The sequence below is a fragment of the Pseudonaja textilis genome, chromosome 4 (genome assembly GCF_049901715.1).
Source record: "Pseudonaja textilis isolate UNSWEBS1 chromosome 4, rPseTex1.2, whole genome shotgun sequence".
NCBI lineage: Eukaryota > Metazoa > Chordata > Lepidosauria > Squamata > Elapidae > Pseudonaja > Pseudonaja textilis.
In genome coordinates, this window is record NC_141993.1 from 73,577,026 (window position 1) to 73,649,114 (window position 72,089).

Below are 72,089 nucleotides of genomic sequence, written 5' to 3' on the forward strand. Positions count from 1 at the left end.
ACTGGCGGAGAGAGCCGTTAGATCCACAAAAGAAGCATTAGCCAGATTCAGCAAAGAAGATTGGCATCACAGACTCTCCCGCTTCTTGCTAAGCCAACACTCAACCCCTTGCATGGTCACCAACAAATCCCCTGCTGAACTTCTGATGGGTAGAGGCCTAAGAACTGTGTTGGATAGGCTCCACCCTCACTATTGCCCTGACACCCCTCTCGCTTCAATGACGGGGGTCAGAGATTTTGTCTTGCAGGAACATGTCTTTGCAAGAAACTATGCCGGAGACCCACTGTGGATTCCAGGAGTGATAGTAGCCATCACCGGTCCCAGGTCGTACTGAGTCCAACTGGAAGACGGCCGCATATGGAGAAGACACCTGGACCAGCTAAGGAAGTGACAGGGTACCTTTGCCAGTGCCGGATCGTGGGCTCAGATCGACCCCCAGGTGCCACACCAAACCCTCATCGGAGACCATGCCAGAATCTCTTCGCCACCGGAACCAACAGATGGGGCCACGACATCACCGACCAGAAGCACTGCACCGGTACCTGCGCAGACCTCAGAGCGAGGCTGCACCCCATCACCAACCCCACCGGGTTCCTTGAACTCTGAGACACTTGGTAACTCACTGGAGTTACGTCGTTCGGGGCGACAGCACAGACCACCCGCTTATTTAAATGACTATGCGTGTTCGCATCTGGGGGGAAGGGGTGTTACGTCCCTGGAACTTGCCAAAGTCCCCACCCAGGTCCGTTCATGCTGCGGGGGCGTTTGCTGCCCCTCATTAGCTGGCCTCCCTCGACGGCCGGCTATAAAAGCCAGCTGCAGGGTCCAGCCAGCCGCTGATCGCTGTGAGCCTGCTCCAGGCAGGGTTAACACGTTCAGTCCTTTATTGCTTCAATAAAGTCTTGTTGCACCCATGCCCTGGTCTAGCCTCTCATTGCTCAACTACAACAGATATCATCATGTGAATGCCACAGCTGTGGCACACTTGTGCGAGATATAGATATACACATAATTAATTCCAGCATTTAGGCACCACAATGACAATGTGGACATTGTCATTTTGTCACCACTGTGGTCTCTTACTGTTTTACCAAAACCAAATGGGTATTCTTCCACTAAGCACTGGATTTCAGCCTTTTAAAAAAGACGAATTGCTCAGAGTCATTAATTATAAACATAGACAATGATGTGGGTAAATAACCTGCTATGGAATACATCCAGATGTGTTCTAGATTTCTTCCATACATTAAACTATTTTTTCATAGGCAACCATTTTGTTGATTGCAATCATTAGATAAGGGCTGCATGCAAAGCATTAAAACTCCATGTCTTTGAAATTGCTACAGATTCTGAGGGTAGAAAATACAAATGCTTAAGTCTTCAGGGCATTAACCCCCCTCTCCACCCACCCATTTGTCCTATCAGTAAGTGTCTAAAAGCTCTTCATATTTTCTAGACCACTGAACAGCAATAATCCATTTATTCCAAGTAAGCATATTCCATATGAAACGATCAGTGGTAACAACTAGTAAGATGGATAGAAAATGATTGTAAAGAGGAAAATGCTGGGTATGCTTAACACTGCTGAAATAAATGAGGCTTAAAGCTCTTTAGTTTGGCTGGCCTATTCACCAAAGGAAAGATAGATGATAGCTAGCTAGATGAGATAGGGAGGGAGGGAGGGAGGGAGGGAGGGAGGGAGGGAGGGAGAGAGAGAGAGAGAGAGAGAGAGAGAGAGAGGAGAGAGAGAGAGAGAGAGAATTTATTATAAGTGTATATTATATTGCTTATTTTTAGTGACTGAGGTTTTCTTTTTCTCTTCCCTTTGTATCTCACACATGTGTACAATTACACTTTCCAAGATTTTGTTCAAGTATAGTATGGCTTTGTAGTAGTATTATGAATAGGATTACAGTGAATGTCACTACAGGTTTTCCTTGAAGAAAATCTCGTTTACATCTTAGTTCTGAAATAAAGAACATTGAAGTCTTTATGGGTTGGAGAAGATGTCAATGTCTACTAATACCTGATGATGAAGTTGGCGATGATGATGATGATGATGATGACAATGATGATGATGACTACAATAGATTATGTTCGATGTTCAAAATGAAGAAAGACATCTGTTTGAAATACAATCATTTTCAAGTAAAAATAGCACATATTTTACATGCAAAATAGATAGCTATTTGTAGCATTTAACCAACGTTTCCTATTTGTTGATATAACAATAGACTATTCTTGGTCATTTTGGCAGTGAATAAAAAGACTGGGCAAGATGTCTTATATGAACATTAGGCGCTGGAACAATTGAAACACGTTTTCTGGAAAAAAATTTTTGTAGGTTCATACAAACAATCCATTCACACTACCACATGCATGGATAATGTAAGGATAGTAACAGCATTATAGAAACCACTACTAGAAATGAAGTCTAGTTAGCTTGATTGTGAGGTACTTCCACCTTATTTTTCAATATAAGTAGAAGAGATATCTAATGTTCTCACTTCAAAGAGGATTTCTCCTAGAAATGTACTTGGAAAGAATTTCATTCCCCCCACCCATTATTGAGAAACACTAGAAGAGTAGAAACAGTCCATTATTTCTCTGAACAAAGTGAGCAGCTCTGGAGTATTGCTAAAATCTTTTGAAAATTTCATAGGATGTACATTGATGCTTGAATAGATTCTATTGTTTAGGGTCAAGAGTTCTTATGTCTAAAAGACTATGAAGAGGAATACTTTTGAATTTTCTGGATACTATCATCTATAGAAAATCTCAATAGAAAAAGGATTGTTCTTAACCTCACTCTTAACTTGGAGAGAGGATATACTGCTACATGATGAGAACAAAAATATAAATGGATTAATCTGAAGAGCTGAAAATGCTTCTTCTAATAAGAATGTTTTAATGAGAAAAGAGTATAAACTCATAGCATTTTGTAATGTTTTAAGATTATAGATGACTTAGAAATTGCAACATATATCTATATTTTTAAAGATATACAAATAAAATATTCATACATGTAAATAATTATTTCTGGAAATTAACATACAGTATGTACTTATTGAAAATGCCATCTTACTTTAAGAAACTTATGCAAATCTCTCTCACTCAAACACACAAAAATATATGGGTTATGTATGTATGTATGTATGTATGTATGTATGTATGTATGTATGATATATGTATGTGAGAATCTTATCTTTAGTGTTATTATCTTCTCATTCACATATTCATTCTTCTAAATTTAGCACTCTAGAGCTAGTAGGCCTATGCTATCCAAACCATATTCTGTCAAACTAAGTAAGGAAAAGATAAACATGAACCTGTTCGTTATTGTCATGTGCCTCCATTTCATCTTTGACATATGTTACTGTCTTCCTGCTGTGGTTGATTCTTAGAGAAGTCAACCTCTCTGGTTGAGAGAACTCAATAACTATGTAGGGAATGCAACTTTGTCTTCATGCCCACTCCTCTCTTTGATCTAGAGGCAATATATTTCTTATATATTTATCCAATGTGATAAAAGATAATTTGTTTTAGAAAAATAGAAAATAGATGAAATAAGTTTGCTTTTAAAGAGAATAAAATTTCAGAGAAATGCTACTCAGTGGACAGTTGAGTTCTTGCACTTATTCTTGATGAGGTAATTAAGAGTTGTATATAAATATCCAGTTTTCCATTGCATAATATTTCTCTAGCAGTCTATTTTCTCTGACTTCCCATGATTCAATTGAGCAAGGATTTTTAAGTAATGGTTCTAATATCACCATTAAGAAGGAATTATGTCCTTAAGGACCTATTTATAAATATAGCAACAGCACTTTGATTTATATACTATCCCATAGTGCTTTATTGCACTCTCTGAGATGTTTACAAATGCCAGCATCAATAAAAATGCCAACCCCCAATAATCTGGCTCCTCATTTTACCAACCTCAGAAGGATGGAAGGCTGAGTCAACCTTGATTTGATAAGGATCAAACTCCTGGCTATGAGCAGAGTTAGAGTGCAATACTGTATTCTAACCATTGTGCCACCATGGATTCTGTTATTTTCATCAGTAGGAGAAATTCATGAAATCACCCTCTTTATGCACCCATAAATTTGGTAGACAATATCAAAAGGCTATATAGGCTGAATTTTTGGTTCATTTTATCTTTCTTGTCACATCAGCCCTTTTGATTACAACACAATCCATGAGTTTAAGTGACATTGAAAAAGAGATTAAAATATTCTTGGGAGATGAATTTATTAGTTTTATTAACCATAATCAATATAAATAAATGGAATTTGGAATGCAGAGACAGCACAGTGCTGAGTATATATGCTTGATGGTTTTTGAAGTTCTTTAGCCAGACAACATGTTTTCAATTATTAACTGTACAAAAACTATTCCATTTACCTAGAAAATTAATGTTAATCCTCGATAATTTTATATGTAGCAAATGAGGCCAGGACAACAACAGCAGCAAAAAACAGATTTGTGCACACAGGAGTAGAAAATTCTATATTGATAAACCTGAATTCTAACTAGTCCTTACTTAGTATTACATAGACACCTTGATTATTTTTAACTCTGTGTGTTTTTCAGAAGTTATAGGCACAACATTGTATTGGACAATGTTTTTAAAACAAGCAACTAACAAGTAACAAAGCCTTTCATTCCACCAAGACTTCTAAAACCATTTTTGTCTGCAGATGTTTGTGTGTGAGATATTTCTATCATTATCTCAGAACTAGCACAGGAAGATAATAGGCAACATTACCTGGAAGGGCAGAAAGAGATGAAATAAAAGCTTGTGACTGTTAGGAGTATAGATTATACTTCAGGAAAACAACACACTTGTATAAAATATTATATTGATTTAATGACATTACTGTCAAAGTCTTTTAAGTGAGATGAACTTTATTTATGTGCTAATAACACATTCTAGCTTTTTGATACATGGTCAGTAGTTATTTCATCCAGCAAACTTTAACATTATTCTTTTTATTTTTACATATGAGACAATACTATACTTGTGCACTCTATAATTTAGTCAAACTTTATACCTGTGACAAAATCCACTTGCAACCATTAGCTGTTGTTTCTTCATCAAATAAATAACTTAAAAGGCATTTAAAACTTTTTATCTGCTCAAATCAGAAATCCAAATTGAAAGCAGTACTGGCAAATAACTGTCAAATATTTGTTTGAACATATTTATCAACAAAGATTGGTTCCATTGTTGAACAAATCATAACGTTGCCTTCCATTGGCTAAAACATTGTACTTTAATGTATAAATGAGAACATGTTGTGACTTTTTGCTGTAAAAACTATTTTGTTGAGAATTGCTATTAGCTCTCCTACGAACTGCCTTCCCAGCGTTGAAAATATCTATCTTTGTCAATCTTTCCATCTAGTTTCCAGTTCTCTGATTATCTTTGTTGCTATACAGGCCAATCTCTTTATGTTGCATCACCTGCAAGGTCACAGAATCAATTATTAACCAATCCATTACCCTCCACTTAAAGACAAACAACCTATCTCTAACAAACAATTTGGTTTCAGAAAAAAACATCCTGTAATCTACAATACCTACACTGCAAAAACATATAGACTATACAACTCAATCAGGGAAAAGCAATAGACACTACTTCTCTAAAGCCTTTGATTCAGTGGTACATGACAAACTACTTCTAAAATTAAAATCTTATGGCATCTCCAGACACCGGTATAATTGGATAGCTACATTCTGTCAAACAGGCAACAAATAGTCAAAATAGGGAGCTCCCTATCAAATCCCGTATCTGTCAACAGTGGTGTCCTCCAAGGCAGCATTCTAGGACCAACTCTCTTTATGCTTTGCATAAATGACCTTTGTGATCATATTATAAGCAACTGTGTTCTTTTTGCTGATGATTTAAAATTTTCAAACACCACTGACAATATGACTACCCTACTAAAAGACCTTGACTATGGGTCAGAATGGTCAAACAAGTGGCAACTACAAATCTCAACAAACAAATGCTCTGTCTAACATATTGGCAAAAAATCAGAAAATAAAATACAAGCTGAATGGACATGACCTTGTAGATGACCCCCATTCTGTCAAGGACCTTGGACTACTCATCTCTAATGATCTAAATGCTAGAGCTCACTGTAACAACATAGCCAAAAAGGCATTAAGAGCTTTTCCTTTGGTAATATTGTACTAGAGCATACAAAACATTTCCTAGACCAATTCTCGAATACAGCTCATCTGTCTGAAACCCACATTGCATATCAGACATTAACACAATCAAGAAAGTCCAGAAATATTCTTGTAACAGAATACCTTATGCCACTAGATATTAAATTTTAGGCTTAGACAACTTAGAACTATGCCAACTTCAGAACGACCTAAGCGTGGTGCACAAAATTATCCATTGTAATGTGCCACCTATCAATGACTACTTCAACTTCAACCACAACAATACAAGAGCACATAATAGATATCAACTCAAGGTAAACTGCACCAAACTTGATTGCAGGAAATACAACTTCAGCAACAGAGTGGTCAATGCCTGGAAAACTCTACCTGACTCTGTGGTTTCTTCCCAAAACCCCCAAAACTCCAACCTTAGACTGTCTACCTCACCCCATTCCTAAGAGGGGCATGCATAAGTGCACCAATGTGCCTACCATGGCTGTCCTAATGTTTCCTTTTATTCTTATCCATTTCATCTATTAATAATTAGAATAGAATAGAATAGAATAGAATAGAATAGAATAGAATAGAATAGAACAGAACAGAACAGAACAGAACAGAACAGAACAGAATAGAATAGAATAGAATAGAATAGAATAGAATAGAATAGAATAGAATAGCTTTATTGGCCAAGTGTGATTGTACACAAGAGCAATTTGTCTTGGTGAAAATACTCTCAGTATACATAAAGAAAAGATACATTCATTAAGAATCAAGAATCATAACATACAACACTTAATGATAGTCATGGAGTACAATCAACAATCAAATCATACTAGGAAACAGTCAATATAAATTGTAAGGATACAAGCGACAAAGTTACAGTCCTACAATCACAAGTGGGAGAGGATGGGTGATTAGGAGTGATGAGAAGATTAACAGAAATAGTAGTGCAGACTTTGTAAATAGCTGAACAGTGTTGAGGGGATTATTTGTTTAGCAGAGTGATGGCTTTCAGGAAAAAAAACTGTTCTTGTGTCTAGTTGTTCTGGTGTGCAGTACTCTATAGCGTTGTTTTGAGGGAAGGAGTTGAAACAGTTTATGACCGGGATGTGAGGGTTGTGTAAATATTTTCACAGCCTCTTTTTGACTCATGCAGTATACAGGTCCTCGATTGAAGGCAGGTGGGTAGTAATTGTTTTTTCTGCAGTCCTAATTATCCTCTGAAGTCTGTGTCTGTCCTGTTGGGTTGCAGCACCAAACCAGACCGTTATAGAGGTGCAGATGATAGACTCATGTTTATACTTATATCTATTATCTAATATATGCTTGACAAATAAATAAACAAACAAACAAATAAATAAATAAAATATTCATTGGACATGATTTGAGCTGGTCTGACTTCTTAAAGACTAATTTTGAGAAGTGGACATGGTAGACAAGCAATCTCTTCCATTGCTCAAGATGTGACTGACAACCAAGCCTTTGGCTATGTCTGTGAGGGAGAAGGGCAGCACCAGTTCTTTGCCATCAAAACTTCACAACAAGCTGAACCTCTGGTTATAGATCTGAAGGATCTCTTCCAAGTAAATAAACAAAGGAATTTGTTGGTTTGGAAAATATTGTTCTATTGATGCAGCCTAAAATTATTATTTGACTTTATTGCAGTCATGTCATACTGCTGAGTCAGTCAGTTTCCTGACTACAATTCCTGTGTCAGTCACTGTTACACTCCATTAAAAATAATAAGACAAGTTAGTTGTGACTAAAATTGATTAAATATTTGTATAATGGCTGCAATTCAACACCATTATTACTGGCAATTCAGTGCAGAGTTGTTCACTATTTTCCTGAGTTAATCAAGTGTTTTTTAAAGTTATAAGGTCCATTCAAAACTTTCTTCACATGACAGATAAAGAACAACATTGGCCCATGTCATGATTTAAAATTTAAAACCATCTCATGAACTCACTATAGTACGAACCTCTGATGCATTATTTATAAAGCAAATATATAAAATGAGTTTGATCATAATGTCAAATAACTTAAAGAAAAAATAATCAACATGATATCTATAAGCATAATGCAGACACCAGCAATTCCAGTTTATTTATTTATTTAGTGTATGACAAATACATGGACTTATAGTGGTTTAAAAGTTAATGTCCAATCCACCCAGCCATTCAAGGACAAGGTGGTCTATGTTGAAAAAAACAGACATTGGCCAGTGTAAGCTCTTGATGGATATTCGGACAAAATGTGATGGATATTTTGTTGAGGAGCACCACAGTCACGCTGAGGGGTAGACACAAGATCTCACTTAAACAATGAGTCCTGGCAGATGCCATGTTGGGTATGGATCCTGTTCAGAGTTGACCAATGATGGCATGGAAGGTCAAAACCTGGCACCTTTCCTCAATGTGTCCTGTTCTTTGGGCTTGAAAAGGCCCATTTTCTTTATCCATTGCCATGTATTTAGAGAGCCAGGAGTTCTACAAAAGTGTTTGACTGCCAACTGTCATTAACTGCCAATTGTTCAATGTAGTTTGGCTACCAATTGTTGCTAGTTGTTTGGTTCACACTACTGTGCTATCCAGAGTGCACCATGAGGAGGTGAATTAGCACCACACCCCAGTAATTCCAGTAATGATACTATTAGCATACTGATATCTTTAAAAGGTTTATTAAACAGAAATTGAAACTGACATGCTGTAAAAAAAAGTTCAGCTGCTTATTATGGCCAATGTTTCTGAGCCTATAAGTCCATCTGAGATGGAAGAAAGCATCTACAAAACTTATTTGCCAATCACTATGACAGCCATTTTGAAAAAAAAAAAAAAGACAATCATCCCCATGATCTCCTTCTTACATTTAGTGAAGGGGATATCATTCAAATTTAAAATTCCAAATAACTCCTTTTCCCAAAATATTGTTTACTTTCTGTCAAAGAAAAATGGTTTTCCACAAAGAAAAGTAACTTGAAAACTGAAGATTCCTATGTTTGTTCTGTTTGTTTTTTAATTCATTTTAATAATTTTACACTTAAGTTCAATTTAGAAGGCTCAAAGTATTGTTGAAACTGCAGTATTTCTTGTCAGAAACAGATTTCATAAAGTCTTCCTTTCATTAATGTATACTTATTTATTTGTGAATATAAACTTGGGTTAGTAATTTGCAATTGTATTTATTAACTTCATTAATGTATACAATCACCCATATCAGATATACAACTCTGGACAACTTATAAGACTAAATAATGTCAACTTATATCATCTTATTTCTAATATTTGGATTTATAGTTTTTAATGCACCATGCAAACTTTGTGGCCAATTTAATGTGATCTGTGAATTTTCTCATAAAATTTTAAGCCAACGTATCATGATGTTTGGGAGTTCCAGGTACTGAAAACCAACATATCTGGAGGCAGCAGATTGAAGTGGAATGGTATGTCTTATCTAATTTTTAAAAGAATGTATTAAATGATGATGGAATAGAGTTGTATCAAATAGTTTCAACCCCTCAAGCACTCGTGTGCTGTTCGATCATGGTTGTGTTGGTGGAGATTTTCCTAGGAGGCATGAGCAAATGATATATCATCTCAGCAAGGTCACCAAATGTATGAAGATCATTCCAGCTCTCCAGTTAAGCTCGGCAGGTGCCAATACCTGGCAACAGTGATATAGGAAGATGCTGAAGGCAGATGATCACTTTAGTCATGACAGCAAAGGCAAAGACATCATTTCATAATGTGTTGAAAAAGCAATGTTAAATCATTGTTGTATTTTACCAGGAGTATCACATGAATAAACAAGATAAAGTGACACTGGTGTTTTAAAGTTGCCATGGAGGGATAAAAAAGAATATCTGAAGCTGCAAAGATATAATGGAACACCAAAAGAAAGAACATGAAAAAATTCAACACAGTGAACAATGAAACGAAAAGATTACATCAACATCTTGAGCATTGGTGAATTGAAGTGGAGTGGAATTGGGACAATTTCAGTCAAAAGATCAGTCTGTTTACTATGGAGACATGAAAACATAAAGAGGTAGGGTATACCAAAGACTTACAATCAATGATCAAATAATATTAGATTATAATATTATATTAAGAGTAAATCTCTAAATATAATAATTACCCATGTTTATATTCTAACCACTGATGCAAAAGAAGAAAAAGTAGATGAGTTTCATGATCAAACTCAATATAAAGTTGATAGAACGTGGAAACCAGAGACTGACATGCCAAAATTGGAAACATTAAAGACTGGGGAAAATGTTAGACTATATGAAATGAATGAAATGAATGAGAAGAATAAGTTATCAATTTACACCAATCAAATTATTTTCTCATTGTTAACATCATCTTGACACCTATGTACAAGGACATCACTAGGATAGAATATTCAGAAATGGATTTTATTATTGATAAGGGACATGGAAGACATCAGAATGAAATAATGAGACTTAGATTAAATATAAAGAGCATTCCAAAGAAAATAACTACAACTCATCTTAAAAGAAACAGGGATAGGTTCTGTCTTTTTAGATTAACTTAACAATAAGAGAACTAGTAATCAAGCAATATATCACAAATTAGAACTTGGTAGACCAGCATGAAAACCTTCGAAAATATATTAATGTACCACACCAGTGGTGGTATTCTACTGGTTTGTCCCAGTTCTGGTGTACCGGTAGTGCCAAAGATCAGCTGGCAGAGAACCAGTTTGCTCTGGGTCTCTCCGATGCTCTGCAGTTGGGCCCAGCCACCTGCCCCTAGGTCCTTTTTCACCTTTCAGCTGTTTGGTGTGTCAGAGTGGATTGCTGTGCTAAACAGCTGAGAGGCACAGTAGCGTAGTTTTTACTGTTTAATGTGTGCACAAAGCATATGTGTGGCACGCGATCCCATCCCTGAAGCCACACCCAACAAGCCATGCCCATAGAACCAGTGGTGGGAACTTTTGGATTCCACCACTGGTGCCATACCAAATCTATATGTATAAATATCAGAATCATGTGGGAAGTGCAGTAGTGGGATTCATTTTGGTTTTTTTTACTGCTGGTTCTGTGGGCGTGGCTTGGTGGGCGTAGCAGGGAAAGGATACTGTAAAATCTCCAGTCAGAGGTGATATTTGCCAGTTCTCCAAACTACTCAAAATCTCTCCCAAAATTTCTCTCCTCATTCTGAAATGGTCAGAACTTGCTGAATACCATCTCTAGGGAAATGGTTTTCCTTTTGACACTTTATAGAAGTAAAAATGTAACTTTGAAGAAGTAGGATAAAAAGTATATACACACTTTTGAATTGGGATATTAAAAAAGACTTCTTAGAATGCCATACAGTAGATAGCCAAGCAAACAAATGGAGCATATAACAAATAAATGCATAGTTCTCTATCAAGGCATGCATGACCACATTTAAATAATAATCTTTTGAATACATTGTAAAAAATAATTAACTTTTCAGCAATTTTTAGTCAGAAAGAGGGAGGGGGGAAGGAAGGAAGGAAGGAAGGAAGGAAGGAAGGAAGGAAGGAAGGAAGGAAGGAAGGAAGGAAGGAAGGAAGGGCATAATTGGATGGACTAAATTACCACCATTGGAAGATCTGAAGGACCAAGCTGACGATATCATTTCATCCTGGAGAAAATCTATTTATGTGGCTGCCATGATTATGTGACTTGATGGCACATAATCAATCAATTAATCAAATATATATGTCAAAGACCAATACACTCTTTTTTGTCATATAGGGTACAAAATTAAGAGTACTATCATCAGCCATCTCTTTGTCTGTTCTTTTAAACATTTAAAACATTTTTTAAAATGAAAGGAGACAATCCCTGTAGTGCTGAACCATTAATCATGGCCAAAATAAATATTTATTAGTGTTTTTTTCTTTGTTCACAAATTTTTTATTGTTGTGATTGTTATGGGAATGGTGGTGGGAATAGTGACTTCAAGAAGCTTAATGTACAATGCTCCCTGTACATTAAGCTTTCTAATAAGCAGCAGGAAAGAGGGAATTCATCCAGACTACATGTCAAATACATGCTCGGTTTAGTAGCCATGACATGATGAATTGCCTGTCCACAGGGAGTTCTTATCTTACAGCTCTAGTGATAAAAGTGAACAGATGGGTCTTCTACTGTCCTAATCTAGTTGTAGAAATTACATAGAAAAAAAGTCTAGATATGGGGATGATATTAATTCAGCTCTCATTTGAATAAACTGACTTAAGTCTCCCTTTACAACCAAGGGACAAATGCTATTAGCTTTTATTTTTTGCACTTCTCTGAATAAAAATGAACACCGAAATACATGGATTTGGGAAACTGTACACAAAAAGCTTTCCCTTGTGTGTATATTGGGGAAACAGTGTATAACATGCATCTGAAATTTTGTGCAGATTAAAACAACTAGTCATCTTGTGCTGAAACAGCACACAATAAACTTTGGATTGGACAAAAAGATATCTATAGAAAATGAAAGAACCAGATTCACTTATCTCAGGCATGTTATGGAATTATTCAAATAAACTATATTTTGCCAGTATGAAAATTGTCAAGTAGTGTAAGAATTGAGATTTCACAAGATAATGAAATAATCATCATCATCATCATCATCATCATCATCATCATCATCATCATCATCATCTCACTTTTCTGTTTATGTAATTAGGCAATTATATTTAGAATAGCATAGAATATATTTAGAATAGAATAACAGATTTGGAAGGGACTTTGGAGGTCTTTAGTACAACCCCCTGCTTAGACAGGAAATCCTACACCACTTCAGACAAATGGTTATCCAACATCTTTTTAAAAACTTCCAATGTTGGAGCATTTACAACTTATGGAGGCAAGTGGTTCCACTGGTTAATTGTTCTTACTGTCAGGATATTTCTCCTTAGTTCTAAGTTGCTAATTTCCTTGATTAGTTTCCATCCATTTCTTCTTGTCTTGCCCTCAGGTGCTTTGGAGAATAGCTTGACTCCCAGTTCTTGGTGGCAGTGCCTGAGATATTGAAACACTGCTATCATCTCTCCCCTAGTCTTTCTTTTCATTAAACTAGACATACCCAGTTCCTGCAACCGTTCTTCATATGTTTTAGCCTCCAGTCCCCTAATCATCTTTGTTGCACTTCTCTGTACTCTTTCTAGAGTCTCAACATCTTTTTTACATCATGGTGACCAAAACTGGATACAGTATTCCAAGGGTGGCCTTACCAAGGCATAAAGTGGTATTTACACATCATGTGATCTTGATTCTATCCCTTTGTTTAATGCAGCCTAGAACTATGTTGGCTTTTTTGGTAGCTGCTGCACAATGCTGGCTCATATTTCAATGGTTGTCCACTAGGACTCCAAGATCCCTCTCACAGTTACTACTATTGAGCAAGGTACCACATATACTGTACCTGTGCATTTAATTTTTCTTGCCTAAATTGCCTTCTTTTTTCACCACTGAATTTCATTTTGTTAAACAGCACCCCAAGGTTCAAGTCTGTCAAGATCCCAGGGGTGGGATTCTACCAGTTCACACCTATTTGCTAGAACTGGTTGTTAACATTCTAAGCAGTTTGGAGAACCAGTTGTTAGAAGAAATTACTGGCCTAATCCTTTAAGGAAGCCAGGAAGGAAACATTCTAGTGTTGCTTACAGAAACTGCCTCTCCATTAATCCTTATTACATTCTTGGTAGGACTAAACTTCCCATTTCAGGAACATCTCTGGGGTTTTTTTCTCCTCCTTTTCTGGTACTTTGCTTTGCTGACCATTTAAAACTACAATGGCACTGAAAAAAAGTGATGTATGACCATTTTTCACACTTACGACTGTTGCATCATCCCCACAGTCAGGAGAGGCCAGGCGAGAAGATGCATGCCTCAAAGTGAGTGATTTTCGGTTGGCCACACCCAGCCAATAACATGACCACCAAGCCATGTTCACGCAGTCTCATGACCACCAAGCCACACCCACCACCTAAGCCACGGCCACAGAACCAGTTGTTAAAAATTTGAATCCCACCCCTGGATGGAACCCAAACACATATCCCTAAGGAATATATATATAGACTGCAAACCATCCAGAAGAAAACTGTCTCCATGTAACAAATAGAGTTCTGATTATAGGGGCTTCTTCAAAAGCTTTTTACTGTTGAACTAAATAGGTGGAGTAGATTCAGTAACTGAAGATGGTTCCTCAGGTATCCAAGTTCTAATTTTTTAATACTTTAAATCATGACTGGTAGGCATTGGGAGTAAATGTACATCTTTTTAAACATATCCTTGTGCCTTGCACTATGGATACTCTTTATGATATAACTTATCAGGGCCACCTGCTGCAGATGTAATGGCAGCTTTGGTCAAGTAGCAAATGGTGTAAGTCCATAACTCAAGTACCAAACAATAATCTTAACAAGTTACTTAGCACTAAAATCTGGATGACTCCACAGAAATGATGAACAGAACTACAAATAAAGAGTGCCCCCAGATCCAGTCTGTCAGAGGCCAGTCATTGGTTAGAAAATTCCTGTCTAACTTAGTAAACATTTCTGAGCAGGAGACCAGGTATGTAGAAAATGCATCTATCATCAATGGACACTATGAAGACTAGACAGAAGAGGAAATCCAAGTTTTATTCTCTGAGTTGGTAATATTGCAAGGGAACACAAAGAAAACAACCATTCCCACTTCCTTAGAAATGATTAACTCTCCTATATGTTATCATCTCTTCTAGGTAGTGTCCTTTTTTATGGAAATAATGTACAGAAACACTTGTAATCATGTGAATTGAAGCACAATGGTCACTCCAATGCTTTGAAGGATAGTACTGTTTCTATTTGGTTCTTCACTTAGAAAATATTGATCAACAACTGATTTTGAATCAAAGTGCCCCTTTGAAGTTCTCCACAGTTGCCTGCTGCTCCTGATCCTAATGAGTTAAGTGGACCAATAATCCTTATTAATTCCCCATGTGCTGCATTTTTCTAGTTGAAAGATTAAATCAAAATATACTGTATTTCCGTTCTAAATTGCAAGTCTCCTGCAAATTAGATCTCTCTTCCTCTCCCTCCCTCCCTCCCCCCATCTCTCTGTGTGTGTCTCCACTATCCCTCTCTTACAATAAAGCATTAACTCAAAGTCTCCAAAGAAAAACAAGAAAGTCCAGTTGCATCTTGAAAAAGCACATTTGAGTCAACCATGACCTGGATGACTGAAAATCTCCAAACAACAGATGACAAAGTTTTAAAAACTCAATAGATGACAAAGTTTTAAAAACAATATTTTAAAATGCCCCCAAAAGATAGTTAACAGTAGGGACAAATCCATTCATTTCTTAAAACCTACAATAAACTATAAACTGGTTTGTAAATTTTAGCAACTCCAGCAACTTCATGGTATCACTGCAACATTCCTTCTGGTTCTCTGATTGAAGGAAAAAAATATGGCAAAATACCACATTTATACTTTATCCTATAACTTACATATAGACCCAGGTCAATGTAATCATTTTAAGGGATTACCATATTAATCATTTTAAGTTACTATTGCAAATAAACATAACAGAATCACTGATTTTCATAAATGGTCTTTGTTCATAATATTGTTGCCTCAATACACTTTTATATTTAAGTTTGTTGAGGCCACAGAAATGTTATCCCTTTTTGTTTTCCTGATTGTTTTATTTACTGATAGAAGAATTAAATTTGACTTGTTAGCTGGCTATAAACTACTAGTAGAGGTCTCTTTAGATTATGCATTGTTATGCCATATGTTGTAACAAGTGTACTTAAAAAAACTATTACAGATCTGGATATAAAACATGTCTAGTAGCCTTTTTTTAATGCAAACATTAGGTTTCTTATGCAAACCATTCCACTTTCTGACTTAACTGAAAGTGTATGGAACCTTCTAGGATACATATAACATACAAGAATGCATGTGTTGTATTTTATAAGAAGTAAATTAATAACGGGAAAGGATCAATTTGAGCAGAAGGAAAAGAATGAGTGTCTATATACAATAACAATTTCTTTTTCAGATTTGGCCTACTGAAATATTTACCCAGAATGTGATGCAATGAAGATTATGTCATATTTCCTAAAGAAGTGTCATTTGTTCACTGAGAATTAAAGCTGCAAAAAAGTATCAATGTAAATATGCAATGCATTTATACTTGGAAAATCTAATTAATAGGATATTCATGCAAATATTGATTATAGATCGCTATATATTTGCAGGCATGCTTCCTATTTTTCCCATAACAAGAGTGAATTCAGTTAGGTTGAGAGAGAATGATTGACCCAAAATCACCCAACCTTTCATATCTAAGGGAAGACTAGAACTCAGAGTTGTTGGGATTTTTTTAAATTTCTAGTCCATCACTCACTCACTCACTCATTTTCTCTTTGTACCTCTCTCTTTCTAAGAAAGGGGGTTTCTTGTAAATTGTCTTGTCCTACAGAATGGTTAATGAACAAAAGTAAAACATCAATTGTTTAAGAATATTGAACAATCTTACAGAAATACTATCTAGGGACTTCATTTCAACACAACATCTAAGAACTTGCTTGCTTAATCCACTTAAACTGTGTCCATATGGGAACAGGAGAAATACTAAAAGCATTTGATATTACACACACAAAACAAAACAAAACAAAACATAAACCATGCAGTCCTCTAAAAGAAGCAAATGAAATCTTCCACAGAGTTCTAGGGAATCAAACTGATATGGTATGCTAAAATGAATTCCACTTTGGGAGAAGTTAATAGTGTTCATCATTTTCTGATGAATATTTAGGAAAGTTGCAAACAGACTAACAAAACTTAATTAAATGCGAGATATATTTATGGAGAAAAAGAGAGCTTTGGAAACATTTGTTTACAAAGCATCCCATCTGGGTAATTGTGTGTTTTAAAAATATGTTAGATAGGTAGATAGATGCATATAAAACATACTAACAAAAGTCATAGATAAATCTAAATTTAAGGATCAGATTAAGAAATAAATCACACACCTGAGTATCATCACAACTAATGCAGATTCTAACATGTAATGGGTTTATATAACTCCAAGCATGTACAAAATTCACACATCCACTGAAGGAGAAGAGCAGGTTGAGCTGGAAGGCAGTCATTGGAGTCATTACACTATCCAAGTCTGGCCCTCCTGTGAATTCCATTGATTCTTATTCTAGAACCAATTTAGCTCTGACTGTCTCAAAGGTGTTTTTTCAGCCTTGACCATTAGTTGACTAGATTCTTGTGTCTAAATAGCAATAATAAACTCTTCTGTGCTTTGAACTCAGTGAGTGCTCTTGATTATTTTGCGCCTAACACCCACTATGAAATTAAGTGTACATAAGAACAAGGTCTTCTCCCTGCATCCTCACCCTGATTTTTTCTCTGCTATGCTTTGAGTTCATAAGGAGAAATTATTCAAAATCCTCCTCTCTTTATCACTTACAGTCAAAGCTTGCACTTTCATTTCTTAAAGCCAGACAACGATTCATCTCTCTAAACTGTTATCAATCTCTGAGGTTTACCCTGTGAATTCTGTGGTTTCCTGTCAATGGCATATTATGAATGGCTTTTTGAAAATTCAGATAAATTGCATACTACGAACTGTCATCAGCACTCTTGCTCATAACCTTAAGATGTCAAGGAGATAATCTATCTGTATTCTCCTACCAATTTAAAAGAATTCAAATTATATTATTTAGCACTCTATCCTATACTGCCCTTCAGTGCAGCCTTCATTACATCATCTGTCATCAGCCTACACATGATTACTCTAACCACAGTTTGCTAATTAAAAAAGCAATAACATGCAATAATCTAGACCATTTAGGACAAACTATATTTATAGGAAACACATAGAATTAAAAATTAAGGTTGTTTGTGTTAAGAAAATTATTAAGTTTTTTTTTTTTGCAGCTCACTTAAGAATAGCATTTCTCTGCTATTCATTAGAGTGGAGTTTTAGATCTGTGAATTTGAAGAAAACAACAATGTGACGGCTTAAATCACTGAAATGAACTGATTCCTTTTTGGACAGTGGACATATTTTGACATTTTGGAAGTGTACTGAGAGTCCTCTTTCAAAATGGCTGCCATTTAGAAGTTTTGCCAATTCATTGGCAAATGTGCACATTTATTGTATGTTTATAGTGAAGAGGTCTGACTGTTAGTTATAATTCTGTTTGCAAATGGAAAAGATTAACATTTGGAAGCAATCTGGTTAAATGACATGAGCCAAAGCTTTTATTTAAAATAGTGGGCATCTGTAAAAACCTGTTGGCTTAAATAGTCAAATACTACCACTGTGAGCCAAAGGGTATCTTTCAATAAAGCATCAACAGCTCTGATTTCAAAAGGCACTGAATTTAGGAACATGAAAAGGAATTTTAATGAGACTATGGATGCTCTTGGCTGAAAAATACATTGCAGGGTCTAAACAAATTTTTATTTTAGTTTTTAAATTGCAACCTGCCCAAAGTAATATTAAATTGGATGGCTATATAATTTATTGATTACATCAATAAATTAAGTAATAAAATTACTCTTACAAGGTGATTTTACTTTTTATTTAATGTAATGGATAAAATAAAAAATGAATGTGATTAAATACATGTCTGGTTTCAAAGGTTTACAAACAATATCATTCTAGAAGCATACAGAATTTTGAGTTTGTAAAGTTCAAGAATTTAAAGCAAAGTGATTATGCGAAAGATCTGCAGAAAAATAAATATATACTTGTGATGTATTTTTCCTAATAGATGTACTTTTTAACTTTTTTCCTTATGTGCACCTTTTTGGAAGCCCTTTTAACATATTATCTCTTTCTTTTTTTCTTTAGTTATTTTGTGTATATATTTTCTTAAGGTAACATTTAGTGAGAATAGCTCTTTAAAAGGAATTAGCTGGATACTTTTATGTAGTAACCTGAGGGAGGAGTTTGAAATACCCCATTGTTAGAATACTCTCTATACTTCAATTACTGATGGAGCAAACTCCCTTATTTTTCAACATCAGCTTAGAACAATTCCATTTTTCCAAACTTCCAGTTATATTACTATTGTTGCTTAGGTTTTTGTCCTCTCTTTTAAAATTTTGATTTTCTTTAGAGTCATTGCTGTTTTTATTTGCTGATAGAAATTTTTGCAAATTATTATTACTTTGGCTCACTTTTTTTAAAAGTCCACATATGGAAATGAGTTGCTTCTATTTATTTACTTATTTAAATTCAGAAGATTCAGAAAGGCTAGATTGGTTCACAGATTTGATAAGGAACCTCAAGATAAAAATAACATCTATGCTGTTTTAGCAAACATATAAACCTGCCAACATTATCTTGAGTTTTCTTATTTCAGGAGAGACTAATTTTCAGATGTCAAGTAGTATAGAACTACTGTTGAGAAAGCTTCTATTCCAGATGAAAAAAAAAATCCATTATTTTCCAGATAACAGAGGTGGCTGCCTATGTAGCTATATAGTTAATTCTGTTTTGTGATAGGCCTGCTTCTGAGAAGCTCCTTTAATCATGTCTTTTTCTTACAAATCTTGACTTGCTAATGAGATACTCCTTAACTGGATGTATTGAACCTTGCCATCTCACTAGAAATCAGAATTTCCCATAAATACATTCTTATTATTTCATTCATTCATTCATTCATTCATTCATTCATTCATTCATTCATTCATTCATTTCATGTTGCCCTTCCCTTTGTTATGTTCCTTTCAATGAATTGGAATGTATTTTTTTTATTCTTTCTAGCTAATTAAAGCATTTTTCTTTCCTATTTCCCCAAAGCTGTTCTTTACACACTGAAACAAGGAGAATAATTTATTCTTATTTAAAAAAAAATGAATTTACCTTGACTTTAAATAGTCCCGTACAGCTGCTTTTAGTATCTGCCATGAATTCCCATGAATAGATCTATTTCACCCTCGAAAGGGCTTCTGTAATGAGAAAATACATTTATGTTTGAAATAATGTGCGTGCCTGACTTTTATCTTCCTCCTTCCTGGTTCATTGGAGTACTAGCCTAATCTAATCAGGGTTCATATGTGAATCTAGGAGGAACTTGGCATGGGGAGCTTTCATTTTTTACTCCCATATGCTGCAAAAGCATTTCCGATGTAATGGTGATCATATTGTTTTGCTTCTCTCGGTGGATTTACATTATCTTCTTGAGGTTTTGCTTGTCCATTTGTCTCAAGTAAATTTTCCGTGGCAATTTTTTCCCCTGAGGAAATATACTTTTTTTCCCACTAGCTTTGCAACTTTGCAGAGAATTGCAAGAGCTCAAATTGATGCTGGGATTTTGATATTGTAAGATGTCAAACTCATGGCCCGCGAGCTGGATGTGTCATGTGCTGGCTCCACCCAGTTTATTGAAGGCAAAAAAAGTCCTGATCTGCCACGTGATGATTCCATGACAACATAAGTTTGACACCCCTGTTGTAGCAGATTCAAACTCAGAGCCTTATATAGTTGATTCTATTAGAAAAGGTAAACGCTTCTCTGTCCAGTTGTATAGTATTTGTACTCTAGAGTGTAGTGCTCATCTCCGTTTCTTGGCAAAGGGAACCAGAATTGTCCAAAGACATTTTTTGTGGTTATATGACTAGCATGGCTATATCCCAAGGCTCACATAATATTATTACCTTCCCAACAAAGTGGTACATATCTATCTACTTGCATTTGTATGCTTTCAAAATGCTAGGTGGTCAGGGGTTGGGAAAGGAATGAGAGCTCACACCATTGTGAGCACTTGGATCTTAAACCTGGGCTTTCAGCTTTCCAGCTGACAAGCTCAGCATCTTTAACCATTGAACTATTGCTCCTGATTCTATAAAATATGTTATTAAATGGGACAGGGGGAAAGAGAAAGAAATGTTATAAAGCTGCATACTTTGAATTCTAAGAGCAAGTGTCAGTAAAATGGTTCTCCCAGTTTCTCTGTTCATGTATATATGCACCCACAAACAGACACACATATGGAGACTTTCAGAAGGTTGCAATCTCAAGAATCATTAACTTTCTATTTTATGCCTTTCAATCAGGCCTGTCCCACCAAATTTGGTGATTTTGAATAAAATCTAAGTAAAGTCAGGCTCAGTGAATTCTTTGAAAGAACCTGCAAGATTGAAATCTAACTGAGGAACAAACTAAATCCTGAAATGAAAATAAAACAAACAAAGATAAAGAATAAAGAATTCAGCTTTGTGTTTTCTTTCCTTATGAAAAATTCCACTTTCATATAATCTTTTTAAAAATATTATTTTTGCAATTATTACTACTACTATCAGATAAGTAGAAAAATAACTTAATGAAGGAACAGATGACTATAATCAGATTTATAACCCCTCAAAATCACTTATGTTGTAGAGTTAGATTAGATTTATATATACCTAGGTATAAGTAGATCCTATAAAGCATGACATAAAATAGGGGATTAAATTTTAATCAAAATTAAAATGGATTATATAGTATAATACATTTTAATTATAAAATTCATTTAAAAAATCACCCACAATTATTTCTCATTCTCTTTTATATACGGTTGGGTGAAAGATAACCAATTTTTTCATAACAAGTTAATACATAGATCAAAATTATTATATGTATTTATTCAAAAATAAGTATCCCATTGATTAATGACACTTAACTCCGAGTTAAATAAAAGACAAAACACTAGTTTTATAAAGAGCAGGGTTCCCCTCATCCCTTCTCATTTTATAATATCCTAATTTAAACTCTAGGCAGGAGAAATTTTGTAAATGCTTTGAAAGAAGAGTACTGAAACTCTGGCTATTAGAATCTCATTTCTATTAAGAACTCACATAAAGAAGTAATAAAGACTGGATTAAGCTTCAGCTTTGAAGAATTCATATCAGAAGGAGCTCTAAAACCACTGTCAAAAAGCAATAATATCACTATTAAAAGCTGAAAATTATGCCAACAGATATGATGTGAGGCACTGCATTGTAAATGTTTGTGTGTATGTCTGTATATAAAGATTAAGGCTACCATATTTGGGCTGCTTAAATTCAGTTGATTTCTCATGTCAGAAAAGACATTGAAAATTCTAGGACTTTACTGTGATCTAATCTAATAGTAACCTGGATTTTGAAAGCCCAGATTCACAAGTCTAGTTGGGTTACTGAAAAGGGCTACTTGGTCTTTTGGTTTACTTAAGATGTTTGTAAGGGCTTTAGTTGGTTTGTGTGCTACACTGATGTCACCTGATAGCATACTATAATCACAAGGAATTATATATTTGACAATTAAATGACACATTTCCTATTTCTTCTTACTAGCTGTAAATGCTAGTAATCATAAATTAGACATGGCTTGTTTTCAGGATGATGTCCTGCTAATTCTTTGTCATTTGTGAGAAGATGCTCAGTATGGTACTTTCTTTGGTAGAACAAGTAATAATATAATTGGAGAAAAGAGTAGGATGTTCACTAATGAAGTTTGACCATTGTTCAAAATTATCTTATCAGATGAAGGGGATTGGAACTGCTTTCATTTTACTGCTATGTGTTATGCCGGCCATTGGAACTAGAAGTCAAAGGATTAATATTAAATTCAAGAAATACAACATACCTGGGTAGATTTACAGAAAAGACAGACAGTTCTTGATATTAAGTAGCACAGTTGGAATAGTTGTAGTTTTAAACTTGAGCACAAATCTGTACTTATCAGAAGAAGCAGGTAGTTTTCAGAGTCCACTTGTGAGATTAGAATATTGAAGAATTGGCTCAGGGAAAGCATAGCCAATTTACGAGAAGTTCATCTATGCCCAATTGTTATATTGTTGTTAACAGCAAGAATAATTTGAGCTGTTTGAAGAACAAATAAAAAAGCTGCACTTATGAAGGGCATGGAAGAATTCCAATTTTTAAATGGGAAAGCCAATCAACTTTCCCAGGAGGTAATGAAATAACCTTCACTGAACTCAAAGATTTGTGCTTTTCAGCAAGTAGACTGATATGAGGATGTTCCAAAAGGTTAAGCAATATGTATATGGTGTGTGTGTGTGTGTGTGTGTGTGTGTGTGTGTGTGTGTGTGTTCATATGTACTCAGTAGATGTAAGAGTATATCAAAGACAGTTTATTGGCTAAAAGTGAGCATTGTTCTGCCAATAGTTCCAGAAGATAATATACTCTTGGGAAGACTATGAAGGTCTGCATGTCTGTTTAGAGATCTGCTAGAGGGAAAGAGTGCACCTTCTTTAAGGAGAAAAGAAAGAATAAGGTCAGTGTCTTTTACAATATGTCTTGAATTGCATTTAATCGAATTTAAAGGTTTGAAAGTTACTTGGAATAAAGGAAGCACCCTCCCCCCACTCACTTAATTGTTTTCCAGGGATGAATTACTTCATGAATCTTCACTAGTTCCATAGGACTTTTAGGGCTTCATGTCCTAGTTGAACAGGTGTCTCTCTCTTTCCCACCCCCATCCTCAAGATATTTTTAGTATGTTTTGAAAGATCAATTCTAGTATGATGAAAGCTGCTGAGTTAGAAGAGGATTAAATAAAGTGGTTTTTTTTTCCAAAAAAGGCAAAAGAAGCAGAAAACAGTGAGGATAACTATTAGAGGCAAAAATTGAGAATATGATATCCATGGTAGATTAAATTCCCTGACAGAAAGAGATTGCTGATTTCAGAAGATATTGTAGATTCAGGATTTATTAGGTTGATTACAGTTAAAGATCTAATACAAAGGGAGAAAGGGAAATAAATGCTGCATAAACACTCAACAGAATAAACCAGGGTTCCCCAAACTTGGCAACTTTAAGACTTGTGGACATCAACTCCCAGAATTCTGGGAGTTGAAGTCCACAAGACTTAAAGTTGCCATGTTTGGAGACCTCTGGAATAAAGCAACCTACAAGTAAGACTATAAAGTTTAAGTCTTTCTATAATATTGTTTTCCAAACATAGACAAATATAATTTCTGATTTGGATCTATCTCCACATTTCCAGGGGTGGGATTCTACCAGTTCACACTTATTTGCTAGAACTGGTTGTTAACATTCTGAGCAGTTCAGAGAACCGGTTGTTAGAAAAAATTACTGGCCTAATCCTATAAGGAAGGCAGGAAGGAAACATTCTGGTGTTGCTTACAGAAACTGCCTCTCCTTTAACCCTTATTATATTCTTGGCAGGACTAGACGTCGTATCTCAGGAACCTCTCTGCAGTTTTCTTTCCCTCTTTTTCTGGTACTTTGCTTGTGTGGAGTGACCATTCAAAGTTATGATGGCACTGAAAAAAAGTGACTTATGACCATTTTTCACACTTACAACTGTTGCAGCATCCCCACAGTCTTGAGAGGCCAGGCGAGGAGATGCGTGCCTCAATGTGAGTGATATTGAGTTGGCAATGCCCAGCCAATAACATTTAATGGATAGGTGATTAATGAATATATAGCCACATCCACCCAGTCACATGACGTCCACCCAGTCACATGACCCAGTCACAAGCCACATTTACCCAGTCCCATGACCACCAAGCCATGCCCACCAACTAAGCCACAGCCACAGAACCGGTTGTTAAAAAATTTGAATCCCACCCCTGCATATTCCCATAGATGGTGATATTCTTATGATTCTCCAACTCTCCTTTGGGTGTTCTAAACATGGAAAGCAAAAGAACTAAAGAAAATGGAACAGATCTTCCATCTAAAATCTCCCTTGACAGAGAGGACTACTTTCCTGATTGGTTATATTGATTTAACCAGTTTTACTACTCTCTGCCCACTAGATTGACAGATTTAGTTTTGATTCATTAATTCTTTTGCATATGAAACTTTGGAGTTGTTTTCTACTGTTTTTTTTTCCTTTTTCTTATTCAGTTGTTTCAAATTCCTACAGTTTTCTTGGCAACGTTTTTCTGATGTGGTTTGCCATTGCTTCCTTCCTAGGGCTGAGAAATAGGGCCAAGACAACTGTAGGAATTCGAACACAGTTGAATGGGAAGAAAAACAAAACAGTAGAAAACATCTCCAAAGGTTCAAATGCAAAAGAATTAATGAATCAAAATTAAATGACTGACCTAAAGTCACCCAGCTTTAATCCTTTAATCCATACGACTAGAATTCACATTTCATAGCCTGATGTCTTAACCAGTGGTGAGATGTATAAAAATTGACTACCAGTTCTGTGGGCATGGCTTGGTAGGCATGGCAATAAAATCTCCATTCCAATCCACTCCAGGGGAAGGATACTGCAAAATCCCGATTCCCTCTCCACCCCACTAACCTGCTTTCCAGCTCCATTCTCCTGTGCAGGGCAACAAAAGACCCAGTGGATCAGTTGGGACTTGGGAGTCAGAGAATATTTGGGGGTGGGGCCAGTCAGAGGTAGTATTTGCTGGTTCTCTGAACTACTCAAAAATTCTGGTACCAGTTCTCCAGAACTGGTCAGAACCTGCTGAATACTACCTCTGCCTTAAATCAAATTCTTCTTTCTCCTTTTAGTACAAATGCAAATTTTGCTTTTTTTTTTTTCCCTGCTTGGACCTTTGACCTGTACTGTAGGATAAATTTCTTGGATTCGGACCCTACTGACATTCTGAATAGTTCTTTCCTTTTTGTTCTTTGATCAATGGAACTCTTATTGCTAACTTGGCTGACCCTTGGATTCTCATTTTCACTCAGTCCTGTAATTGCTTTCTTAAAAGGAAGGCTTGCTCTATCAAAATCTCATCTCTCTTTTATATGTAGGACTTTGCCAGCAGAAGCAGCAAATGACATTCTTATGGCTGATATGTTAAAAAACGTGTTTTTTCTATATTTTCTATATTGTTGCTTTGACAAGGCAGGCATTTTTATCAGTGTTTCGTTTTCAGTTTTGGTCATTAAAAACATTAAAAGCAATACAAAAATAAATAAAGTATTTCAGTTTTGATTATACGGTCCTATTATGCAAAATTAAAAATAACCCTGAATAATCTTATCATCATACGCTGTCTTGGTGATACCCTTGTAGGTACATCTTGCAGGTTAACAGGGTATCAGAGACTAAGAATGCCACAACAACAAGAAGAATGTAAACCAGTTCATGGGGTAAAATCCAGGATATTACACTTGATGGACAGTAATATCACTGGCTAAAAACACTGTGAAATGGCATAATTGCTTTTCTGATATAATGCTGAAGATGGAGCTGATCTCATGTGTACCAGCACAATAGTATAAAAAGGAATGCTAATCATCCTGGAATGTGATCTTCTTTGTGTGTACACACACATACTTTTAGGCCAATATATATCAATGAATAATTGACTTGACATTATATGCAATTACAGCAAAACTTTCACCATTATAGAAAAGCTCTTACATTAAAAAGCCTGTGCCTTCTTGAATGATGTATCACATTGCTTCAGATACTATATCTTTGCAGCTTGTTGCACTATTTTGCTGATGATACCAGTTATCAACAATTGTGTCTTGAATTCTTTGCGAGCCTGGGTTATCATGAATGCATGGCTGATGAATGATGGATGAGGAAGAGCTTGAAATTTAATTCAGTACATAAGTAATATGCTTTGCTTATCAGACTTCTAGGACTTCTTATTCTGTGACATGCAAGAGTTCTCATATCTTTTCATTGTAAATATTGCTAAAGTGAGAACTAATGGTGCACTTCCTTGCACATCTACTAAGATGGAACTCCAGAGGGTCTATGGAAAGAATACCCAGATCTACTGTTAATTTCCATCTTAGCCTGTAAAAAGACCCTAAACATCCTGAAAAGTGGGGGGTGGATTTTATTTTTGGACTTTTATCAATAATTTTTCAAATAGTTGACATTTTTGTGTAACCAAGGCCATGTTTGTGTAGCTGTGAACAATGCAGACCAGAAAATTGCCACAGAAAAATATCTTATTCCCATGTAATACCAAGGCTAAACACTCCTCTAAGAGCTTTCATTTGACTAATAGGAGCTCCAAAAGAGAATGAGACCCCAAAGAAGAGTCTTATTGTAGGCTTTCTGAGTATCTGCTATGCAGACAATTAGATAGGAGTTATTCTGATTTGTAACTGAGTGAGTAGTTGATATTACTGCTATTGTATTGATCCCTCTGTTGCCCAGTGACATCCCTACCTGAATTGCTGGGTTCCATTACTGGATTCCAACACTGGATTGATAACCAAAGAAATTATTGTTTGGGAACTTTAACCTGCCACCTAATGGCCTTGAATCTAGGATTTTCATGAGTTTGTGACCTCCTTGGCTACTATAGATCTGTCTCAGTCACTGGTGAGCCAACACATACATGCAGACATACACCAGACCCTTTGATATGTGATACAGTAATGGAGGACATTAATTGTTTATTATAATGGAGAAATCACTCTTTGATTGCTTTTTCACTTACAGGAGGTGACACTCTCTCCTCATTAGGAGAGAGAGAGGCCCACTCCAGGTGACTAATGCCTGCAAATAAACATATGTTTATCTTCAGAGTAATTTGGCTGCCTAAATGAACTAGGTTTTGACCAAAACATCACTCAAGTCATAGTCACCTCAAGGCTTGACTATTGCAATATTCTCTACATGGGATTGCCCTCAGATTCACTCAGAAGCATTGGTTACTCCAGAATGTAACGGTATGGTTTTTCTATGTGATACCTTTGCTTCATTGGTCTCCAGTCTGCTTCTGTATGCAATTCAAGGTGCTAGTTATTATCAATAAAGTCTATCCAGCCAATGTATGAAGACAGAATTGGTGAAGTCCCAGTCTCTTTAATTAAATGTGTCTTCTGTAAGCAACTGTGCCTTCTTTTCAGGATGAGACCTCTCATAAAACCCATGTGTCTCCCAGCTGGTGGTATGCCATAAAGCTTTGAAGACCTGGTTGTTCTCCCAAATCTTAGATGGAGATGCATGCATATTCTTATTGTATGTAGATTATGTTAAGTTTGCTTTTGTTTGCATATTGTGCCCAGTTTTATCTTGTTTTATTGTAAATTTCAACAAATCCATGAGGTTGATAGAGGTTCATCTAGGGGCTCATCTGTTAATCTTCATAGCATATGGAAGATTGTATTTTGGGATTTAAGAAGACTAAATAGTGAATAACATAAATTAATGAAGTAAAATAAAAATAGATTGTGTTGTATATTGTTGAAACTAAAAGGAAGGAAAGGATATAAGTGATCTGAATTAAGACAGTCTGATCTGTTGGAGTGGGATTTATGAATACAAATATGAAAGTGAAAGTTCAGTTTTAATTATAAATTAAAGTGCTAATATGTTAGCAAGTATGAATTTATATTATCTAGATTGTTATGGGAACATATGAAAATATGGAATAATAAATTTATTTGGAGTTTTTAATATCTCTCTCTATAAGAGAGCGAAAAAAAGAAAGAAAATTAATGAACACTTAAAATAAAGGAAAGAAGAAAAGGATATTATGTTACCTATAAATTTCATTTAATCCAGTTTCAAAGGCATAATAACATTGATCTGTCTTTCCTTTGCACTGAAAAAGAGCAAGTTCATAAATAGAAAGTGAACACATATTGATTGTAAACCTGAACTTGCACTGTCTTTCCAATACTGAAGAGTAATCTATCTTGTTTGATCCCCATGTCAGAATTTCATTCAGGGCACAACAATGAAGTTCTTCTGTTTGAAACTCAATCAGCATTTAGGAGGTAAGAGCATAGGGCTCAGATAGATATGTTGCTTTTATTGCCAATACAAGATCAACTACTACAGAATATAGCAATCCAGCCAACTCAGGGGTGGGATTTTACCACTTCGCACCTATTCGCTAGAACCGGTTGTTAACATTCTAAGCAGTTTGGAGAACCGGTTGTTAGAAGAAATTACTAGCCTAATCCTGTAAGGAAGGCAGGAAGGAAACATTCTGGTCTTGCTTATAGAAACTGCCTCTCCATTAACCCTTATTATATTCTTGGCAGAACTAGACTTCCTGTCTCAGGAATGTCTCCGGAATTTTTTTCCTTTCCTTTGCTGGCACTTTGCTTGTGTGGAGTGACCCTTCAAAGTTACAATGGCACTGAAGAAAGTGACTTATGACCATTTTTCACACTTAGGACTGTTGCAGCATCCCCACAGTCTTGAGAGGCCAGTCGAGGAGATGCGTGCCTCGATATGAGTGATATTGAGTTGGCCACATCCAGCCTGTAACATTAAGCCATGTCCACCCAGTCACATGACCACCAAGCCATGCCCACAGAACCAGTTGTTAAAAAATTTGAATCCCACCCCTGAGCCAACTGTATATAAGAGCTCCGGGGTGTAAATTTATGTCTCATTCTTTCACACTTCTCTGATTTGTCACTCATTTTTTTCAGCGTTGGATATGGAGGACACCACTTTGTTTTGATAATGTCTGCTTTTATTTCTTTCTTCCAGACTTGGCAACTTCAGCCTTCATACTTCTTCTGTCTCTGTTTTCTCTTTCCTTGGAATCTCCCTAACCCTAACCCTAATTGTGTATTTCCATTTGTTTGATGGTCAGAATTGATAAATGACCCTCTTGTCCACCATTTTGGATATTTCTACTATCTCTATTACTGAGACATTTCTATTTTTTCTTTGGGGACACATGACAAATTTTTCCCCTTTTGAGAATCTTTAATCCTCTAGGGCAGGAAGTGAGTGGACTCCCTTATTGTCAATGCCTTCATCTGCAGCAGGTCCCTTAACCTGAACTACTATCAAAGCTTTTTTTTTTTTTTTTTTTTTGCGGGATGTACTCTGCCCCTACCAAAATCAATTCCCATCCCTCTCAGTCAGAATTGTTAGCCAAATCCAGAATGAACTTATTAGGAGATTTGAGTTTATTTGTGTTGAATATAGTAAAAATAGCAATAATCTTTTAAAAAAATAATCCAGAATATGTTGCACATCTCCATAATCAGTTACTGAAGGTTGGTTCTATCTAGATTCGTGTGTGTGTGTGTGTGTGTGTGTGTGTGTGTGTGTGTAAGGAAGTGGGAGGAAGTTGAAAAAAAGAAAAAGAAAAAAGAGAGGAGCAAAGAGGGAAAAGCAACAAACCTATTTAATCAGCAAAAACAAAATCAAAGTTTCATTTTTTTCATTGCAAAAAAACCTTCATTTTAAAACAAAACAACATTAAGGCTTTTATTCAATTACATATATCACACCAATAAAAATCTAATTAATTCCAATTAGCTCTTTAGATTGAAATCTCTCCCTAAAATTTATCCTCATAGAGTAAAATCTTTTTCTTCTCTTATTTTCAAATTTGACCAATAATATTTTACAAATGGAATTATTCAATGCTCCATAGAAAGACAGAAAATATACAAAACTCATTTTATAAATTCAGAACTAACTTAATTTATCCATCCTAACTAACTAAGTCATTAAATGTAAGTCACTCCCTCCAGTTTATCTTCATAGAATAAAACTGTTTTCTTCTCAGGAATGTCTATCAAGTCTCTTTTCTTGAGAAATTCTCAACCTTTATACTATCCATGAAAAAAAAATCTCAAAGATGCTCTGTTCAAAGTTATAGATTAACTTGCAGCACTTCCTCATAGAATAAAATCTTCTTATCTGAGATATCTATCTTTTTTTTTTCTCAAAGGATGCTCAACCTTGTTAATATCCATGAAGAAAAAAATTCCCCAAATTGACCTCTTAAAAATTGTGAATTTACTTAGCACTCTTGTTTCAATTGTTCTTGGTGGGTTATATTCAAACCATCATCATAATAAAAGCTGGTGGTATAGATGATATTTGTAAATAGTAAATAGTAATGGCTCATGGCCAATATTTCCTATTCGTACCACAAAAAATTTACAACAATCTAATGAACATTGATTTCATGAAGACAACATTGAAAAGGCACTATGCAATCTAAAACCATCTCTATCCATTGGACCTGATGGACTATGTGCCTACTTCATAAAAAGCTTTCCACTGCCATAGCAGACCCTATAAGTATAATCTTTAAAAAATCTTTCAGGACCAGCTCCTTGCCCAACCTATGGTCATTAACCACGGTCCTCCCTATTTTCAAAAAGGGAGACCGCAGCCTAGTTGAAAATTACAGACCAATCTGTTTATGTTGTTTCACCTGCAAAGTCATGGAATCCATAATTAATCAATCCATTACCATTCATTTAGAGACAAACAACCTACTTTCTAACAAACAATTTGGTTTCAGAAAAAAATTATCCTGTAATCTTCAACTCCTATACTGCAAAAATATATGAACACAACTCGATCAGGGCAAAGCAATAGATGCAATCTACATAGACTTCTGTAAAGCCTTTGATTCAGTGGTACATGACAAACTACTTCTAAAACTAAAATCTTATGGTATTCCTGGACTCCTGTATAATTGGATAGCTGCATTCCTATCAAATAGGCAATAAGTGGTCAAAATAGGGAGTGCCCCATCAAATCCTGTACTGTTAACAGTGAAGTCCCCCAAGGCAGCATTTTAGGACCAATACTTTTTACAGTTTACATAAATGACCTTTGCAATCATATTACAAGCAACTGCGTTCTCTTCGCTGATGGTGTAAAATTATTTAACACCACCAACAACACTGCTACCCTTCAAAAAGACCTTGACTATGTATCAAAATGGTCAAGCAAGTGGCAACTTCAAATCCCAACAAACAAATGCTCTGTCTTACACATTGGCAAAAAAATTCAAAACATAAAATACAAGCTGGATGGACATAAGCTTGTAAATGACCCTCACTCTGTCAAGGACCTTGGAGTACTCTAATGATCTAAGTGTCAGAATCCATTGTAACAACGTTGCCAAAAAAGCATGAAGAGTTGTTAATCTAATCTTGTGTATCTTCTTCTCTGGTAATATTGTACTGCTAATTAGAGCATACAAAACATTTGATAGACCAATTTTCGAATACAGTTCATCTGTCTGGAACCCGCACTTCATATCAGAGATTAATACAATTGAGAGAGACCAGAGATATTTCACAATATATCTTCTGCTCGCAACAGAATACCTTATATTACCGGTCTTGAAATTTTGGGCTTAGACAAATTAGAACTATGCCGCTTTCAGTCTAACCTAAGCTTAGTACATAAAATTACCTGCTACAATGTCCTACCTGTCAATGATTACTTCAGCTTCAACCACATAATACATGAGTGCACAATAGATACAAACTTAAGGTAAACTGCTCCAAACTCAATTGCAGAAAATATGGCTTCAGGAACAGAATTATCAATGCCTGAAATGCACTACTTATGGTTTCTTCCCCAAACTCCCCAAACTTTAACCTTGGACTGTCTACTGTTGACCTCACCCCATTCCCAAGAGGTCTGTAAGGGGGAGTCACGACAACAAACTGGCAGGCCACTTCGGGTTCTTAGAAACTTTACACTTAGCTTGGAGGCAATTCTGGTGGCCTGGCATAAAGAAAGACCTGGAAAGCTATGTGAAGACTTACACCATTTGTGCCATGATAAAAAAATGACCAGGAAATATCTCCCCCCGGATTGCTACAGATTGTTACAGAACCACGAGGCCATGGGAGGAAATAGCAATAGATTTCATAGTAGAGTTACTGAAAAGTGGAGGAAACATGGTGATCTGGACTGTAATAGACTTATTTTCCAAAAAGGTGCATTTCATACCATGTAGCGGTCTACCCTCAGCCCACCAATTAACCAAGCTGTTTTTGAAACACATCTACCACCTGCATGGAGTGCCACGAAGAATTATCTCAAACAGAGTCCAGTTCACAGCAACATTTTGGAGGGAGTTCCTGCGGACTATTGGGTCGCCTCAGGGTCTTAGCTCAGCTTTTCATCCAAGCACCAATGGGGGGGAGCAGAGCAATTTCTAATAAACCAATTTACATTTTCTGAGATGTGGCTAGAGACATTTGCTTTGAATGAGGGTATTTGTTGGAGCCCTGACACCAGAAGTTAAAAACAAAAAAACAGATGTTTGGTCCCATCCTTAGAAAATCACTTATTTTTGTTTTAGACACTATTATCTACAATAAGTTCTGTAATTTCTATTTCACTATTCTCATTTGTTTGCTTTTATTTAGATCCTATTCTCTAATCTTTGGTTACTGAGCACACTCAAAACCACAGAAATGGAGGTAGACTTAGGAGAAACCCTCCCATACTACCACGTTTTACAATACTAGACAACACAGTATCAACAGTAGAGACCTTCAAATTTCTAGGTTCTATCATATCACAAGACCTTAAATAGACACCTAACATCAAAAACATCATAAAAAAGCCACATGCCAACATGGCAATTTCTAATAAAACAATTTACTTTTTCTGAGATGCAGCTAGAGATTTTTGATTTGGATTGAGGGTGGATTTGTTGGAGCCCTGACACACAACAAAGAATGTTCTTTCTGTGCCAACTCAGAAAGCTCAAACTGCCCAAGGCAGTACTGATACAATTCTACAGAGGAATTATTGAGCCTGTCAGCTGCACCTCTAAAACTGTCTGGTTTGGTTCTGCAATCCAACAGGACAGACACAGACTTCAGAGGATAGTTAGGACTGCAGAAAAAACAATTACTACCTACCTGCTTTCCATCAAAGACCTGTATTCTACACGAGTCAAAAAGAGGGCTGTGAAAATATTTTTCAGACTCCCTCACATCATGGACATAAACTGTTTCAAGTCCTACTCTCAAAATGACACTAAAGAGCACTGCACACCAGCATAGACACAAGGACAGTTTTTTCCCAAACGCCATCACTCTGCTAAACAAATATTTCCCTCAACACTGTCCAATTATTTACAAAGTCTGCACTACTATTGCTATTAATCTTCTCATCACTCTTTATCTCCCATCCCCTCTCACTTGTAACTGTATGACTGTAACTTTGTCGCTTGTATCCTTACGATTTATATTGACTCTTTCCTAGTATGATTTGATTGCTTATTATACCCTATGACTATTATTAAGTGTTGTACCTTATGATTCTTGACTCTTGATGAATGTATCTTTTCTTTTATGTACACTGAGAGCATTTGCACCAAGACAAATTCCTTGTGTGTCCAATCACACTTGGCAAATAAAGAATTCAATTCTGTTCGATTACTGAGTTTTACTGAGCTATAACGTCTGTTACACAAAGAAATCCTGTTTCAACCAGAATATTTATGTTGGATTAGAACTGTTAACTATAGATTTGCAAATCTATAAATAGAGAACTTAAAATCATGTATTGACACTTGGGACAAAATACAATAAATACTGTATCTATCAGAGAAATTACACAAACATAATTGGAAAATTATTTGGGTGAATTTTTAAATACGTCTTTTCCCTATTAGGTCAAAGGATTAGCAAATGCTTCAAAATACAAGTCTGAAATTCACCTTTCCTGCTGCCAGTAAAAGAGGTTTTTAAGCCTAAATAAAGAAAAGAGGCTGCATTCATAATGGTTTTCAGAGAAATTTGATATTTGACATCTTGGTAATGTACTGTTTTGTTTTGCTTTGCAATGGCTGTCTTAACTAATTGCAATTCTTGATATTTGCAGGTTTTTAATAAATTATTTCAATGTACCAAATAAATCAATAATATTTATACAATATAGTAGGAGAAACCCAAATGAAGTCATTCTTGATTCTTTCAAACTATGTTGGGGAGCATTACTTTGGATATGATCAATTAACAATGGATCCCACCTGCCCCTATTCTGCTCCCTCCCTCTTCATCTTTGAATTCCGTCAAGGTGTTTAGATTTTGTAATAACTTATTTCTGTTTTTAATTTATATAGTTTTTATTCTTTTTATAATTGTGAGCCACCCAGAGTTACCTTGAGGTAAGATGGGAAGCCTAAAAAAATATATGAGGAAAACTATGATGTGTGCACATTTTTATGATTGGATTATATAATTAAAGATTGTTAAAATAATAGGAGATAGGTACTGTCAAGTTTTTGTTGACTGAAATCTGGATGCATTGTACAAACAACTGCACAGCCATTGACACATTGTGTCCATTCATTGAATCTGAGCTTTTCCACTGAAAGCAAATATTTTCTGAAATCAGGTTATTCCATTCAATTTAAAGTAAGCCATTTCTGCAATAAGGTTATACTGACTTGAAATGCAATTGTAGGCATATGCTGGAAAGTCTAAGGCAGAGTTCCATTTTTCCATCTCTAAGTATCAGAATCTGGTAATCAGTCTTTTTCCTAACTGGAATTGCAACCAGCTATAGTTATACTCTCTCTTTTGTTCATGCTACACATCATGAGCTACACAGTGGTAGGGGGATCTGTATTTGGCAGCTGAATGTTTTTAATTCAGGGAAGATTATATTTATTAGAGAGCCAGTCTGGTGTAGTGGTTAAAGGCATCAGGCTAAACACTGAGAGACTGGTGAGTTGCAGTTGCCCCTTAGGCACAAATACACCAGGGTGACCTTGGACCAGTCCCTCCTGTCAATCCTAGGAAAAAAAGAAAGGGAAAATCAAAAAATCTTGCCAAGAAAAATCCAGCGATTTGGTCAAAATCACACACACACATGCACACACACACATACACAGGTAGGTAGGTAGGTAAATACGTTGAGAGGTTGATTGGTTGTAATTTGAAAGGTGTGAATTAAAATATTTTGCAAAAATTTTGTCTTGACTGTATAGACTGGGAGTATCAAACTTACGTCGTCACAGCAGTGTCATGTGACATATCATAACCTTTCTACCCTTCCCTAAACTGGGCGTGGGCATGGTACATCTGGCCCATGGGCCGCAAGTTTGATAGCCTTGATATAGACCTTTATGAAGAGTTACAAGATGGGTGCTATAAAATTCTAGGACAAAATGGAGTTAATTCATCAGATTAACTCTTTTTCTTCCACTTCTTTTTCCTTTTCCTCTTTCCCTCCATGTGTATGTATATGTACAGGTGAAAATTAGACTTTCTCTGAACAAACCCACACAAAAGCCATGATCATTCTTCTACATATGGTATAACAGATGTTTCCATAAGATAAAACACTGATGTACCATTTTGAAACAATCATAAGTTCAAAGAAGATAAACATCAAGATTGCAATCTGCCATTATGAAAATAAATGCATCATGTTGATAGAAAGGTGGCTAAGAGGAGTAACAATTCAAAACAAAAACTTTCACAGTTCAGGATGGGCTTGCCTAAACAACAAGTACATACTGAACATTATTAGAACTCAGTTTCCTACTAGATACACTTTTCAAGTATTAATACAATGATCTTCATTATTCCCACTTACTGTTTTATTTCAATTTCTGTGATCAGTAATGTTTTCTAGTAACTTGTAGTTTTAATTTTAAGTAGAGTTCAGTGTTAGAGACCCTGGGGTAGAAATTAGGAAAGCAAAATAAATATTGCCTCAAAACTTCCCCCCGACACTCTTGATTTGCAAAAATAATTCATCTATATCTTTTCTTGAAGTCCATTGCCAGTGAACATAGCTTCAAATACTATTATGATGACAGTAAAAGATGATAAAATATATACCACATACAGATTAGGCTACTATTTTATATAACAACTCATGGTCACAGGTCATATGAAATGAGATTTTACAAGGTCAAGAGGAACAGCCAGACAAGGCTATGAAAATTATATCTGACTGGAAATTAGTACTCAAAATTATGTTTCTAAAAATCATGATAAATGTTTCTGACATAATTAGATGGGTAAGAAATATAGGAACAGAACGTAAAACTAATTCTTGGGGGACTTTAAATATAGGATGTGAAGAATCATCAACTAAATGTTCTTTCTAACATCCAGTGTGTCATAGAATAATTTAAAAATGTCTTAAAATGTCATCTAGTCATCCTCTAGGTTTGTTGCTGAAAGATTCCAGCTAATCCATAAATGCATGTGCACGCACACACATGCACACATGCACACTCAAACACACACACAGGGAGGGTGGGAGGAAAGGAGGGAGGGGGAGAGAGAGAGAGAAGGAGAGAGAGAGAGAGAGAGAGAAGAGTTTTTGATATATGCTAGATGTTGACACAGACCAATAAGATTAGAAAGCTAACATTGGAATGAACTTTATTTTTTAATTTTTAATTTAATTTTGCTTCTGCCCAAAAACTTGTGAACAAGTCTACACAGTGCTAAGTTCAAATTAAACCAATAAACATCTGCTCTGGCACTACAGCTCAAGTAAACAGTCGTTATTTCATTTGATTATGTTTTCTAAAATGCTTTAATTGTTTTTCTGCTTCTTTTTGAGAGAGGGAATGTTTATCTGTGAATCTTGAAGCCACATTGCACGTGTATCTTTGAGGATGACTTTATGTTAATGCTATAATTATAGAAATATACCATCCCACTTGCTGTTCACTGTGGAAATTATTCAGAATTCTCTTGCTTTCCTGAATGATAGACCTAGCCCAACAATGACATAAAACAATCCAGCCAAAGTTCAGTTCTTCATTTGTAAACACCAAATAGACAGAATTTTGCCAGATTCAATCTATCCTACCCTACCCTACCCTACCCTATCCTAAAGTGTATGCATATAAACACATTTGATAACATTGAATGTCCTCTATTCATTTGGGAATCTGAGTCTCACATTGATCTATGCCAGGGCTGTCATGCTCCGGCCACACCTGGTTTGGCGAAGGGGGGTGAAGTCCCAATTCATCACATGACACTGCCGTGATGACATGAGTTTGACGCCTTTGATCTATGCTATTTCTCTTATTGTCTAAAACTGCATATATTGATCAAAAATTTCCTACTGGTCACTTTTAACTTAAGCAAAGCCAAAATATCCACTGAAATTGAATATCACCATTACAAGGACTGACAACTGTTTAGGGTTTCAAATATAAATACAGGTACAAAACCCAGATTTCTGTAAATATTTCTACCATTAATGAGCAATAGTTGTTCTTCATTGTGGGAAAGAATATTGACTTTAAAAGCCTCTCAATGCTAATATGAACTAGAACAATTTTGATCTAGGTGCAGCTTAAATATATTAGTATGAAGGACCAAAGTACTAATTTAATGATATTCTTTTTAGTTTAAGGAAAGTTTAAGTACTTATTTAAAATAAAATGAGCAAACTTTCATACTGATCCATTATAACCCTTGGCAAACGCAATTGAATTATATAATAGCTTGGTTACAAAATGATGGTTACATTTTGCACTTTACTTTTAACATTTTCAAATGATGAAATACAGTATATAGTTATTGATTAAAATGAAAATGTATTCCCTTTTGTTGTATTTTATTTCATTATTTCAAATGGTTTTACCCCACTTTTCTAATGGAAAGCATTTGAGGGGCTAACAATAAAGAGATAAATAATTTGAGAATAATTGTAATATTTCAGAGTGAAAAACAAAAAGAAAACAAAGCAAAGCAAAACAGTAATGTCAGAATTCTGTAAATTAAATCATCATTTGGAGAAAAACTAAGGTTTCCTTTTACTTTACATTTCAAGATTATAAATGGTAGAGGGCTTAGTTATCCAAGAGATTATAAATCTCTCATAGTTTCCCTTCTCCCGTATGATCAGACAGTATGGATATACTGTATTTTAAGTCCCATTTGCCAAATAGAAAAGATAGAAGAAAGAGTAGAGCAGAACAGAGATCAGGGCGGGGGTGGGGGAGGAAGGAAGGAAATATTGTTAGCAATGGATAGTACAAGATTTGGCAATAAAAGAGACATTGCTACCTAACCACCAATCTTTTAGAAAAAGGAAAGCCACAAGGGAAGCTTTCTAGTTGATGATAATGGCAATGTTAATGCAACTTTTGGTATTTGGGGTTCAAATGTTTCAATCCAAACATAATGCATCAATTAGTTGATTAAAATTACTTTACATGCACATTCCAGTGGTTGTAGATTAATAATTTCCAGCTTCAACAAGACATAAATATGTTCTCTGGTTTTATGTTTCCATTTATATTAGAGTATACCCCTATCCATATTTTCTTGGTGTCTCACTAAAGATTGTACTGTAATAACAGATTTTAATCTGCAAGTGTTATTTCAATGTACATTTTGCGTGGAATGTTACAGAAAACAGCTTGCATATAATGAAATTTGAAACTCATTTATACACTATATGTCATCCAGAGCTCTAATGATTTTTCCCCCTTTTACCTTTACAAACAGTTCAATAGATGCCTTGAGGTTATGTTGTCCTTCCAGGAGATGGAAGGATGAAGTTGCTAATGGTTATAAAATAAAACACAAACACAGCATTTATTTCAAAAAAGAACACCCCAAAATGATATCAAAGGGTTATATTGATTCTAAATGGGATTGTATTAAACAAAAATAGCGGCTATCATTCCAGGCTGGCTATTACTATGAAAACTAACTGCTCAAAAAAGGAAGTGAGCTGTAGATTCAACTTCATAAAAGAGAACTAAAAGGAAATAGTTGATGGAATCTTTCTGATCTCTTTTGTTCTGAGATAAATGATCTGAAATATTGGTTTTACTGAATTCCAAAGTTTGTTTTCAAAGAAGGAAAGAAAGTAAAAACAATTAAACATCGCTTTGGATGCTCTCTTTATTGATTAGTGGGGAAAAAAACTAATGTGCTTAATATATAAGGGTCATGATATGTCTAGAAAACAAAAAATACCATTGAACGATCAAGTGACTCATTACAATGATAGACTAGTAGTCTAGATGGCCTATTTGTAAGAGGGCCAACATTCATTGATGAAAATATTACAGTAAATGAAAGGAACCTAGTTTCAAGTCCATCTTCATCTTTAAAAACTCAACAGGTGATTTTGGAACATTTAAAATCTCTCAACTCAGTCTCCCTCATATGATGTTTGCTATGAAGGGAAAATGATGGAAACACCCTTTTAAACTGGACTTGGTGATATGTCTCAGGTCCTTTCAATTAAAATACACAAGATTATATTGGGCATCTATTTTAAGAGTCTTTGAGTGATTTCTCTATGTCTTGAATTCTTTGTGGTGCCTTGGATAATTTCACTTTTTGGATCAAAAAAGAAAATACTGTCATACGGTAGGTGTTAACATTATATCTGCAGTCCTAATGTTCTTGTAAGATAGGCTGTGATTTTCATACAGTTATATCTCCAAATAAGTGAACTGCAGATGTGTTATTGGCTTGTGCACCTAGTGTTCTTCAAGGATTTGTGTTGTCTGCAGCATTGTCTTAGCAGACGTTATTTAGTCTTTTTGAACTTAGACTTCATCTTTTTTTCAGTTGTGTATACATATATCTTCAAATCAAGTCAAGTCTTGCAGATTTCTTGATAAGATCTTAAAAGTGGTGTGCCCTCCCTCCCTCCCTTCCCTCCCAGAGATGAGAGAGACTGTCTTACTCAAAGGCACATAGTTGGCTTTGTGTGTAAGGCACTTCTGGTTTCTACAAAGTGCTCTAACCACTACACCAAACTGGCTGTCTTTTAAAAACTAGTACAGCTTTTAAAAAAGATAGTGAAATCTTTTGAAATCTGGACATTGATGATAGTTTAGATCAGGGGTATCAAACTCAAAGCTTAAATCTGGCCCATGGGGCTGCCCTGGAAATGGTGAAGGACCTGCCTGTGGTGCCTCTGCCAGCAAAATCAGAATTCAGGAGAGCTGCAGAATACTTAGGCCACTTGAGGTGCCTCCAACATGAGTATGTCCAACTGGCCATACCCACCCTGGCCATACCTACCCAATCCGCAGAGGTCAAATGCAACCCTGATGCAGCCCTCAATGAACTCAAGTTTAAGACCCCTGGTTTAGCTTTAGATCATGTATTGCTTTTATATATTTGCCCCAGTGTTTAAGAATTTCACATTGTCTACATTTTTCTTCTTGCCATTGCCTTCATCCCAAATATCCCTCCTCTCTCTTTCTCACACACACATACACACAAACAAACAGTTTCCAATGATTTCCCAAGGTTGACTAGATATTGCTAGATATTCAGGAAGCTATAGATGCAGTATTCCAGAATTATAGGCATCACACTGTACACTATATGTGAGCAACTTTTGAAAAAATTCATCCATGTTCTGGATGTAAATATCCCAGACACATATTTGTTTGTTTGTTTGTTTGTTTATTTGATTTGTCAATTGCTTACAAGATAATAGGTATAAGTATATGCATAGTTATGAATACATGAAATGGATATATATAAGAAAAATAAAAGAAACAATAGGACAGGGACGGTAGGCAAGTTGGTGTGTTTATGCACGCCCCCTACAAACCTCTTAGGAAAGGGGTGAGGTCAATAGTAGACAGTCTAAGGTTAAAATTTTGGGGGTCTGGGGAAGAAACCACAGAGTTAGGTAGAGTATTCCAGACATTGACCACTCTGTTGCTGAATAATATTTCATGCAATCAAGTTTGGTGTGGTTAACCTTGAGTTTGTGTGCTCTTGTGTTGTTATGGTTGAAGCTGAAGTATTCATTGACAGGTAAGTCATTGCAATGTATGATTTTATATACCATACTTAGATCAGACCGAAGATGGAATAATTCAAGGTTTTCTAGGTCTAGAATTTCAAGTCTGGTGGCATAAGGTATTCTACAATGAGTAGAGGAGTGGAAAACTCTTCTTCTGAAATATTTCTAGACTTTCTCAACTGTGCTAATATCAGATACGTAATGTGGGTTCCAGACTGATGAGCTGTATTCGAATATTGGTCTAGCAAATGTTTTGTATGCTCTAGTTAGTAGTGTAATATTACCAGAGAAAAAGCTACGTAGGATTAGGTTAACAATTCTTAATGCCTTTTTGGCTATGTAGTTACAGTGGGCTTTAGCACTTAGATCATTAGAGATGAGTATTCCAAGGTCCTTTACAGAGCTTGGATCATCAACAAGGTCTTGACTATTCAGCTTGTATTTTATTTTCTGATTTATTTTTTTTTGCCAATATGTAAGACAGCATTTATTAGTTGAGATTTGAAGTTGCCATTTGTTTAACCATTCTGATGCATAGTCAAGATCTTTTTGAAGGGTAGAAGTATTGTCTGTGGTATTGAACAGCTTTACATCATCAGCGAAGAGAACACAGTTGCTCTTAATATGATCATAGAGGTCACTTATGTAGAGTCTGAAGAGTGTTGGTCCTAGAACACTGCCTTGGGGGACACCACTATTGACAGGTACAGAATTTGATAGGACACTCCCAATTTTGACCATTTGTTGTCTGTTTTACAGGAATGCTTCTATCCAGTTATGCAGTTGTCCAGAGATACCAGTAGGTTGCTTTGGAACAACTCAACGTAGATGGTTCTAATATATGCAGGGAAGTCTCTAAAACATGAGAGACAATTATATTACACTGAAATAGCCATGTGAGCATATCCTACTTCAATTAATAGTAGTTTTTTTTTGTTTGTTTATCACAGCAGATTATCCTAAATATGGAGGATTGCAGGTAAAATACTGTGAAGACTTTATGTGTAGTGCTCTATTTATTTATACTGGCTAAAGATAATAAAGTATTAACATAGACATACCGACAAAAATGTAATTGGGGAAAAATGAAATATTTATTGTGGGAAATTAAAATGAAAACATCTTTTTTAAAAGTAGTTTTTTTGTCTACAGAAGTTTTTGTTTTATTTTTCAATTCCTGATGACATTTAGATTGATGTTAGATCAAAAATAATTCTAGGAACCAGGCACATTGCATGCTCACTTATCCAAAACATTTTCAGTATTAGCACTTTTGTAGCACAAAGGTCAAAATATGTTGTTCCCTTTTCAGTCTATAATGCACTGGGAGGGAGAAATGAAGGCAAATGAAATTTCAAGCTTCAGGTATACAGTACAAAATCATTTTGTTCTGGCACTATTGCTGTATTACCCGTAGTTTGTTTTAAAGTGTGGAACATGACAATCTGAAGATAATATATGTGACTTTGAAGTGCTCCAGTAAACTCAACAGCCTCTAAAATATAGGAAGGATAAAATGTGATTTGTATTTTTATGAGAAGCACCAGAGAATGTCAGACATGTAGGTTGGGCTGGGAAATTATACACACAAATTCTGGAAGATGGCAGTCACAAGATACTTGAATATGATTGTGAAAAAAATGACACGGATGTGTAGGTGACTATGGTGAGTTAGTACAGACATTGAGCATAACTGAAAGAGAATCTTCATTTTAATGGATTAGTTTTGGGGAAATATTCTAACAAAGGTCAAATAGCTGTGAAACTTATATATGTTTCATTACTCAACCATGTCAATCAAAAGTAAGGATTTCATTTAAATTGCTACAGGATTGCTGTTGTAAAAAAAAGATTACCCTTTGATTTTCTTGTCATTTCTGCTTTTTTTTTTAAAGACAAGAATGTCAATAAAATGTCCATTGGTTGGATGGTGATAGTCATGCATCAACTTGATTATGATTGGGCCAATTATTGTATAAGGGTTTTATTTATAATCATTTCCATTGTACAGTCACTTCCCCACCATTGGCCACTCTGATTTCGCACATTTAATATATCTTACAAGTTCTTGAGGGAAATTTTCTACTGGGTTTTTTGAACTGAAAAATCTGGGCAGAATGGTAAAAAAATGGGTGACAAAAATCTAAAAGCAGGAGCAGCAATGTTAGCCATTTTAAAGAAAGTAAGGCTTGAAATATCAAGAGATATTCTAAATACAGAGATTTCCTTTTTGGCTATGAAAACACTTCTGGGAAAGTTCAAGGTAGATTTCAGTGTAACATTAATCTATTTGTTGAAGGCAGTGAAGCACAACCTTGTCAGGAAGGCATCAATCAGCCATAGGCCTTGGGCTAAATTCCTTGGATTAAGGAGATAAAAAGGCACTTTATACTGAGTCAAGTGCATTATACCAGATTATGTAAACTGCTGCCTCAGCAGAATAGTTTAGATATACGATTACTTGTTTGGTTTTCCTGAAGACTATTTTTTTTTCAGTGAGACACTCTTTCATAAAACAATGTTAATATTCTTATCTTAATCATTGTTCCCTGTGCTATTATCCCAAGGGTAGAATTCTCTATTTTGGGAGGCCAGCTTTTGATGGGCTATAGTAACTTCATTGATTTTTCCCCAAATTAACATGTATTTTCTGATGTTATTCTTTTGCTTTAGTTAAAGAACAGCTCATTTCTTTTTGCTAGTTTGCTGCTAAGATTTGTTGATTTGGTTATTGATTGCATTTATTGTAATAGTGCTTTTTAAGCAATCCCACTTTAAAGTACTGTGTTGATGTTAACATTAATCAGAATTTGTCTTATTGCTAATTTTGTAAATGTCCTCAGTACAAATATGAAACTCTGGGCATGAATTTCCCAGAAATTTTCTTCTACTGTAATAAATTTTGGCAAAATTTTCAATTTTCTTAAATATGCCGTGTGTGTGTGTGTGTGTGTGTGTGTGTGAAAGAGAAAGAGGGGGGGGGGGAGAATAGAAAGAATGGTCTTAATCAATATCATTTGGAAGAAACAACTTTTTCTTCCATTCCTACCAAGAAATAAATGTATGACATGATTATATTTTGTTTGCTGTTATCTTTATTCCATCTCAGAAAAACTGTCTAGAATTGGGACAGAAAGTAACTCAAGTGAACAGATGGGGGAATACCTTTTCTCTGAGATAATAAATCATTTTGGGCTTCTTAGTGCACGGTATTCAAAAAATGTAAGTAAAAAAGAAAGAGTAAAAATATTTTGACTTGTCTTAATTTTGCCTGTCAGTGGATCCATTCGCTCTTCAGAAAAAAATACTCAGTACAAATCATAGAAATTTATATTTTAAAATATATATTTTGAAATAAAATTGTCTCACACAGAGAGGTTATAAATTGCATCTCTCTGGATACTTTAAAAATCATAGATTAACATAGAACTAAGATGGTAGATATTTTGGAAAGCTCCAAATTCAGAATAAATATGTATATATGTTCAATCATGATAATTCCCATGATGTTATTAGTGATTTACAAGTAGGGTAAAAGTTTTGGGAGTTAAAAGTCCACACTTCTGAAGAGCATCTAGAAAAGGCTGTTTTATTAATATCTTTAGATAAAATTATCAGCTCCACATCCAAGACCTTTAAAAGAAATTATGTCACATGAGGAACATCTATCTGAAACTTCTGGGAAAATAATTCAATCAGTGATGGGATCTAATCATTACATTAATGACAGTCAATATCATTCCAGTATTCACCAGTTAAATACTTCAACCTCACCAAATAGATTTCACTGTAATCAGATTGACTATGTCCTATATCAATGAATTAACTCAGTCCTTACAGTTAAGACCTATCCAAATGCTGATTACCGCTCAGATCATGAATTGCCAGTGGCCACGCTTGAAGTCAAACTATCCACTTTCAAAAAGGCAATGCCTCCAATGATGTTTGATGTCACCAAAATCCCTACTACATATACAATTGAAGTGAAAAAGAGGTTTGAATTACTGGACTCTACTGAGAAAACATCTAATGAACTGTGGCTGGAAATTCAGTCAATTATTGTTGGACACATACAAGAAACCACGTAGCTTTCAGATAAAACCATCAAAGTAGCTGAGCATAGAAAAGTAGTCAGAGCAACAGGCAAATGGGAAGAAGCAAGAAGACTGAATGCAGCTTTTCATAGGACAGCAAGGAAGGATAATGAACTTTACCGGGATGAGTGATGTAAACGGCTTAAAGTGGACTACATGAAGGGTCACACTAGGAATGCATTTATGCAAGTCAAAAAGATCTGAACGCCATTTATTTCTCACAAAAGCATCATTAAAAGCAAACAAGAGAAAGAACTGTCCAACTAACAAAGCGTCACGAACAGCCATTTGGAATAAAATAACAGAATTGGAAGGGACCTTGGACATCTTCTAGTCCAGTGGTGGCTAACCTTTTTGGGCTCCTGTGTCAAAAATTGTGCACGTGCTTGCGCTCGCACACTCGTGTGCCGGCACCCAGAAGGCAATGCATACTCCCTGCACATGCGCAATGCAATCCCTCACACTCTTCCCTGCACTGCTCCTCCCAGCTGATTTTCGGCCTGTTTGAGGCCTTTTTCAGCCTCCCAGGCTTAAGGAAAGTCTCTACAGCCTGAAAAATAGGCCCGTTCCATCACTTTGGTATTAACAGGAAGTGATAAACAGGCCTATTTTTCAGGCTGCAGAGGCTTTCTTTAAGCCTGGGAGGATGAAAAAGGCCTCAAAATGGCCAGAAATCAGCTGTTAGGTGTGTGCATACACAATGAGGTAAGTTTGCCTGTGGCTCACGTGCTGTCACAAATGGCTCTGCATGCCACCTGTGGCACATGTGCCATAGGTTCGCCATCACGGTTCTAGTCCAACCCACTGCTTAGGCAGGAAACCCTATACTACTTCAGACAAATAGTTATCCAATCTCTTAAAAACTTCCAGAGTTGGAGTATTCACAACTTCTGAAGGCAAGTTGTTCCACTGATTAATTGTTCTAACTGTTAGGGAAACAGAAAAGATGTATACAGGTAGCAAAGGGTAGCTTCAGGATGATGAAGAAAGAGAACAAGAGAAGGAAAAGTAGAAATAGAACCAGCCATCCTTGAGGAAGAGATTATATGGGTAATGATCAACTGCCAAACAACAAGGCTACAGTTGTTGACAACATCCCTGCAGAATTATTGAGGGATACCACCCATCTGAACATCAAAAAGACCAAGCTCATGACCAATGCAAGGAATGGAAATATTTAAAAAAAATTGATAATGAAGAGAGAATGTGTGGAAAAAATCACTTTCTTCAGATCACAGATTACTCAAAGCAGTGAATGCAGCCTAGAAATAAAACATACATTTCACTGAATCCCACAGCAATTATGAATATGAACAAATATGGAAAAGCAAGGACATCAGCCTAGCAGCCAAGTGTAGATTAGTCTTCTCTATTGTATTCCACATGGCTACCTATGGTTGTGAAACTTGGACTTTAAAAAAACCAAGACGGGAAAAAATCAATTCATTTGAGCTGCATTTCCAGAAAAGGCTCCTATTTATTCCTTGGACAGCAAAAGTGACTAGCAAGCAAGTACTGGGGCGCATAATAGTGGACACGTCCCAGGAAGGCAAAATCACCAAATTGCATCTCATTTATTATGGTTATGTGGGGGAATTCACTGGAAAATGCAATTATGCTTGGAAGAGTTAGTGGTAAAAGGAAACCAGGCTTCAAAAGAACATAGAGACTGGACACCTGCTAGAGCATAGAATAACTCAAACTAATAGTGCAAGACATGGAAAGACCTTCTTCCATTGAATCATGAAGACTCTGACATGAGTGAATGAATAACATCATCATTAATACTTCCATTTACATTTGGGTTGTGGGAGATGACCTTAGAGTAGAGCATGGTGTCCATCAATTAACACATGAAAGAAGCTAAACTAAGCAATAATATCTTGGGATGTACAATATGATTTTATGGTTATCTATGCATCCAAAGAATTTGATTTCCTAGGGGCTCATGTTGATTTACATCCAGTGGTGTTGATTCTACTACATTTCATACCCTACAGATTTCAAGGATATCGATAATAACTTAATGATTAACTCTAAATTCCATTTTTGTCTATCACTCTTCCTGTTCTTTGTGTCTGAGATAACATCCTTCACCTTTCTTTCTATCCACATGCACAATGAGCACATGTTCTTAATTTCTCCTCATAAGAGGATGATGCCAAGCTTTCTTTCTTTTATACTTTATGAAAACAAATCTCTTTTCTTTGCTATAAAATCTGCTTTAATAATCATTATTTCACCTCAGCTCTACAATTACCAGCCCTATATGCACATGTGGAACGATTCAACTCCAACAGTAGGGAAGATGTGTTTTTTTATCTGTTTATGTATGTTTCAATAACTGTTCATGATGATATTTTTATGGATTGAATATATATCTATTGTGATATTTATCTCCACCTATAAAAAAAACAGTGAAATGAATAGAAAGATTGCATTCTTTAAAAAAAAAACTGTGTTTAGGCTTTTCATTTTTGCTATGGTTTGATGCAAGATTATTGTAAGGACAGACAAATTGTTCATTTGAATGGAAGAGTACACTGCATTTTAACTCAATAAATGTTTTCTATCCTTTGAGTATAAAAAAATTGGTAGATTGAGAAAAAACATCCGTTTTGAAGGGCTTCGGTAATAGACAGAAATCTGTGATCGTGCTCGGTTTCTGTCTGGGCTCACTGCTGGAGTGCCCCGAGCTGGCTGGTTTTGAGGCTAAGCCACCCCATAGAGGTGATGAAGAGGGGTGAGACTGCCAGCAGGGTTGAGGAGAGCCGCATCTCTCCTCAGCTGACCATTACTCCCTTTCCCGAAGGCGGTAAGAGCAGTGGTCAGAAATGGCTACCACAAAGGAGAACTCGACCGGAAAAGAATGTGCAGGAGTAAGATAAGAAGTGAAAGTTTTGGCTGGATGGGTTAAATTGTAAAAGCAACAACCAAGGTACCCTGGATTTAAACTTACAAAAAATAACATCGCTCCCAAAGAAGAATCGGAAGCAGCAAAGGAAAGTGAAAAGGGAAAGGTTTGGCTTTTTTCTTCTTCTCTCTCCTTCCCTATACTGACAACTAAGAGACTTAAATAAGAAATCAGAAAAATCCATTTTGACATCAATAGGCAATTAAGCGGAAAATAAAACAAAATGCCAAAGGGATAATAAAGTTTTCTGGACATTAAAAATTTTATTTTTCATAAGCAGGAAGGGAGAGAAAAAGAATAAGGGCAGGATCTGGAAGAGGGAGGAGACTGCCTGGAATTAAAAAGAATCTATGTAAAACTTCAACAAGACTTCTAAAAGATACATTTTAACTGAAACTTTGCAACTAAATAGTAACCCTAGGAAGAGAAAGTGGGAGAAAAAGAGCAAAAAAGAAACAGCTTGCATGTATTTGGATTATTTGGTGATCTTTGGATTCTTGGTTATTATATTTGAATCACTAAAATCAATCGGGTGGTTGTTTAAAAATTTATACAATGGCACCACTTCTGGATGAATTGAAAACGGAACTTAAAAAGTACAAAGAAGATGCACAAGAAGGGAAGGGTTCTTTTGGCTTTGTTTTTCAATTCTTAGAAATGGAGATTTAGAACTATGAGAAACAACAAGAAACGTCTTCAAAAAAAGAAGACTGGGACAAAGAAGAAGCCATCTTTAATGAACAAGCAAGTTTATGTGGGGAAGAAAAGGAAAGAGGGGAAAGAGAATGGAGAATTTAAGACTTAAAAAAACAACCAAAGAAAAGAAAAATAATTCGAAAAATAAGTATAATACTGGAAAGCAACAGAAAAGGGGAATACAGAAAAGAGAAATAGAGGTAGAGAGACAAGGGGGTAAAAAGGGGAGAGAGAAGAAGAGAGGGAAGAAGGAAAGGAAAAGAAGTTACAAAGGACCGGAGCAAGATATAAACAAGACCTATTTAAAGATAATGGGTGAAAATCTAACTGAAAAAGGGATTCTGTAAAGGTACATAAGATTGTATTGTTATATTAGTAATAGAAATAACTTTAGAAAATTGGAAACAACATATGATTAAAATGAGGGATAAAATAGTGTAATTTAGTGAAATGTTTGTGAATAAGATAAGTGAAATAAAATAAATGAGAAAATTGAATTAGGAAGGAATGGGAACATTTTAATTAGTTAATGTTTTGTAAAATATAAGTGAAGAGGGGGGAATTAACTATGGAAAGCTTATAATTGTTCCCATAGAAGTATGATATTTAATTGAAAAGTAATGTTAAAGATGTTAAGACTTTAATGAATATTAATATTAATGATAGAATTGAATTGGAATGGAATGTTGTTTTAATTATATACATTTTTTTTTATTTTTTTAAGAATACAGTGTGTATTTTAAGAATGTACCAAGCAGAATCCGAATGGAAGTTATGTATTATATTGAATGTTACAACTTTAGGGAAAAGATATAAAGGTGTCATACTCCAATCAGTAACTACAGGAGAAATTTTGTTTAATGAGAAAAGATAATAGATAATTGAAACAGGACAGACAAAAAATATAAATACAATGATTTGAATTGAGATGAGATAATTAAAATAAAATTGAGAAAATTAAAAGAGAGAGGAGCTATGCAGAAAATGTAAAATAGTAATAAGATATGGAATAGAATATAAAAATGAGCATGAACCTGAATTTGTGTCTGTACGAAGAAATGTAACCCGGGATTACTCTACTTTTAAAAAAGATGTTTTATTTGTATTTTTTTTCTCTTTGTGAAAACTCAAATAAAATTTACAAAAAAAAAAAAAAAATTGACAATTAATCTGCAAGAAGAAGCTTAAGAAGTAGAAATGTAGATATTCCAGCAATTTCTGGGGATGGTTCTGATAGGTTGTGCTATTCAGAATAATATCAGTGATTAGAGCTAGAGAAGTATTTTGGTGATATGCTAAAACTGGGAAATATTATTAAGTGTAAAAATATATCAAACTATGAGCTTTTTTCAATTTCATAAGACATTGTCTAGTTTTGTTATATAGGCAGATATCCTGAACAAATCCATTCTGAATCAACCTTCCTAGCAGGAATCTAAAAATAAGTAAAATATTCCAAATAAAAGATGAAACACTGAGGAATTCCATATTTGGAATTCCATTATTTACACCATTGTGCCAATTTATTGCATTTCAAAATAAATATAAAATATGAACTGGTGGTTCAAAGTTCTCCAAGTTCACAGAGAATTTTTTTTTTTCCTACAGCATTCTTTATTTTGTATAATTAAATAATTAAAATAAAACATGGCAAAGAAACAGAGCTCCTGTCTTCTCTGATTGGAAACTTCACAGTACTACATAGAAGGTGTTGCATTTATTTTTAAGCAAGTATTATCTTTTCTGGAACTAAAAAGGCCACATCTTTAAACCAAAGAGATTAATAGGATAAGAGTCCACCCTGTGCTGGCCTTACTTCTTCCTCAGTTAGCATAGGTAATAGTTGATATTTAGTTAATAGTTAATATTGTCTTGCTAAAACATTTCAAAAGGTTGGGGAACAGAACTTGAAGAGTAGATTTTCTAATTCTATGCTTGAGCTCTTTCTTTAATTGGTCTCTAGAGCACAAGGCAGGCAAGAGGATGAAGAAATAAGGACCTCAGATGTTAAGCAGGTTTTTTGAAAAGGGTAATCTGCCAACCTATGCAGGCTTAGCTGGGAGTTGGTTCCATGTCATTAGACTTAAATTGAAGTTTCATATCCATGGGACAGAAATTATTTTTCAGCAACAAGGGGGCAGCTCTGCTGTGGAAAGCAAAAAAAGCAGACAATTACCCTCCTTTTTCAAATGGCTTATCCTGAATAATTTTTTTGCTTCCTTGAGAGGACCATGGAACATATTTTCTGGGCTTGCAGTAGCTACAGTGGCTAGAAATGTGCCATATCTTGTAAAGTAAAAGCATGTGGACTAGTGGTGGGATTCAAATTTTTTTACTATCGGTTCTGTGGATGTGGCTTGGTGGGCATGGCAGGGGAATGATACTGTAAAATCTCCAGTCAGAAGTGATATTTGCTGGTTCTCCAAACTACTCAAAATTTCCACTACTGGTTCTCCAGAACTGGTCAGAACCTACTGAATACCACCTCTGATGTGGACAGATGTGGCTCCTATATAACCTCCTGTTTTAGTTGCTGTGAAAGGAAATGTGTTATTTATTTTTAAAATCTGCCCCTTTTCTGTATTTGATTAGAGTTAGGACAAAACTTGCCTTTGGAAGCTGTGGAAGCATCATCACTTGAGACTTTCAAGAAGAGATTGGACTGCCATTTGTCAGAAATGGTGTAGGGTCTCCAGCTTGGGTGGAGGGTTGGACTAGATGACCTACAAGGTCCCTCTAACTCTGATTATATGTTATCTGTTTGCCCCTCTGTGGCACAGCCTTGACCTGTTGAATCTGTCAGTTTAGGAACTGACACTCAGAGCACTTGTTGAAAGAAAGGGGTGCAAATAAATACTTTTTGTATTCCTACTACATATAATGCATTAGATAAATGCAAAATGTGCTTTCAAAATGTTCTCTCTCCCTCTCTCCCTTCCTCTCTCTCTCTCTCTCTTTCTCTCTCTCTCAATTCAAAGAATTCTATCTTCATATATTGAAGACAGATAATTAGATATCTTACAGCATAAGCAAAAATATGTCTTATATATCTAAGATAATGGCATTGAAAGACACTACTTATTACTCTGATTACTCTATGCTGACTCCAGGGAATTTTTAAAATCAAATCTCTTAGAATACCTGGCTAAACCACTGCAAAGAAGTCATGACAGCATTTAAATTATTAGAGAACAATTCTTATAGATCTTACAAGATACTATTTATTGCAGCAAATTAAGCACATGCCATTTAAAGAAGTTTTGCTAACTATTTTGACTGGATTAAGTTTAATGCCATGATGGGTTTAAAGATGGAACATTTTAATGCAAGCTATGAGAGAATATGTGTGGGAGGGGGGAACGGAAAGACATAGTAACATCCCTACATCAAAAGATTATTTTTTATCCCTGTTATGATAAGGATGGCAATATGAATTACTTCAGCAGTGAATTCACAAGGTGAAAGAGACACCCTCTATTGGGATAGCATACAGAAAGTGGATAGTTTGTAAAGATGTATTTCAGAAGACGTTATTGGGCTTAATAAATGGTTAGCAGACCTGAGTACATGGCATAAAGCATTTGTCATTGGCTATTCTAAATACCTTCCTATTTTTCTTATGCTTATTAATAATAGATGATTAAATTAATGATTTAATTATATACCCAAGACTACACTCTTTTTACAGTCTTTCAAAATTATCTGCTAAGTTATTTGTTAGTTGTGTCTCTGTGCCAAATTTTCTTACTTTTAAGTTACCTGGTATTTATAATCACGGATGAACCTTTTATACACCTTGCTGTCTTACATCTACATGTATAAATGGTCTAATGTTTGGCAGGATGATGGTTTCAAAGATGTTAGTATCAAATGGTTCTTTTTTGGTCTCTTAGTGGGAACCACCCCTCAAAATATTTGAGTTATGTTTCCTGGATTAGTATTGCAATATCATGAAACATGAGTCTAAAAAAAATTGTCTTTACTGCATGATGGTTGTGCCAGCAGTGCAGAATACTATTGTATTTTGAGAAGTTTAGTGACATATTTTGATTTCTCCCTCATATTAAGAAAAGACTAGAGCAGAAATGTCAAACTCAAGGCCCGGGGACCAGTCCTGGCCCGTGGGGTGCTTAGATCTTTGCCCAAAACAGTGAAGGACCGGTGTGTGGTGCCTTTGCCAGCAAAAATGGAGCTCAGGAGAGTTGTGTGCAACCTCTTGAGCTCCATTTTCACTGGCAGAGTATTGCAAGAAGCAGTTGCAGCCAAACACAGAGTTCAGAAGCCCATTTTAGCTGGCAGAGCTCTCGGGCCACCATAGATGCTCCAACATGAGTGATGTTGATCTGGCCATGCCTACCCCAGGCACACACATCCTGGCCCCCCCAATATCAAACACAATACTGACACAGCCTCAATGAAATCGAGTTTGACACCCCTGGCTTAGAGAATGATGTGGTGGCCTAGTGGTGAAGGTGCTTGCCTCCATTCAGAACGTTGAGCGATCGATCCTTGGTAGCAATAGATGTTTCTGTCCTAGAGCACACACATTTTTTTTTTTTTTTTTGCTGTGAACTCCATGTGACATCAGGAATTTCAGGGATGTTGTGATGGAATAAATATTTTGTTTTATTGGTAAAACTTATAGACCTTTCAGTCTAATAGATTTTGAAAGAAAAGATAAATTTCTCACAAAAAAAAGTATGCATGTAAAAAGTGCATACAAAAACATGAATTAAAAACAGGCGGATTTTGGAAGGACAGGTATGGAATTCTTGATGTTGGTTAAATTAAAAATCTGGCAAGAAACCAATTTTTTAGAATTATACAATCATTAACATTGTATTAATTAATTCTACTTCCAACATAATTAATTTTAATGTGACTTCTGCTTTTTCTCCTCCTGTTCCTCTCCCATCATAAATTGGATAATTTCTTTTTCTCTAGGAAAAAAAAAAGCTCTTGGACCCATGTAGGTTTCTGACCACTGCAATAATCTGAAGTAAATATGGAGACCTCTGTCATCTTCATAGTTATGTTGAACTGGTTTCAGATACATCAAGTCAAACAGTCTAAATCCCAAGGCTGGCCCTCCAGGCCTTTAACTTTCTGTTAAATTATACCGCTTGAAAGAGGCAGAAGATGAAATTTATTACTTACCAGAAAAGTACAATATTTTATTTACAATTGTGACTGAAATCAAATAAATGAAATAAAAATTAAATTAAACCAACATGTATTAGCCAACAATTTAAAGGTCAACTGTGGCCCTGAATAGTCAAAATATTACGTGCCCGTATTCATGATGATAACATGAACGATCACATACATCTAATATGGAATAAAATTGGATAATTTTTGCGTTGTTTTTGCCTTGTTTTAGATTCCTGATATAAGTTAATAAAGATTAAGACTCTTTGTCCAACTTACGTAATCTGTCCAGGGAACAGGCAAATGAAGAAATGTATCTATTTATATACTTTGTCCTTGATGGTCTTCTTTGAGCAAAATATAATTTAATCAGAATTCAAAGTCAGGGAATTTCAGCAGGGGCATTCACCATTCATTTTCTAATGCACAAAAGGTCCTGAATTTTGAACTCTTTATTCTACATGTCCATCCTCCTTAAACTGATGCAAAAGCATCTAGTATAGAACGATGACTTTGTATTATCTTTCTATTTGGCTTCTTCAATAAAGGAAGTCTAGGAAGCAATCTGATAAACAGAGGTGTGTTTGAACTTGGGCTCACAATGTTAGCTCTGCAGGTTTCTGCCAAATGTGTCACCAAATATATCATTGGAAAACAAGCTCCATTTTTTTTTCTATTTTTAAAAAAGCTTTCATATAAGGAAGTCTAATGTATAATGGGTATATTAATACAGGGGAAGCAGTTTATGCTTCAGTAACATGTTTTAGGAAGAAAAAATATTTCATATTTACCCACTATGAATCACAAATGCTAATTTAAGAGATTATACTAGCTTTAAGAGGATTGATGAATAATCAAATCCTGTGTTATTTAAAATAGCATCTTGCATGATCTCTGCTATTTAGAGGCATCTTTTCTTTTCAACTCCATGTTGAAGATGCTCAGGCAGACACAATTCAAGATTTCATGTCTTCCTATGACCTACTGCAGCTGATATATGACCTCATTATTTAGTAGGCACACAGGAGATTTAGTATTCTGTTCAGCTGGACCAGGAGGTCTGAAAGAAGATTATAATGTAGCAGATTATAAATATAAAATAATTCTGCACTCAGCCCATTATTACAAACTGTTAACTAGGGTTGCCAAAAGTTAAAGTTAATAAGGATGGGAAATAAAAAAGGGGCAGAACCATTGTGGGAACATGAAACAGACATCAATCTTCACAGTTTAGGAAAAGTGACTAGGAATCTAGGATTCAAAAATATGTAACAAAAAGTAAAAGGTTTTAAAAAAGATCTGATATACACACAGGGCCTGATTCCTCTGTTTTGCAAAAGGCTGATCATTTTCCCATCCACACACAAAGACATCTACACACTGGAAGAGCAAACAAACAAATAAACAGATATGCATATAAAATAGTTGTACAGAGTGTTCATATTAACATGCATGTTCTCTATCAAAGCTGTTCTTTAATAAAGGATAGAGTAGGGGCATCATCTTTAATATCATCATAATTACTGATTAATTGCCTTTAAAATAAAATATCACATTTCTAAAAATCAATTGATTTCCCCATTCTCACAAAAGTTTTTTTTTTTCTCTCTCACACACAGACATATACATGCACTATTACAGTAATTTATGGAAATCTGGGTTCAGCTAACATACATATATACACATTTAGTCAATGGTTCAGTGCTTCCTACTCATTGTCACTGAGTTCAGTGACTTTAATTCAGATGAGGAGTTAGGTTTTCTAATCCTGTTCAATCAGCATGTCTTCTTCATTCTAACTCTCTTCCAGAGGTAGAGGGTAAATAGCGAAAAGAACAGCCTTTTTTCCATAGAATATATACACCAATAGAGACTCCTGGTGTTCTGGAGTATTTAATTGTATAAAGTGTCTCTGCAGATACAGGGGTATTAACAAAGCAGACACTCATTCTCTACAAGTGGAAAATGACAAGAGGATTAGATGGCTAGAGTGGTTGGTCTGTCTGTCCATCTATCCATCTGTCTGCCTGTCTCTGTCTCCCTCCCTCCCTGTCTCCCTCCCTCCTTCCCGGATTCCTATGAAATCAGTAGGTCTATTTCTGCATGTTTGTTTTTTATTAATATGTTATCATTTAATGTCTGGAGAGCTAAACTAGTAGAGTGGCTAAGCCACTAGACTAGAAATCAGGAATCCATGAGTTCTAGTCCCATTTTAGGCAAAAAGTCAGGTGGGTGACCTCAGACCAATCACTCACTCTCAGCCCTGGCAAACAGGCAGTAGCAAACTACTGAATCTTAATGCAAAAACTGGAAAGACATGTCCAAACAATTATCAGGATTCCACACTGAGTTGAATGCACACATACACACAAATACACACAGAGAGTGCAATAGGGGGAACAGAGACAGACATAGTGAGAGTTTGAATGACCTTTTTCAGATGTAAGGTTAATTATTTGGGGGGTAATTGTTTCTCATTTGGAGAACTGTAGTTTTACTACCTCCTTTCAATCATTCATGCAAGAAATTTGTAAGTAAATTCCCAACATCCTTTGATTGAGGCAATAATTGTTTAGTTTTTAAAAATCATATTTTGAAATGATGTTTCCATTTCTCCCCAATTGTTGCTGCAATATCCCACCATTAAATCATTCAAATGAGGAATGCTTCCCTGTCAGACATCACATAGCAAATAAGATTATATTGAATTTCAGAATCAGAGCAGTGTCAATGAAATACTTTCAGAATATTCACAAATCAGCTTTAGGGATTATAATATCCACATAATTACCTTAACTAAGTGCAACCTAATCTTGATTACAAATTGCAAACTGCACTTATTTCCAAGTGTTTTGGATGACAGCTCTTTACAGTCTCAACTAACATATGCAGTACAAAACACCAATGATTCAAGTGGACAAGTACAAAAAGTTACAAATACAAAAATAGAGCAAGCAAAACGCATAGTTATGCTATTCCTTTTTGGAATAGAAATAGTAAATCTAATAATGTAAAGATATGAGGAAAGTAAAGGGAAATAAATACAGTTATGTATCTAAATATATTGCGTGTACCTCCTTGTTAGAAGGAAGTAGGCAATAGTATGTTGATTTCCAAGGCAGAGATCTCCGTTTCAATGTTAGAACATAAGTGTCCTTGGGATAAAATCTTGCCTTTGGCTGTGTTCATAGCACACTGTCCAAAATATTCCCAAAGTGACTAAGCTTTCGTTAGCCTCTGCTAACATAGTCAGAGTGTAAAACTACCTTTAAGGAGATATGTGCCTTTATGTAAAATTAAGCAATGGCCGTTGTGTGCGTGACTTTGACAGCATTCTCACTAGTTCCCTCCCACATCCCAACAGACTTCCGTCTTAAAGGCCTCTTTGTTTTGTCCACTAGATTCATTTGTTGCTTTGCTCATGATGGGAAGCAGTCTCTGCTCTTCTTGCAGGATCTTTCTTGGTGCCTCAATACTTGGTAGGCTGGTAGCAGTTCGATATGTCTATTAATGGAGTTGTTATTGGAAAACCAAGTTTCTTTAATCAAGGGTCCCCTTTGGTTGCATCACAGGCAACAACTTCGGCCTCTTGAAAATTAAATATGTGATTGTGTTCCTTCATATGTGTCCAGATCTGGGAGTGCTGCTCTTTGCGCCAGATAGTCAATTCATGTTCATGTACTTTGGACTGTAACCACTTGGCCATTTCCCCTACATAGTTCCTTGCACAGATATTACAGTTGATATGGTAAACCACCGAAGGTGCCTGTTCTTTGGGTAAAGTTTCTTTAGGGCACATCACTTTCATTCTCAACATTTGATCTGGTTTGTGCGCCACCTTGATCCCATGTGTCAAGAGAATGCATGCAGAAGTTTCAGATACCTCCCTTATGTATGAGACCACCCTCCATGCAGATGTTCCACTCCACCTTCAATAGTTTGTTGGGCTATGGGTGTAATACATTTTCAGATATAGTCCATAGAATAACCATTGAGCTTACAGACTTGATAGAGGTATGCCCGCTCTTTGGCTGTCAGTGTGCTAGAATTAGTATCTATTCTATTGAAGAGTGCTCGGATACAACTGACTTTGTGTGCGGTGGGGTGATACTCTCATTGTGCAAAATATGGTCCATGCTCGTGACACACCTGGTTGATGTGTGTTTGAGCTGGAGATATCGGGGGGGGGGGGGATCTGTTTGGCAGACAAGAAACACATAAACACTGAACTATGCACCCTGACTAAAGTACTGACAGCTAATGGCCATAGAGATTGAAAAAAAGACCTGAAAGCATGAATAGAAGCGATGATGCCACCAGACTGTCAATTATTTGGAAACCTGCACTCACAAACAAAAAAATATCCACACCACAAACCACGCAAACACCTGGGCACAAACAGATGCCCCCTGATACCTCCAGCTCAAACACCACCACCCCAACCAGGCACCCAGATGAACCTAACTTCTTAATAAATGATAGCCGTCCATTTACTCAGAGCCAAGCCACATTAAAAGCCTCCAATACAGGAAACCCAATGTTGCCAGCCAATCAAGACAAAAAAAGCCACAAAACAGACAGAAGGTATTAGAAACACCAATCAAGCAGAACACAGCAAACTCCAAGACCAATAAACACAGACCAAGACTCCCAACCAATCAGGATGAAGAAAAAGCCATTCTAGCACAGCAGTAAACTAGCTCCAAATTTAAAACTGAAATGGCTGTGAAAGTCTGACTCACAGACGAACACAATACAGAAGCCTGATCCTGGCAGATGAGATTCTGCCGAAATGTTGCTACAACTTTAAAAGCACAACTATAATAATGTGGGAAAATACCTGAACAAAGCTGAATACCATATGTGTGTGTGTGTGTGTGTGTGTGTGTGTATGAATGAGAGAGAAAGAGAGAGAAAGAGAGAGAAACATGAATATGTCCACTTATATACTATATACACACATATATAAAGTGGAAATATTTATAACAGAAATGGGAATGTAAATGTGAAGGCCATGAAGCTTTCGTGTTCCAACTTCAATAGGTCCATAAGCATTAGAAATAATAGTGAGCTCATTCTCCATAATAATCATCATCATCATCATCATCATCATCATCATCATCATCACATTGTTGCTATTCAGGGAGTGACAAACAGTACCCAAAAATCTCTAGCATGGAAATTGATATGCCATCTGCTTGTCATTCATTTCAAAGAGCTTTTTTTCATGCTTTCATGGGGAGGAAATATGATATAAATGATTACAGCCCTGTCAATGGAAAAATATAGACTTTATTCTTTATAGACAGACAGGTGGCATGCTTCCATATTTGATCTCAACCGATGCTTACATATTTCAAATTCTAATTGAACACTGCATTTCTCTTTCCAGTCACTGATGACTGTCAACAGTTGAAAGTGAAACCATTCTTTACAGAGACTTTAGGTTAATCAGCATGATCACAATAGCCAGTATGAATGTAGCAGGCTAGGCCCCTTATGTTTCTGACAGCAGCGAGGTGATTGATTAAAGGCAGGCAAGAAAGAGGGAAGTTAAACTGTAAATAAAGAAGTGGAGGTGTTTTTCCCTTCCACTTGAGTTCTTTTCCTTACTGAGACAAGAAAGAGAAAGAGAGAAGCTTGTCCTTTAGAAGAGCTTAGATTTAAAGATGGGCAAAACATGGACCACACACAGTTCCCCAAACCTGCTCAAGATGACTAGGGCTAAAATGTTCAGCATTTTTAAACAGGCTTTTGCAGAAAGGGCTCACAAAATAATAAAATTGGTTCATTTATCTTTTTTTAAAAAAAAAGTAGCAATAACTAAATCACTGTGATTGTTTTAAAACCCAGCATAGTGTTTAAAGGATAATATGAGTGATAAGGGTCAAAATACCTATTGTGTCTCTTATAACTCTATCTTGAAAAACATAAAAAAGGACCAAAATATCAACTACCTCCATAGCAGTAATATACACTGCTCAAAAAAATAAAGGGAACACTTAAACAACCCAATGTAACTCCAAGTCAATCACACTTCTGTGAAATCAAACTGTCCACTTAGGTAGCAACACTGATCAACAATCAATTTCACATGCTGTTGTGCAAATGGAATAGACAACAGGTGGAAAGCATAGGCAGTGAACAAGACATCCCCAATAAAGGACTGGTTCTGCAGGTGGTGACCACAGACCACTTCTCAGTTCCTATGTGTTCTGGCTGATGGTTTGGTCACTTTTGAATGCTGGTGGTGCTTTCACTCTAGTGGTAGCATGAGACAGAGTCTACAACCCACACAAGTGACTCAAGGTAGTGCAGCTTATCCAGGATTGGCACATCAATGCGAGCTGTGGAAAGAAGGTTTGCTGTATCTCTCAGCGTAGTGTCTAGAGCATGGAGGCACTACCAGGAGACAGGCCAGTACATCAGGAGACATGGAGGAGGGCAACAACCCAGCATCAGGACTGCTACCTCTGTCTTTGTTCAAGGAAGGACAGGAGGAGCACTGCCAGAGCCCTGCAAAATGACCTCCAATGGGCCGCAAATGTTCATGTGGCTGCTCAAATGGTCAGAAACAGACTCCATGAGAGTGGTATGAGGGACTGACGTCGACAGCCCAACACCATGCAGGACATTTGGCATCTGCCAGAGAACACCAAGATTGGCAAATTCGCCACTAGCACCCTGTGCTCTTCACAGATGAAAGCAGGTTCACACTGAGCACATGTGACAGACGTGACAAGGTCTGGAGACGCTGTGCAGAATGTTCTGCTGCCTGCAACATTCTCCAGCATGACCCGTTTGGCAGTGGGTCAGTAATGGTGTGGGTGGCATTTCTTTAGGTGTCCGCACAGCCCTCCATGTGCTCGCCAGAGGTAGCCTGACTGCCATTAGGTACTGAGATGAGATCCTCAGACCTCTTGTGAGACCATATGCTGGTGCGGTTGGCCCTGGGTACCTCCTAATGCAAGACAATGTGGCTGCAATGTGTCAGCAGCTCCTGCAAGATGAAGGCATTGATGCTATGGACTGGCCCGCCCGTTCCCCAGACCCGAATCCAACTGAGCACATCTGAGACATCATGTCTCGCTCCATCCACCAATACCACGTTGCACCACAGACTGTCCAGGAGTTGGGGGGTGCTTTAGTCCAGGTGTGGGAGGAGATCCCTCAGGAAACCATCCGCCACCTCATCAGGAACATGCTCAGGCATTGTAGGGAGATCATACAGGCACTCAGGCACTGAGCCTCATTTTGACTTGTTTTAAGGACATTACATCAAAGTTGGATCAGCCTGTAGTGTTTTTTTCCACTTTAATTTTGAGTGTAACTCCAAATCCAGACCTCCATGGGTTGCTAAATTTGATTTCCATTGATAATTTTTGTATGATTTTGTTGTCACCACCATTCTAGCTATGTAATGAACAAAATATTTAATAAGAATATTTCATTCATTCAGATCTAGGATGTCTTATTTTTGTGTTCCCTTTATTTTTTTGAGCAGTGTATTACTAAGTGTTCCTTAACATTTTACCCATCTCTAGCTGTTATCCCCAAATTCTCAGGAATAGCCATGAAGGCTAGGAATTGTAGGAGACAATGTTCTAGGATGTAAACTATACCCAGATCGGAAAAGCCTAAACTAAGTCTTGCTATCTCCAAGTTTTCTATAGCACTACTGTATTTTTCATTGTCAGAGACACATATGAAGAAGAAAATTATATAGCCAGTCATTCACAATATCAGGTTGTTGAGCTTCAATCAATGATCTAAAGCATAGAACATCTAAAACTGTTTTTGAAATGGCTTTTATCACTTTATGCTCACACTACCAGTCAAGATTCTACCTAACAGTAGTTATTTATGTCTTGGTAACTCCTGCTTGGATTACTATGATTACAGATGAGAATTCTTTGGAAAATGGTTCAGGAGCCTCATTTATTTCAAAATGAAGCTAACTGGAAAGGGTTAATATATTGCATTATTGCATCTGTCAGGATATAGTATTAGAATTTTTTATTTTTCTTTACTGGTATTTAGCAAATTATCGGAAAGCAGTCAGATCAGAGTATTCAGATGGTTCAGACTGATTCTGGTGTACCAGTAGCAGAAATTTTGAGTAGTTCAGAGAACTGGCAAATACCACCTCTGGCTGGCCCTACCCCACCAGCCTGCTTGCTACTCACTCCACCCATCCACTCGCTGCTCACTCTACCCACCTACTCACCCCCCCCCCCCCTCCCCCCCCCTCTGCCCAGTCACTTCTCATCTTGCCTCCCCGGCATAAAAAACTGTGTGGCTCCTTGCTTGTGTTGATCACACAGTCTCTGTGGCTTGCCTGCCTTCCCCAAGAAAAAGACAACAACCTCCATTTTCTTATCTGATTCCTTCTCTTCCAATGACATCTAGTAGCTTCAGTTTGTCTCCTCAGCTTTGCATGTATGTCAGCCTCTTGTATATAGGAAGAATATTGTCTCCATACTGGAAATAATGATTTTCTTTTGCAGCAGTTATAAGTACAAATATATGTTAACCATTTATTCTATGGTGATAGCATTGTTTACATTTTCTCTATTACATTTCATCAGTAATGTGTTATTTTTATTCTTATTTTCAAACCCATATTTCATAACTTATTTTTCTGTTTCCAACAAAAAGTCAATATGGGGTCCCCAACCACCAGGCCCAGGACTGGTACCGGTCCGTGGATCATTTTCTACCTGGGCGCCGGTTTTCTGGGCGCCGCCATCTTGTTTCGACAAGAAAGTGCTTCCAGGTGAGCTTTTCCAGTTGAAAAGTGGCGTTTGGGTCCTGAAGGAATCCTCGTGCCTTAGTTTCATCGAAGGGGGCTTCAAGTGAAGAGCTGTCCCAATGGTGGAGGAGTTTAAGAAAGCACAAAAAAGGTACAAAGGAGGAGTTGAAGGTGGTGAGGAGAAGCGGGGGATGGCTGGCTGGCTGGTCGGTCGCTCGGCTTGCCTTGCCTTGTCATGCGTGCTGATGCTGGTACTGGGCCGCGGATCATTTTGTGATGCCGGTACCGGGCCATGGCACAAAAAAGGTTGGAGGCCACTGAATTAAAGTAATCAATTTGGCTATCTCAAAAAGTTCCATCAATTTTGTTTCCCAATATTTAGATTTAAGCTTTCTTTTTCTACTTTTTCCAAGTCATTGCTTTAGCCTAAACTTCTGCTTCAATTCCCTCTCCCCTTTGGCATCTTTGTCTTGTAATCAGCCCATCATATTTTTATATATTTCCTAATTCTTTCATGTTCTTTTTATCTGTTTGTTTCTTGGAACCACTTTCCCATGTCTTTAATTTTAGGATTTTTTTTTTTTACTGATTCTGAATTGTCTAACAGTATCTGTTATTGCTATTGCTCTGTTATTGTTATTGCTCTCTTGATTTTGTTAATAATATTAATTTCTTCTTACAGACCCAAGTTCTATAAGACCCATCCAGGATTTAACTTGTTTATTTCTCCTGGCAAACATCTACTGGTTTGCATCAGTCTGTTGTTTATTCTTTACTTATTTCTCTCCTACTATTTCTCTACTATGTTTTAAGTTGCAGAAATATAACTTAAAAAAAAAATCCTGGTGCTAATATTAGCAGAAGAAACATTTTATGGGCTTAGAAGATGGGCTAATAGTTTATTTCATAAGAAATAAATCTGCTAATATGGTAACCCAGCTAGTTTTGTGCCTAAAATGGGAGTAGAATTGATAGTATTTTGGTTTCTAAGCTGATACCTTAACAGCCATACCTTAATTGGCTCTCTCACATACTTTTGCTACACAAAAATATGTATTCATTTATCTCAATAAACAAATGAACAAATATAAAGTTTTTGATTCTTTTGTTTAAATGGACTCTCTCTATCTAACTTTAGAACTTCTGTGAAGAACAGATGATCGTAGTTATGTAGAAATATTGTTCGTAGTTATTATGTAGAAATATTGTAAATTGAAAACCTTTCATAAATGTTTAAGGCCCGTTGTATCTATGTGGTTTCTGAGTAAAATACGCATATACAGCATTTTTCAATTTTATCAACTTTATAATGTATGAACTTCAAGTCCCATAATTGCCTTCTCACATGCAGCATGAAATTATTCATTTGATATTGCAATTAAGATCATCATATAACTCCAGTTACTTCCTATATCACTGCCCTAAGTTGTAGGTTCCTACTTGCCTAACCAGCTGATTCATGGATTGAGTGACCCTTTATATTCTAATGTTCTTTGTTCATCCATCATGGAAAATTCTATACCCAGATGAGATGGTACAACATAACTTATTAGTTCTGTAATGTCTTTTAAACATATATTCTCAAAGATGCTTACCTAGAAATGAAATTCTGAGGATTTCAGTTTTTTGAAATTTATATACAAATATATTTTTGCCTTCAGGTGCAGCACATTCAATATTAAAGCTGAGATGCATTTTCTGCTGACAGTGAACATATTTGATTGTTGGCTTTAAGATACAGAGGAAAGAAAGATTATAGAATAGGCTGGCTTAAGAAGCTCCATTTTATGTTCAGGATGTAAATGAGTTTATGTAGGAATTATGTGATAGATGTAATGTTGGGGTTTGCAAGATAAAGGCCATAACTTCATGAAAATAATTAGGAAGCTTCAAACTTCCTTTGTTTTGATTAATTTTAACATTTCGGTATTTCTATTCTATTCTTCATAAATATTTATAAATCTAAATTATATATCTTTTTTCCTCTAATTCCTTTTTGTTCAGATGTCCTTTCTGTCACACTCCTGCTTCAAAAGAAGTACAAATTCTCAATTTCAGACACCAGATGAACTCTTAAGAGAAGTTTTTCTTTTTCTTTGCACCTCATTTCATGGGGAGATCTAAAAACCATCTGATGGATTGTGCTCATTAGAGAGTATTGGACAACTGAATAATAAAGGAACAATATAAAATATTTCTGCTTATTCAGAATACAAGACTGCTAGATCTGTTAGAATTTGCATGCAATTTGTTTCAATAGTAGAAATGATCCACAAGGAGAGCTGATTTGCTCTTCAAATATATGCTGACTGATTCTTTCCAGTTCCACTGTACTTAAACATTTTAAGATGTTTAAGACCATAGCCACATGCCTTAAGTTTCCTACACTGTGCTCCTATTCAGAAATACATTGTTCTTGGTGTAGCAATGTATAACTATTATGCAAAAAGCATTCATTTTCTACTTATGCAGTAAGAGAGTTCATTGTAAAGCCTAAATACTAGGTAGGAGTCTGTAATTTTTTTTTACAAGTTCCCCTGAAATATAGCTATTACAGATGAAACTAACGGAGAATGGGTGTATTGTCAATAAGAGCCATTGTGTAAATCAATGATGTGCATCTTGCACTGTTATAAATCTACCAGTGATTCATAGACTCTCAATCTTTTTGGATTGGGGCCGAGATCTAGAATACAAAGATAATAACAAAGGGTATTTTTTATATTATAAGGCTGTTATAAAGATTATAACAAATGAAAGATGTGACATATTTCAGACTGTGAGAAGTGTGAAGCAAACATGTTAAACTAAAGAAGAAAAGTATGATATTAGTTTTGAAATATTGCTGCAAGTTATTTTACTTACTCTGAATGTACAATCCACTTTGAAGACAGTTTAATTTTACTAATGATGTTAGAATTCAGGTATATGTGACTCAGGGACAGAATGTGAAAAAGATGAATGTTGTAAATTATGCATTTTTGACATTCAGATGTACTACGGAGAGAAGATATTTCTTTATCAAGCATAAAAGTATATATTACTCTCTTTCCAAATTGCTGAGCATGTTATGGTTTATATTTCAAAACAAGGCTGTCTAATCCAGTCAGTTTTAGTAGACATTAAAACAACCTATTATCCAAAGTTCCCTCCAGTTATATGACACTCATTCAGCTACTTCTGAGTTCTTTGTATTGATGCTACTTGCAAAAGAACCCCTCCAAAATGTCTTTTACATAATTGTCAAAGATTATGTAAATTAACTTAAAAGTTAATTGACAAAATAGGTTCCTTGAAGATACTGGTCAGTTTAGAAACATATGGTAATGCAAACAGGACTAATTGTATCTTCCTATTCTCTGCACAATGTTTTTACAGATTTTTATCCAGCAAGAGCACTGAGAGGATTTAGTGATTGGGAGAGGGACTTCTAAGGATTTATATCTAGACAGAAAAATACTAGGTGGTTATCTAAACAATCATATGGTAGCCTGGCAGTTCTTAATAGTTCATTTATGTTACAGGACAGAATGCTATTCAGATGATTCTGACTCTTGATATAGCATTATTCCCAAGGCTTTCTGCCATCAAAACATTCTCAGCCACTGGGTGAAGTATGGAAGAAAACCCAGGACTTATCCTCTTTATATATAGAATTCTTAAAATTCATTATGAATTAAATGGAGTTAAGTCTCTTTATTTTCTATTTAAATATACAAGCACCACATAGTTGAAATTAATAGCTAATTTGGAACTGAAAATAGTCAAATCCAAGATTACTTGGAAAGTAAACAGACCCAGTTATTTCAGAAAAGAATTTTTTTAAAGGTATATTTATACTAAGAAGGAGTATATATTAAGATTTTCCTTCATTGATTAATTCCTTGCAGCCTTAATTAATGTGAAATCTGGCTTCACCATACACCTGAAAATAAGAGAGGAAGGTTAGCAGTAAACAGGACTCAGTTTTCCCAAATGTAGCACTCCATTGGTTGAATGATCTCCCAGGAGAGGTTGAATCTGTAATTGATTTCTAGATGGGCAAATACTTTGAGACTATCACACTTTCAAAAGGATTTTAATGCTTACAATCCCTGAGTTTTCCCTTCAGTTCTTTTTTTAAATCAGGTCTCTGGAGTTTTTTTGTGGGGAAGTTTAACCAAACAATGTTCAGGATTGAGTATTTTGGGGTTATTGATGTTATTGGTAATGAAAGACTTGTTCATTTATTGATAGAATTCAGTGGTGGGATTCAATATTTTTTACTACAGGTTCTGTGGGGGTGGCTTGGTGGGTGTGGTGTGGCTTGGTGGGCAAGGCAGGGAAAGATTACTGCAAAATCCCATTCCCTCCCCACCCCACTAACCTGCTTTCCAACTCTGTTCTCCTGTGCAGGGCAACAAAAGAAGACCTAGACAATCAGCTGGGATTTGGGAGGCAGAGAATAGATGGGTGCAGGGCCAGTCAGAGGTAGTATTCTGCTACCGGTTCTCCAGAACTGGTCAGAAATGCTGAATACCACCTTTGTAGAATTTCTCAGTTATTCCTAGTATGAAAAAATACATATTGTCAAGTTTGAAATTGACATATGTGTAGCCATTTTAGTTAGGCTTAGTATTGTTATGGGTAATCTGTTTTTTGTTTGTTTGTTTGTTTTGGAAGATGTTATTGCTACATGCAGTTTGATTACTCTTTTGACTTCAAGTTAAAATATGTTGTAATGGTCTTCAGCAGTAATGCATCCAGTGAATAGAGATTGCCAATCAAAGGATGAGAGATCATTCTCTGATCTCTCTGATGAAGAAGCAGAAGAGATAGATGGAGGAATGCAAAGTACTTCAGTGAGATGACTAAGATACTGTCAATGGCACAAAGTTCTTTGCTGAACTGATTTCTGACTCCCTTGGGAATCACTTCACTGTCAAAAATAGAGACCATGATAGAGGTTGCTTGTCCATGTTTATGAGTGACCCAAATTTATTTCATTGGTGACCATGTGACAAAGAATAATATATTGTACTAGATGGGTCAGTGTTCTGACCCACTTGGGTTCTTCTTAAATTCATTTCACAGGTAGTTCTCAACTTACAACCATGTATTTAGTGACTGTTTAAAGTTACATAGAACTATGGCCAGTTTTCATAGTTTCATATGCATCCCCATGGTCACGTGATCAAAATTTGGACACTTGGCAATTGACATGTATTTGTGATTGTTGCATGGGGTTCTGGGGTCATGTGATCACCTTTTCCAACTTCTGACAAGAAGCAATGGGTGGGAACTAATCATGGAGAGAAGCAACTTAGAACTAAGGAGAAATTTCCTGACAGGTAGAACAGATAATCAGTGGAACAACTTTCCTCCAGAAGTTGTAAATGCTCCAACACTGGAAGTTTTTAAGAAGAGATTGGACAACCATTTGTCTGAAATAGTATAGGTTTCCTGCCTGAGCAGGGGGTTGGACTAGAAGACCTCCAAGGTTCCTTCCAACTCTGCTATTCTAATGTAATGTATTCTCTTCTCTTCTCTTCTCTTCTCTTCTCTTCTCTTCTCTTCTCTTCTCTTCTCTTCTCTTCTCTTCTCTTCTCTTCTCTTCTCTTCTCTTGCCAATGGGAAACCAGATTAATTTACATGTTACTAACTTAATAACTGCAGTGTTTCACCTAATAGCTGTGGCAAGAAATGTCATAAAATGTGGCAAAGCTCACCTAACAAATGTCTTGCTTAACAATAAGAAATTTGGACTCAATTGTGGTTGTAAATCAAGAGGTACCCGTAATTTCCTGAAAGCTTGGTTTAGTTTAGTAGAATAGAGGATAGAAAAGTTTGCTATTTTTTCTTCTCATTTCAAATTTAGTGAAGTGTAGGCAATTGTCATTTACACATTTTGCTCTTGTGGATGAAACATCAAAGGCACAATAGATATCCTTAGCATTTGCCATAAATTTTTTCTTTTGTGACTTTAGAAGATGTTTGAGCCTGACTTAAAACTCTCAATATTTCTTCAGGGGACAGCTTTAATGGCTATTGAATTCTGGTCAACCACTATATGTATGGAATTCTTAACATTACCTGGATGTGACAATGGTTTGACTAGCAAGAGAAGTAACCTTGGGGGGAGGAAATGTTCTTCTGTTTGATACAAAAAGGGGGGGGAATGGACAGTGAAATAATAATGGATAATGTGTAGGCTACTTGAAGCTGTTATCACTGCAGCATTTTTTAAACCAGAAAACAAAAATGGTGGACTAAAACAAAAGCCATTGTACTCTAGAAGCATTGAAATAATATGCAATAAATTACTGGAGATATATTTATCTCTGACATTTGGATCCCAGAAATGTGTAATTTTAGTGGGCGAAAAACTTAGAATGATATGGCATATTCAAAACAGACAGAAAATGGGCAAGGCCCACAAGAACATTTAGATTTAGGATATATATATTTTCTTTGATATTATTTTTATAAAACTTTATTAAGATAGATTTGGTATGATCTTATGATTTAGTGCAAAATAAATTAAGTAAATTATAGTTATCTCGTTAAAGTATGAGTTAAGAAAATTATAGATAAACGACTTCTTAGTGATGATATTGGGTTATACAATTATTGATTGATAATATGAGTTATTATGTAATATAATTATATTAGCGTTTAGGAAATGGATGCAGAAAAAAAAAAGTGGTAAACCAACCGATACACTGTTTGTAAATTTATGAAGAAGGATGATGTTTTTATGTTTTATGTTATATGTCTTATGTTGTTTTGTTTGTTGTTAAAATAAAAAACTTTAAAAAAAAAAGAAAATGGGCAAGGCCATGCAAAAACCTATCTTTATTTAATTTCATTTAAACTTAAGTAAAAATAAAATATATTCATGATAGTTACTATGGTTGTTTCTCAAATATTCAGTTATGTGCCTTATCATCAATCTTTACATAAGAATGGCTAAAATATTTTCTGGTTTGTTCCATTAATGACTATGGTGGTTTATTCCATTAAAGAAAGAAGGCATAAACAGAGAAAATGTGTGCCTTTAGTCTCCAGTACTGCATAAGTCCCCAATATAAGCCATGAAAGTCAGCTAGATGACTTTGAGCCAATCACTACTGCTCAGCCCAACCCACCTCACGTGATTGTTATTGTGGGGAAAATACGAAGAGGAGTGTGTGTTGAATGTGTTCACCACCTTGAGTTATTCATTAAAATAATGAAGGTGGGAGATAAATAAACTATGTTTATCCTCCAGAATTTCATTTTTTTCTCTTATCTTTTCAAAACAGTGGATATTTGACTACTCTCCTATAAATAAACAAAGCAGCTCTTTTTTTTCAGCCTGAAAACTACGTCTCCAGCTTCATTTATTATGAAGATATTTTGCCACTATAAATCTACATCTCATATCAGTGTTTGGAATGGTTCTAAGAGCTGTATTCAACCTTTAGGGGAATATCGCAGTGACCTCTTTTGTAATCCATTTAAATTTTAGCAATCATTAGAGGATTTTCCTTCAATTACTTTTCAACCTTTAAAAGTTTAACATGAATTTAGGTTCCTGCTCAAATTTAATGAAAGTTCAATCACAACATCAGTTATTTCATTTAGAAAGAAAAACACTATTCATCTCTTATATTCCCATCATGTTCATTTTCAAATTAAGAATGCAAAACAGAATTTATTAAGTTCTTGTCTATTTAAAACTTTCATGCAGTGACATTTGGGTCAGGCAAATCATTTCTATAGTTTTAGAGATTCTCTTCAATAGAACCTTTTTACATGGCAAACTTATATTTAACCACTCAAGCGGGCATGCACCATTACTGCTTTTCACTTTTATTTTTTCTTTTTGTTTTTTAGAAGTCTTAAGCCTTTAAGGTACCCCTTAAAATTTGGAATCTCTAGGCCAATCATTCATTCCAATTCTGGGAATACAACATCTCAAACCATACACAACAATAAATCTGAAGTCAATTTAGAAAGTTTCATTATTGGCTGAGAAGCTTAAAAACCCAACAGAAAAAGAAAGAAAAAAAGAATTATTCTCTAGTAAGAGAGCCTGGATAATATTTCTAAGCACTCCACTACCAGGTAGATAAAATGGAAGCAGAAAAAAATGCTAATTATTCCTATTCCTCAAGACAGATAAAATGGAAGCAGAAAAAAATAATAATAAATTAATTAAATTTAATTTATTTATCCTCCTCCTCATCATCATCTTTGAGGAACCACACTTTTGGTAATGTAATAGTATTACTTAATCTTAGTCAACTATCCAGTCACAGTACAGGAAAAACAAGATAACACGACTTAATTGACTGAGGTTCTCCCAAAGGTGCTTTGTTCAAGAAGCAACTGAACTTTCCTTGTTTTTCTTTCTTTTTGTCATTCAAGAAGCTTATTTAGTTCCAGGCACCTCCTGTGTTTTAATCATGACCCAACTATCATACACTTATGAGGGTGAAGGTTTGTCTTCTGAACTTGTGGTTTGATTTCAGAACATTGATTTCAGGTTAGGTAACACCTTCAGTAGAATTTAAGGGATGTCAGTGTTTTTCTGTTTATAAGGGCTTCAGGTATGGGTGTGTCAAGTAAGGATCTTGTGATGGGTCAGCTGTGAGTCATCAGTGAATCTTGTGATGGGTCTTGTGATGAGATTACATCAGGTCAGGGTCATTGGGAGGTGAACTGCTGGTAGAAAGGGTTGAGTGGGTTGGTTGAGTGTCAATGCTGTCTCTGGCTGACTGTGCAGTTGATCTGGATTCTGAGAGGTTTGTAGGCTGCTAATAGGCCAGTGTGTCTCACAAGCATTGTGGGTGGTAGCATGGCTAATGATTTTTGTGTTGCTCCAATCGAGCTGGTGCTGTTTGGAATTGATGTGGGT